Genomic DNA, 51,487 nt, shown 5'->3' on the forward strand with positions numbered 1-51,487 from the left:
AGTAGGCTGGGAACCCCATCTGGCAGCCCCAGCGGGACTCAGCGCTTTTTTTTTTGGGAGGTAAACCACTGCAGCCAGGTCTCTGTGGAGGACTGGGGAGAGCCACTGCCTTGCCTGAGGTGCTGTGCAAACACGAGTTCCTCTCCCACATCCTGTACCTCTTGGTGTGGTTTGACCTCGCTTGACAAGGCAAGATTTGCTTTAACCACAGCCCAGCCCCATGACGGGGCCATGGCTCCCGGGGCAAAGGGGCCGTAAGCCCAGCTGGCCCCACAGATCCCCTGCAGCAGTTTTACCTCACAAACTGATTTTAACACCATGTCCCTTGTGTGTGCATAAAGCAAACAGGTCCCTCACACTGTGGGCAGCCCCCCAAACACAGCCTCTGTTTAAACTCAAGCTCTGTCCAAAACTGGAAGGAGATGTGGTCCCTTCTGCCTGGGAAGCACGAGGCAGAACACTGGAGATGTCCAAGCCCATCTTCCCCCTGCATCTTCCACTTCTCCCTTGAGTTTCTGGATCAAACACTAGCAGTGCCCCAGCTCAGTGTGAGCCCAGCTTTTCTACCACAAGCTGATCACCGAGTCCAACCTGTGCCCGATCTCCACCTTGTCACCCAGCCTAGAGCACTGAGTGCCACATCCAGTCATTCCTTGGACACCTCCAGGGATGGGGGCTCCACCAGCTACCAGGACAGCCCCTTTCACTGCCTGACCACTCTTTCTGTAAAGAAATTCTTCTTTATATTCCACCTGAACTTCCCTGGTGCAGCTTGAGGCCACACCCTCTTTTCCTGTCACTAAATGAACCTCATTCTGAATGCCACACTGCTGAAATAACCTCTCTGTTACCTTGTACTGGGTTTGTGGCCAGGTTTTGGTAGCCAGAGGGCTACAGGGGTGGCTCTGTGAGAAGCTGCCAGGAGGTTTCCCCATGTCCAGCAGAGCCCATTCCAGGCAGCTCCAAGATGGATGTGCCAAGGCTGAGCCAATCAGGAATGGTGGTGACACCTCTGGGATGACATATTTAAGAAGAAGAAACTTATTAGGCAGATAGAATTGGAGCCAGAGAGGAGTAGGGTGAGAATATGTGAGAGGAACTGCCCTGCAGACAGCAAGGTGTGGTGCAGAAGGAGGGGCAGGAGCTGCTCCAGGTGCAAGCTGAGATTCCCCTACAGCCTGTGGTACAGAGATGGTGCAGCTGGTTGTCCCCCTGCAGCCCTCAGAGAGCCATGGGTGTGTAGAGATCCACCAGCAGCCTGTGGAGCAGGCTGGAGCAGGGGGATGCCTGAGAAGAGGGTGTGAACCTGTTGGCAGCCCATGCCTGTCCAGGGACCTGCAGACCCATGGAGAGAGGAGCCCACGCTGGAGCAGGTTTCCTGGTAGGACTTGTGAACCTGTGGGGGATCCACCTTGGAGCAGGCTGAGTCTGAAGGACTGACCCCATTGTTCCGTGGAAGAATGACCCACAATGCAGCAGTACATGGAGAGCTGCTGCCCATGGGATGGACTCACACTGGAGAAGTTCATGGAGTGCTGTCTCCCGTGGGAGGGACCCCAAGCTGGAGCACGGGAAGGACTCCTTTCCCTGAGCAGCAGCAGAAACAACTTGTGATGAACTGACTGTAACCACCATTTCCGTCTCCCTGCGCTGTGTGGGGGGAGGAGTTAGAGAAGGGAAGGAGGGAAGATGTTTTTGAGGTTTTTTTACCTCTCATTATCGTGCTCTGATTTTGTTAGTAATAAATTCAATTAACATCTCTAATTCGAGTCAGTTTTGCCTGACAGTTTTGGGTGAGGGATCTCTCCCAATCCTTATCTCAACCCATGAACCTTTGTTATATTTTCTGTCCCTGTCCAGCTGTGGAGGGCAGTGATAAGCTTTGGTGGGTGCCTGGCACCCAGCCAGGGTCAACCCACAGCATATCTTCATGAATAATTCCCCCCACTGCTCTCCATGCCTTCTCTGCTCAGCGGCCAGCCAGCTGCAAACAGGGCAAGGATCTTGAAAAGCAGGGAAGATGCAGCACATCCAGCCCTGCTAGCAGCCAAAGGCTGTCAGGCCAGGGCAATTTCCATCACACATCCCCAGCAGAAACCATGCAGATGATATCCAGCAGCACAGCCCCCTGTGTTTTCCCTGTTAGCTCTGCTGCTCTCCAGAGGAGCTAAAGCACAGCCTGCATGATCTCTGTGAATGTATTTCTTTTAAATGAGAATTATGGGGAAAAGCTGTGGTTGGGAAGACAGAAGGACAGGCAGGGACAGCAACACCGTGGCTGTTGCTGCTGCCAGCCTGGATGTGCTTTGGTGGGTAGCAGAGCCTTCACTTCCCCTCTGCTGGGGCCCTCCCAAGAGCACAGGCCACAGCAAAAGCTTATTTTATTAGTATAGTATAAAGATTAACCCTCTTTTCCCCAAAAAAGCTCTCCCATCCCTTTCCCAAGGCAGCTGCTGTGGAATGGAGTGAGATTTGAATAATACAACCCTGCTGAGGATTTATGAATGTGTCCCTGCCCCTGTCCCAAGATCTGTTAGATATTGATTCATTTTACCTTCAACTCCAAGGTGCTGATCAGCCTGGAAAGTGAAGGCATTATTTATTATGTGTATTAAAACCAGACCTCTCCAATGCTGAAGGACAGGTTTAAAAATCTCTGGGTTCCTTCCACCTCAGAAAACCTAATTTTAACAATCTGAATCTCACACCATCCTGTCAGGGCTCTGACACTCCCTAGAAAAGTTGCTGTGGCAGGAATGGATCTTAACAGTGGTCCAAGATTAATTTTGTGACAAAACATAAATGTCTGGTCACATAACTAAATTCTTACATCCGTGGACACCAATGCACTGAGTATCTTCTGCATGAAGTGCACCTCAAGATTCACTTCCACAGCATTTTCAGATGCAGCTCAACAAAATATTCCTGACAAAGCACCTCTGTCCACCCTCTATCCAGAGATTTAGGCTGAAAATTAAACCCTGGGACACTTCCTGAGTGACAGCCACCCACTGAGGCTGAATACATATGAACCTTTGGAGGAAGATGCTACCACCAGGACTTCAGAAGCTCTTTCTGACTCTTTGTGACTTTTATAAACTCTTGGTGACCTACCTGGCAATCCAGAAAAGTGAACTGTCTTCCATCTGTGACATTTTAAAATTCTAGTCTACTGTCACCTGGTATAGACAGGAGTCAACTATAACCAAACAAATACACACAGTGGAAGGTGAGTTTTGTTAAAACTGCTGGGAACTGCCTACATGGCAACGGTTTAATTAACTGTTCAATCAACTGTTCAATCACATTTCCAGCAGCCCATTTCCATTTCTGATTCACACTTAAAGGCTGGCAGGATGCTGGGCAATTTCTTTTAAAAAGCTGGATAAGCCCTGATTTGCTGGATACAAGATGCACGGAGATAACTCACAAACACATTGCTCAACTGCCCAGAGTTGGAGTGTGAGGACAGGCTTGGCCAAAACAACAAAAACAACAACCTTCAGAGGGAACCAAACCCCAAAGAAATCAGCTCTTTCTGCCTGCTTCATTCACAGATGTCATGACACAGCTCTGATGTGTTAACTTGTCCCCAGAGTGATGGATGGTGACGACTCTGAGAGAATGACCTGGTGGGAGCAGTCAGTCAGCGCAGCAAGGACTTGGGCCTGCACCCAAATAACTCCAGAAGCAGCCAGAATAGGAAAGCTGCAAATAGGAAAGGAATTCTGCAAAGCAACACACATGGGATTTAAGGAGGTTTTAGGAATCAGCACCTAAAACGCTGCTTGTGCACAGATGACTTTAAGTGCTCATGAGAGCAACCCCTCAATGTGGTTGGTCAGGTTCCCAAAATGGAAGGTATAATCCCATTGGAAGGTCACAGCAGGAAGTTTCACCTTCCAGTGGCAATATGCTAAATCCTAACTGTTTAATGGCACTCAAGGCATTTTGGTAAGAACAAAGTTGTTCCCTTATTGTCCATTTTTGTGGGTTTGGCTTGACTTTCTGTGTGCAGTGGCTGCACACCCCTTGCCAGCCTGCCTGGCAGGGGGGGATGAAAGTCTTTTGCCTTGCAAAACTGAGAATCAACAGCTCATGAACACCATGAATCAGGATGATCACAAAAGAGAAAAACCACTTCTTCCATGTACCCTCTGATTCATTTTGTCCAAGCCAGTCCAGCAGCATCTGTTCCCAGAGCAGGCAGAGGGGACTCCACAAGTGACAAAGCTGGAATGGCAGGCAGGAAGAAGCCGAGTTGTGCGCTCCAGCCTCACGGTCAAGGCCTCATGGTGGTCGTGGTGCTGCCCCTGCAGCGGTGGCATTACTTGAAGGTGGCGTTGAAGGCCCTGCCGATGACGAGCCTGCGCACCTCGCTGGTGCCCGCCCCGATCTCGTAGAGCTTGGCGTCGCGCAGGAAGCGCCCCATGGGGTAATCATTGATGTAGCCGTTCCCACCTGCCACACCAAAAAGCCACAAGTCACTCCTTGTCCCTGATTTCGGGGTGGGACAGCAGAGGGAAATGTTCTTGCACTGTGCTTGGCTCTGTCCAGCCAGCAGTGACTCACCCAGGCACTGGATCCCGTCCAGGGCCACCTGCGTCGCACACTCTGCTGAGTACAGGATCACTCCGGCGCAGTCCTGTGGGACAGTCACAAAGGGACAGTCAGGAAAGGTGTCACCTGCCCATCTCCAGTCCCTGTGCTGCCCTCATGCTGCCATCACTCTGCAGACACCTGCCAAGAACCCTGAACTACTTGATTACAAAGCGCAGGGACAGGGAGCTCCAGCAGTGTCCCTGTTACTACAGAACACTCACAGCAGGTCTATAAAGGTCACATGAAGACAGAAGAAGGAAAAAAATAAAAAGTGCACCAGAGAAGATGGCTCTCTCACAAAGGCCCATCAATCCCCCAGGATTTGCTTTGGGATGCAGGGATCTGTGCTCCCACTGTTAAACACTCAGCATCCTCCTCCAACAGAAGCGTGGTCACAGGTGGAGGTGACAACACCTCTAACAACTGCTACAGCCCTTAAACAACCAGGACATCTGTCTGGGCTTCTAATACACACCTATTGATGCTGCTAAATCTCCTGCCTTGTAAAAGGAGGTTTGCTTTTAATTTGTGAGTGAAAAAAGGTACTTTAGGTGAGAGAAAAGGACCCTTTGGGCTGTGGGGACTTGTTGTACAGAGGCTCCGGGACTGGAGGAATTGCCCCAGGACACACAGCCCAGGGAGGAGTTGAGCTCACCTTGGCGTTGAAGTGGCCCTGGTCACAGGCTTTGGCCACGTTGTAGACGTACTGCCGGCAGGCCATGAGCCGCGTGTACATGTCTGCCATCTTGCCCTGCATGAGCTGCACAGCCCAAAGACAAGGGACATGAATTAACAGCGGTGAGGGGGAACCACCCATTCCCCAAAATACCTCAGAAGAACTGGACATGGGAGGAGACATGGACCCAGCAGACATGAGGGAGCTGGAGGTTCTGTTAAGCCACAGACCCCTAGAAATCAGCTGCAGTCCCACATCCACCAACAGCGATCTCAGGGGAGCAGGCTCAGAGGTCTTTCCACCTTCTCACCACATCGTAGCATCCCAGGATTCCCTGAGCTGGAAGGGACCTTAAAGTTCATCCAATTCCATCTCCTTGCCATGAGCAGGAATCTTCCACTACCCCAGGCTGCTCATTACCACATCATGCAGCCTCACCACAAACAGCAGGTGACCTCCTCCATGCAAAGCCCCCACCACAACAAAGCTCTCAGTCTTCTTAGTTTTAAAGAGAAAAGAGGACAAAAAGTCCCAATTCCTTTTCTACCTCACCTGGAAGTGACCAATTTTCTGTCCAAATGCTTCTCTGACATGCAGGTATGGAATTGCGTGGTCAAGAACAGCTTGCATGAGCCTAAGAAGAGAAGAGGGAAAAGGGAAACAGTGGAACTATTAATTAATAATGATTTACCTTTGGAAATGTAACCCAAGGCAAAAAGGTTCTCATAGCTGAAGTGATATCCTGCTGTCTTCCTACAGCTCCACTCAAACAAGGCCAAGAATAAAATCCAAAGGTCCCATATTTCTCCCCAGTGCTCATTTGGCAGATCCTGTGAGAAGGTCTGACCTTTTAATTCAGGGGACTGAGATTTGAAGAGCTTTCTCATAACCACAGCCAGGACAGTTTGTGCTCCTCTTACCTCCAGAGGCCCTCAACTCAAGGAATAACAACCAACACCATAAAAAAAAAAAAAAAAAGCACAGGTAAGAACAAGGAGGGGAAGAAATCCTCCTCATGCTTTCTGGAAGTCGATCTTTCCACAAGAGGATTAGCCCAGAGAGACCACTCAGGAGGACAAAAGGACTGTGGGGTGCCAATGATTACTGGGGAGCTTAAGGATTGAATAAATGAGGAACAGACCAGTTTTGTAGTCTCTAGATAGTGTGTTAGATTCTAAGGAATTGATAACACAAATGTGCTGGTTATTCCCTGAGTAATAACACAGGGATACACAAACCAGCCACTGGGGACTGAAACAGATTTATACCTCTGGAAATTTTTTTTATCAAGACTGATAATTTCCAAAGCCTGCTCTGGAGGGTCAGTGGACACTGGCAGGGAGACTTGCAAACATTCTTTCTGGCATTGCTTCTCTCATCCCTTGCCCCTCACATGGGGCTCCACAGAGATGCTTTCAAACTGGAAAACCACTGCATGAGGAGCTGAGAGCTCAGGGATGAGAGCTCAGAGCACATTTGAGTGAGCAGTGGCTGCTGAGAGGGCCCTGAGGACCTTCAGGAGAGCCCAGCTGAGCAGCTGTGCTGGTGCTGGAGTTCTGTGCTGGTTTTGACTGGGACACCCAGCAGCCACAGGACCTCCTTGCACCTTGCTTCCTTCCCACATGTGACCCAGCCTTTTCTCTTCTGCTGCCCCAGTAACCCAGTTCTCCATCCAGGATCCATCCTACCAAGAGCTGCAGGCCCCAAGGGATCCTCACCAGGTTTGGCAATCACCAAGGACCCTTCTGGCCTTACAACCTACAAAAGATGACAATCCCTTACCCCAGGGGGCCCCCAGACAGCACGAGCCTCTCCAGGTCCAATCCACTCATCAGAACATAGACTCCTTTGCTCAGTGTCCCCAAGACATTTTCAGCTGCAAAGAGCAAAGGAAAAGTGATTTATTTATGTGTAAAACTCAGACAAGCTGCTTACTGAGGGCCTGTGTTCACTGGGGAGAGGAGTAACCTGGGCCAGTGGAAGGTGTCCCTGCCCACAGCACGGGGTGGGACTGACTGCAAGAGCTTAAGGTTCCTTCCAGCCCAAACCATCCTGGGATTCTATCAAAAATGACTGAATAGCCTGAAAAATTTCCTGGAAAAAAACTGTTTCAACTTCCAAAGCCAAAGATCAGAAGGAGCATGAATGGCCAGAGTGCCAAGTGCATTAACTTCCAACACTGCAGTGATGTGCTTCTCCACGTCATCATCCTCTTTCCACGAGAACATGCTGTTCCCTGTGGATGACTCCTGGGACATGATCAGAGCACCGGGGCACTGGCCTTGATGATTTCAGGGTGGAGGCATCCAACACAGTTAGAAATGTTAGGTTTCAGCTGAAACTCTTCCACTTCAGCTTTTGAAGGTGTATATGGGGAGCAGGAGAGCTCCTTGCTCTGCAAATGTGCAATCATTATTTTAATGGTAAGACATCTTCTCCATTTGCTCTAGAAAGGCTGGAATTTTTTGATCAACAAAAATTGCCACTGGAATAACAAATACTGCTATTACAGAGGCCTCTGTTATGCTTACAAACAGGGGAAAGGATGTCCATTTTCAGGCCCTGCCCCCAAAAGAACTCAGAAGAGTTACAAAGCCTGTTGGAAAGTCTCCAGTGAAAAAACCTTTAGGGCAAAGTAGTTCAGCTCCATACTAGACAGGACCTCTAATGGAAACAAATTTCTTGGAGAGCTTCAGCAAGGCTTTGGAGTAGCTGTGGTTAAGAACTAGGTTCATGAGGGTGAAAGAGCAGTGACCTGACAAACGATGTGCTCCCTCCCTGCAATCCAGCAGAGTGCACTTTTCAGTCCCATCAGCTCCCTCAGAGGCTGCCAGAGAGGAGATAAGCATCTGCAAAGCCCTCCAGGTCACAGGCTGAACGTGTGTGCAATTAGTGATCCAATTTATCTGATCAAGAACACAAGAAACCACCGTGATTTGAACCCAACTCACCGGGGACCTTGCAGTCTTCAAAGATCAATTCACAGGTATTAGACCCTCTCATTCCCAGCTTATCCAGCTTCTGGGCTGTCCTGAAACCTGGCATTCCCTGCAAAGTCAAAGCAGTAAAAATACATCTCACATCTCAGTTCCAACAGACTTAAAAAAAATAATGAGAGATCTGTGAAATTCCCCTGACCACAGGAACATGTGTAGGGTGTCAGGAGGGAGATAAAGTGACTTAAGAACAAGACCAGGTCTAAGTGCAAGTGCAGAGAAAGCAAATGGGCAGAGAAACACACACATATGAACCCTGTGCACCCATTTTCTAATGCACACAAACAGCAAATAAGTAAGTCATTTGTACAGCTGCCAACACAGGCTCTCCTACAGCAAGGGTTGGAAGCTCTGCCAGTAACTGAACTATTCTAATAATGAAGTTATGTCCATCAGAAGGTTTACTGATCTCAGATTCTGTTTTATTGAATGTTCCTTTCCTGCCTGAAAGGCAGAAAGTAGTTTGTCTTTGAGGAAGAGTCTGGCAGCTATGGAAGTAAAACCAGCTGACTTCCAAATGAGGCTGCTGAGGTGAAGGATTCTGCTTTAAAACCCTGTGGGAATGAGTGACCCTACCTTCTCCACGATGAAGGCAGTTATGCCTTGGGAGGCCGGGACAGCGCTCATGTCGGTTTTAGCGTAGACAATGAGAACGTCCGCATCCGGCCCGTTGGTGATCCAGAACTTGTTCCCATTCAAAACAAAGAAGTCTCCTGGAAGTCAAGAGATGAAATCTGTTAGCTCACGACAGCAACACTGCCATTTCCACTCCATTTATTCCCTAACAGGCTTCCCAGAATCACTTAGGTTGGAAAAGACCTCCAAGATAATCGAGCCCAGCCTTTGGCCCATCACCACCTTGTGAACCAGACCAGAGCACTGAGTGCCACGGCCAAATGTTCTTTGAACACCTGCAGGGATGTGGCCTCCAGCCCCTCCCTGGGCAGCACAGGACAGCTTTACCTTTCTTATCTGCTTTCAGCTTCATGGACACAACATCAGAGCCAGCATTTGGCTCGCTCATGGCTAAGGCTCCAATGTGCTCGCCACTGATTAGCTGGAAGAAAGGACAAATATTAGCAAAAGATGAGGACCAGGAGCATGGTTTGTGTTCCCTCTTTAGTCCCCTGGCCTGTTTTCCTGCACTGAACCTCCACAGTTGCTGCTCTCCACAGGAACTCAAATGAGAGCTGCAGTTCCCAGCACAGCCCGAGCAAGGAGCTCCCTTGCACTGCACAAAGGAACAGAACCAAACCCCAGAGGGATGAGAAGGGTGACTCAGCTCTGTCTCAGCTACACAAGCACAGCCCTGCTTGCACAACACATGAGGAAGGTGCCAAGGAATCATGCAGGCAGCCATATGCCTGTCCCCTGCTCCTGCCTGGGCTTTCTGCTGCCCTTTTACACAAACAGGAGCTGGTGAACGCAAAAGGCCAGCGAGGGGGTGAAAAGGGATGGGGAAGTTCTCTGCAATGTTCTCATAGCCCAGTCCCCCCACACTCACCCCACAACAGCAGATGGACCTTCCTCCTGTGCCTGCTCACACCAGGCTCTGACAGAGCTGTTGCTTCTGCCTCACTGTTATTTCATCCTGCCCTTTTCTCCTTGCCTTTTTTTTCTCTCCCTGCGTACTTTCATCCATCTTCTCCCCCTTTTGAGCTCTACTTTTTAAAAAAAAGACAACTCAATGCTTAAGATATGTTCAACCAATTCAATACATCAGTGCATTGCTACAGAAGTCCCAATGAAGTGCTCAAATCTAGTTAAGCTCTGTCAGGAGCCAAAACAAGTCAGAGCTGAAGTGACTTCACATCTCATTGAAAGGCAGAGAATGAAGCATGAAAATACACCTAAGGAAGGAGGACAATTTGGGGTTACACATTTGCAGGCTGCACAGGGCTTTGAGGAAGTGACACTGTACTTTGCATGTTGTTTAAATCAAGTTTCTTGTGCTGATAATTTCACTGATAATCTCAGTAGCTGCGATTCAATGTGCTCATTGTTTTTATATGCATTTAAAAACGGAAATCTAATTAATGCACTTCTGAGTTGCAACATCAATGCCCCAGGTGATGATGAAGTTTCACATGTAGTTAATTAACAGCCAAACCAAGCATTTGGGCAGAGAGAAATGGAGAATATAAAATAGAAAAGCAGTGACTTTCATTCCGAGATCTTAAAGTAATTTGGGAATTTGAAAGAATATTCTCCAGTGTCACCTCCAAGCCTCCCTTAGTAAGACAGCTCCAGACAGCTGGGCTGTGCTGCCAGCAGACAAGGACACGGGCGTGGGATGAGGTCAATATGGATTCATAGGATAAGAACTGACAAGCCAGAGAAGGGCAAGTTTGGCACGTTCAGTATTTCCTAAGGGTTGGCCACTGAAATCTGCTGGTACTCAAAAGATGCCATCCTTGCAGGCAGGGCCCAAAAGCTCTGCAGTGCTCCCCTCCTCCAGGCACACACCTTGGGCAGGTACTTGTGCTTCTGGGCCTCGTTGCCGTTGCGCACGAGCTGGTTGATGCACAGGTTGGAGTGGGCCCCGTAACTGAGCCCCACGGACGCGGACGCTCGGGAGATCTCCTCCATCACCACCACGTGGTCCAGGTACCCCAGGGCAGAGCCCCCGTATTCCGCTGGCAAGAGAGGAGAAAGCTCACGTTACCCACCATGTGCATGACATCCCAGGGCTGGGCTCAGTCTCCAATGGAATCCAAGACACTGAGAAAGCTTCTGGGTTTGACTGTTGCCATCCCTAAGGTGGGCACTTCTGGCTTTCCCCATCCTTTCTGAATTTCATTTTTCTCATCTCAAAGTCACAGGGATATTTTGTCTTTGGCATAATCCATAATTGACTCGTTTAACATAGTTTATATGTAGAACATTGTTGGGGTGTGTTGTAATGTCCTGTTTTAGATTTCTAGGTCACCTCCCAGGTGTGGCAATACCCGTTCCCCTTCCCCCTCGCCCCTTGCTGAGTGAGTCCTGTCAATCAGGCTTAACATTCCAACAAAGCATCGTGTGGTTGGTCAAAGGATGCCCCTCAGGCCTGGGGGTCATTGGCCTGTCTAGGTGTCCCTCGCCCCTTGAGACCCCGCCCCCCCTACCTGGTTGGTGGCTCACCTGTCCCCTCCCCTCCCCACCCCCTGAGCTTAAAAAGTGAGTCCAGCCATGTGCTCGTGGTTCTGTTGGAGGTCTTCCCAAGATTCAGACCTCTGTAACCATGGAATAAACCACTGCATGTAACCCTCCGGCAGAATCCCTCCTTTTTTCTCTTCAGCTTCGCCTGAAGCCTCTTCCTGAGGTAAATGGAGTTCCTAACAAGCCTGGACTTGTTTAGTGCCCAGCTGAAACCACCAGCAAGCTAAAGGTGTCTCTGGGGTGATACACCACAGAAGCCGCCTTTGGCTCAGCAGCGAGGGTCAGGCTGGCCCAGGCACAATCTACCTGGTAATATTGGGATTCATATTCCAATAGAACATGCACAAGGACACATCTTGAACATGCTACTGACGTTGAGTAATAATGAGTCCTTCTTATCAACCTTAGTATTGTCACAAAGATCACCAAATTGCAACCTCCTTAAGGTGAACAAAAGAACACAGGCAAGGTTTGTAAAGCCCATGTATGTTTGCCCCTAAACAAGTGAAGAATTCTCAAACTGCTCAAAAATGTGACACTAAGGACTTTTCTAAGCCTACAAATGTGCAGGACACCAGAATTTTGATGAGTGGCCGGCTGAGAATGAGAATGATCCATAAATGTAATTGGTCAGTGAGGAGCACGTAGGTTTCAAGAGAGGATGAAGCGAGACAGAGCAGCACTGAGATCCCAGCTAGGCACATGGAGTTGAGCCTAAAACTAATAGTAAAGATTAAAATCACACAGTAGAACAGGGAGAGAGAAGGCAGGTAAAAAGAGAAGGCTGAGAAACGCGCACTGGCCTTCAGGAGGCAACAGCCTACATCAACATACACACATGTACCTCTAAACACATTTATAGACACACAAATACAGTCACCTCCCAGCCTAAAAGCTCTGTTCTCCAGGTAGGAAGCAAGTGGTTGTACTGCTAAGAGAAGCACTACAACATGAATGCCAAGGAGCAGCTGGGGAGATAAGTTTGGAGCACTTACTCATCATCAATGTGGAGGCTGCAAGCAAGAGCAACAAGGTAAGAGCAAATCTCTGTCTGTGCTCAGAGTGACCAAAGGGCACAGCTGCTGTCCCAAATTCTTCAAATTAACACCACAGCCACTGGCATAACACACACATGGCCCTCATTTTGACTCCTGCTTCTATCTGCAGGGCACTTTATCCTTCAAAATCTCTCCCTACCACAAACCCAACTTTAAGGGTTTGCTATCAGTATCATAAAAGATGGGCTTAACAATTTTTCATGTATGCCAAAACAAGAGAGTTTTTAATTAATTCCTATATAATGGTTGGGTTTGCTGCTTTTGCCTCAAGAAAGGTGAGGTAACTGTGAGCAGCACAAATGCAGGATTGCTTTGCACTGCAAGAGGAACAGGAAAGTGATCCTGCCAGACATCTCCTCATATAACACAAATCATGGTGTGTTCAAATGATGCTGTGCTTTCAAAGCTACTCTTTGTACATGATATGCCTGTATTATCATTCCATGGAAACAACATATTTACATTTCTTCACTTTGCACTTTATAAAACAAATGGAAAGTTACAAACACCACAGTTATCTTAGTTTTAGGAAGAAAACAAACAGCACTGTTATTCAAAATGTTCCCTTAATAGACTTGATACACTGGCACCCAAACAAGACATTTAATTGTGTACACCCTCCTAAGATTCCACATGATCTTTACATCCTAAATCCCACTCTCCTCCAACAAAATCAACCTCAATAAAGAAACACACAACTCCACAATCCAAAATAAAGTGAAAAATCCTGGGCATAGGAGGGTTTGAGAGGTAAACCTTTGAGGAAATCAAGAAGGACAGGACTTGTGAGGGGATGGCTTATTTATAGTGTGGGAAAATGCTGTAAGCCTCAGGCACAACATCAAAGAAGAAAGAAGGTAAGAGTGAGGAAAAACAGGAGCAGCAGTAAATGGGGAAGAGGAGGGAGAGAAAGCAGAAATGCAGAGTCTTTCAGCACTGAAAGCGAGGCAGAGGCATTATTCCAAGGCATTGCTATTCAGCTGGATTCTGCAGAGCCTTTGCACAGCCACATCCAGCAAACAGACTTTTCCATGGGGAAAGAAAGGCCCCATCAGCTGCTTTTCTCCACTAAGGGCTTCTCCTCATTACCCTGCCTTGGTGCATTCAGCAGATCACACTCATCTGTAACACTCATCACAACACTTTTCACTAACCTGCTCGAGGCTGAATGAGATTTCCCCTGATTTTTTTCCGACTGGTTGGCTGTGGTCACTCCCCATTAGTTATCACAGCTTTTCAAGGCATTATTTTAGACCCTTTAACTTCTCCCATTACAGATGGATGTTTGTTCTGGGATACTTTTATCTCTAGCTCTCATTCTTCAAAACTTGCTTCATATTAGAAAGGCACAAATATGTTTGAACTACATATGTTACATCTGGAGAAACCATTTCTGAACAGTGCTTTCAAATTGTGAAAGGCATTTTGTCTAACAATGAAAAAGGACCCAAAGTCAGAGAAAAAGAAAAACAGTTGAGAAAGTTTTTTTAAATGCAAAGATAGGACAAAATGGATGCCACATCACAGACAAGGAAGGCTGTTGTGAACTGGAAAGTGAGAGTTTAAGGGGTCTCTCATTTGTTTGAAGTATCACCCATCAGAAGGTAAAAGATCAAAAGAAACTTACCAGGGGCTGTGACTCCCAGAACTCCCAGTTCTCCAAGTTTCTTCCAAAAGTCCTATGAATACAGAACAAGCAATCAGCCCAAACTGGTAGTCTGGGCATCAGCACAACAACTTTCCCCAGGGAGTTCACTGGACACATCCATTTATCTGCGAGATATCACAAGAATGAAGCAAATACAACCCCAATTCCAGTTTCTCCCCCAGTGCAGCTCCATCCTTGGAACTGAGAAACCACACAGATTTAAGGACAGTAGTTATGCTATACACAGGAGGAGTTTGTGGAATTCAGTGAAAATTCACATGCCTAAATTTAAATCTGGAACGACACCTCCTAAGATTTAACTCTTTGACCACTCCAATGAAAATTTTTGTGTAACAGCATAAACTATCCATTACCAAAACCCTGGAAATATGAAGCTATGAGATGGCACTTTAAAACCCTTCCAGTAAAACAGGAGCTTGCAACAAGGAAGCATCCTTGGGGGATATAAAAAAATGGGAATGCCACAGCCATGACAAAATGCAGTAGCAAAGGATGTTGTCACCAGGGAGGCACACATGTCCTGCTGGGGCATCTCCCTGCTGCTCCTTTCCTCTGCTGTGTGGTGGACACATAGGTGAGTGCTCCTCACGTGGCCTTGGTGTCCAGCAATAATTATCAGAGACTTCAAAAAGTAGAATTCAATAGCTCTGGATGACATCTGGAATGCCAGGCTAAAGTTATACACTTCACTTCAAAGCTGCACATACATCCCTGGAAATGTCAACATCAGAGCTCTAGGAAATGCTGGCAGATGTTTAGAGCTTTTTGAGTCTTGTGGAGCTTATAAAAACCAATAGTCAGATCTCTCATTTCCATCAATCACAGCACCCTGTGGCACAGGATTTGTTGGGTTTATTAGAAAGGCAAGTTTCAGCATTTGTACACAATATTTTCACAGCAAATCTGAAGAGGAAATTCATGTCCAAGAAAGGGACTGAGCCAGGAGTATACAAAGCACACTTGGGGAAGGAGCCAGACCAGACAGGCAGGAATCCCATGATAAGAATCCAAACGAGACCATTATCAATCTTTATTATGAATATTATCGCTGGGTTCTGCCCCAGGTTGCTGAAAGTTGGTAACAAATGCTAAAACAGGAAATCAAAAAAAGGTTTTCTCTGTGGCTTTTAAGTTTGAAAAGTTAATGCACATGTTCCTGTGGCGTGGCTTGGGACTGTCTGGAGTAATGCAGAGATCAAAGCCCAGAGAGGCTTTCAGCAGCACACATGGAGTACTTGCCCGCATGCCTTTGAATTCGTTCTCCTGGTCAATCTGTTGCGCCTTTGGAGCCAAATGCTCTTGGCAGAACTTTGTCATGGTCTGTCTAAGCTGGGAAAAGAGGGGAGGAAAAACACATCCATTACATCTCAGCAATAGATTGTCCTCTTCTTCCCCTGGTCCTGCCAACATTCCCTCACCAGGCCGCTCCAGCATCCCAAACCCAGAAGCACAAGTCCATAAGGAAATCCATGGTTCAGGTAACTGGCTGAAATACCACATCACAGGGTAACTTCTTTAGTCTTTTATAAAGGACTTCATGTACTTTAGTCCCTCTCAGCATTTAACCTTAACTGTACCCTGACATGAGAGAATGTTCCTGAACTCCTGCCTGCACTGGGGTTTCAGGCATATTTTTGGGTAGGGAACTTTGGAAGCTGATGAACTGAGTTTATAATGTGCTAACCCATCCCACAGCTGCTTACAGCATCATTTAATGGTGTGCAGATGCCTGCAAGAAGCAGGGATACTGATTGAAACATGTTTGTGTGTCAAGCTAGAACTACATTACCTACCTCACTACCTTCCACAGTGGGGAAATCTGATAGAGCCAGGAATGTTCATTGATCCGAGTGTTAAAAACTCAAAATATTTTTCTAAATTTTATACTCTGAACACTTACATATATGCTACAGAAGTCTATAAGCATACTAACAAAATGTATATGGTATCTTACATGTTTTTAACAAGAAGATTTAAAAACTTGGTCTTGATTTTATGGTCAAATTGAACATTTTTTTTTCTTTTTGGTTCTTTATTCCCACACAATAATTCTGATGAAGCAACAGTTTTAGAGACTGAAACCCTGAGCTGTTAAATCAGAACCTGTGTAAGGGGCAGGAACAACAAACCAGAATATGCCCACACTTCTCAGTCTTTCTCTGACCACCAAAACCTAAGCATCCTCGTTTTTACAACTGAGAAGATGTTAAATTTCCAAAGTCACACAGACCCTGGATTCCAGTACTAGCAAACAAGCTTTTTCTCCATTGCTAGATTTATAAACCTAAAGAGAACCCCAAAAGACATTAGATATCTTTCCACTGTGACAAAGCTGACTGCATTACACTTGGGCAAAGAGCTTAAAATAAATGAAGACAAGCTTAAATAATAATAAAAAATGTCTTAATCAATTAGAGATTGAGGATGAAGTCAGACAGGCAGCCCTGACACCCTAAGCAGTTTATAACAGTTATATTGCCTTTAATTCACAATTTCACTAATATTACTGGAGATTATTTCTGATTTTTTTTTTCTTTTTAGCTTTTCCATCAGACAGATAGGAATAAGATGAATATTTTGCATCTTCTTTTACATCTGCTGAATATAAGAGTACAAAGGAACGTCAATTTGAGCTGATGAGGCCATAAACATGAACAAAATCATGGCAAGGAATAATTCTGCTGCAAGAAAGAAGAACAAGTAAGTTCATTTTGCACATCCATGTGCTTGCACCATCAGAATTGTCTGGAAAGCGAGGCTGTAGCTCCAGTGTTTCACTGGCAGGATCCTGTGTGGAACAGACACTGCCCTTCACTCCAAGCCCTGGGCAGAAGGGAATCCATCTGGAATGGTCAGCCCTTGGCTGCTGCTGCACACAGAACACGGCAAAGCTAAGGATCACAGAACACTGAGCTGGAAGGGACCCACAAGGATCATCAGTCTGTTGGAAATGATGTAACTTTCCTAACTCATGTCTCATTAGCTGTTTTAATTAATTGTAAGCATGCCCACTTGCAGTCAGCATTAGTTCAGTTCCTTTTTCGCAGACGCTTACTTTGATCATTAATCACTGAAACCTTAGGTTTGCTAAAACTAATCCTGACAAACTCCAATAAATAAAGCCTAAGGAAGTTGAAGATTGGACACCTGAGATCTTAAATTTATGGCCGTTCAAGACACAGACAAGACTGAAGCCTAGAAAGCTGGAAACTCCCAATTTAAGAAAAGATGATAAAAGGACTAAAGAAAATCAGCCAGATAAGCATGAAGAGTGAGAAATCAATAACCAATAGAGGACAGAACACTAATTAATAAAGAGAATGATGCAACTCAGATGATAAACTTTTGCTTGCTAAATATAAGTGGAAAAGTTTTGTGTCTTGGGATTGTGTGGAGGTCAGAACTTTGTCAGCCACACAGACACATCTTGGACAAGAATAAAGTAATGCCTTACACACTAACACTAAAGACAGTGTAAGAGCCTTGCTTTTCCCAGTGTTTTCAGAGGCTTTCAGTAAAACGTCCAACTCCCAGCCCTGTACAGGAAACTCCAGCAATCTCACCCTGTGCCTGAGAGCGTTGTCCAAATGCTCCTTGAGCTCTGGTAGCTTTAGGGCTACGATGATTCCCTGGGGAGCTGTTCCAGCGCCTGACCACTCTCTGGAGGAAGAGCCTTTTCCCGATACCCAGTCTAAACCTCCCCTGATCCAGCTCTTGCCCTTCCCTGGTTCCCGTCACTGATCATCAGAACAGAGATGTGCTGCCCCTGCGTGTCCCCCTGCAGCAAAGCCGCAACCTGCATCGAGTTCCAAGAATTATCCTAAACCCTTATATGCCCCATTGGGCAGGAGAGCAAGCCGGGAGAGCTGCAACACTCCATTTGGGAGGATGTGCCGCGACCCCACCGAAGCGTTCCTTGGACGATCACGTTTCTGCCGATTATCGCCTATCGGGCAGGCCGCAGGCGGAGGCCGGGGCCGCTCTCTCGGGCGGTGCGGCGCTCCGTGCCGAGGCTGCGGCCGGGCCGGGCCGGTCACCGCCGCGGGCCGCGTGTCCGGGGCCGCCGCGCCCCCGCCGCTCGCGCGGGGATTGGGCGGCCCGACCCGGCCGCGGCCAATCGGGGCCCGCCCGCCCCGCCACACCCCCGCGCGGAGCGGAGCGGCGCGGCCCGGCCATACCTGGCGCTGCTCGGCGCTCAGCCCGTTCACCGTGTCGTCCACCGCCAGCCCCGCGCCGCCGCGCCGCGGCACCGCCAGCGCCCGCCAGCGCCGCGCCCCGCCCGCCGCGCGCCCCAGCGCCGCCGCCGCCATGGCCGCTCCCCGCCGCAGCCCCGCGCGCAGGCGCGGCCCGGCCCCCGAGCGCCCCGCCCCGCCCCGGTGCCCGCCTCCCGCGCGGCCGCGGCTGAGCCCACATGCTTGGAGCGCCTTTATTGAACTAAAACACACGAACGGCCGACGCCAGGCTGACCGGCCATCGCTGCGGCCTCAGCCCCCCGTCCGTCCCCACCCCGCCGGGGAGCAGCCACAGCTCGGCCTTTGGATCACCCAACGCAGGAACCGAGCTTGACAAACAGGGACCACTGAATTAAGGGTGAAAGAGCAAAAATCCCAGTCCATCCTCGTGCCTCACATTTCCAGGAGCTTCCCCAGCACTTCAAGTCTGGATTTCCACTCCTTAATTTGAGCTTGGAAGCCGGAGTGCTTCTCCAGGGCGTGCTGGTTCTCCTCTTGCGCTGATTTCCACTTGGCCTTGGCTGTCTGTGGAGAAGTCAGTGCACAGCACGTTTTACTAACACCAGAGTAAGGAACAGAAAAGCCAAGTCCTAAAGCATCTGAGCTCTTCCTCCTAAACTAAGATAAATCTGGGATTTCTTTTACCTTGATTGCTTGTGGAAAATGTAAATTTATCTATGGCCAAAATTTAGGAAGTCTCCTATAACGATTATATTTTAGCTCTAGGTCTTCTTAAGAATTGTAGAACTGAAATTTAACGACTGTTTTGGTCTCAATATCGGGAATTATTAAAGCCACTGGTGCTTGCACACTTCTCAGTTTCCAGGGTCACTGTTCTGCAACATTTTCCAATTTAAATCAATTCTCTGGCCTCCAGAATAACAACCAGGCTGGTGGATACATCTATTTAAAAGAGGAGTAACAGTTTCCTTAAGTGTGTTTGTATTAAAAGAGGAATACTGCAGGTTTTCATCTGGGCTCATGTGGAATAAAAGAGAATTGGGAGGGGCAAAATAACCTCCCTGAGGGCCTGGTGCTCACTGCCAGGTTGAGTCAGTCTTACCTCAAGCATCTCCTTCTCTTTTGCAGCTCTGTGACAAAATAGCATCAGTTCTTCTGTGACCTTGCTAGTTAGCACCTGAAGAGTCAAAAGGAAAATGACTTTTAATATGATGCAAATAAATGTGAGTCTCAGCTGTTTTAGCATCAGGAGAGAAGGGTGAGGGCACACAGACCCCTCAAAGCCCAGTTCAAGCTTTTCTTACTGTTGTCTTTTCCCGGCACGCACGCATCTCTTCCTCCTCCTTTATGTTGCTGCCTGTAAGGAATTCAGGAGGTGCATTAGTGAACCTCTAACATACACATAACTCTGAGAACAAACAGCTTTTCAAGGTGACTTTCTACAGCAAGAAATACTAAGTTAGTTTATCCAGGCCAGGGCTTACTACAGGAAGCAGTTCTTCACTTAAGCCACAAAAAACTCCCCAAAACCCTGGAATTCCAGCAGTATTCCCCAAACAAGGAAGCACAGTCTAAATTTCTTATGAATAGTCAAAACAGAAGGAAAAAAAACCATTCTGGAGAAGGAGTACCAGGATGAAAGCAAAGTGCAAACTCCTTACCAGGATTGATGTTTCTGCTTTCTAAAATCGTCATGCAAGTCTCCTGAATTTTCTTGAGCTTCTCAACCTCATGGACCAGCCTCTGGTTCTCCTTCTTTAACTCCCTTAACTTGAGAGTGCCCTGGTTAACACAGGCTGTAAGTGAGACAAGTTCCCAAGGAGATTTTCTTCTCCTTAGTAATACTGACACAAACAAATTCACAGTAGTGCACTTGGCACCAAGAATCAGACATTGCCTTCAGTCTCTACCACCACAGCAAATGAGGCTGTTGCAGTTCCTTGCTCCTGCTTCTTGACAGGAGTAATAAATTTATTACATCCACACACCAGAGCAATTACTAGAAAAATCTGATCATGGGCAAATTCCTTTTAGGCAACTCTATCTTTTCTTGTGCTCCCTCATTTATGTAAACAATGCACGCACTGAGGAGCATATAAACATTGTGAAGAAATGTGGAGAGCCTGGTTTAAGCATGGCTTAAAGAAAGAGGCCATGAAGGTATTCAGCTGAGGGAAATATAGAAGCCTGCTGTGAGGGCAGCCTTTCCCAGGCTTGATCCTGTAGATAATTAGGTTCTCAGCCACCTTTTATATAAACAACAAGATTCTCAGACCGTTCTGTCCTTGGCTGCTACTGGGGACAGACAGCCAGTCTGGGAATAGATATGAAGGTTTTGAGAACCTTTAATATCATGGTGGGAACACTGATTTTGGTTTCAGTAAACTAACTTCAGGTATTGTAAACAAAAGGAGGAGCTGAAGTTTTCTCTACAGCCTATCAGGAGCTCGGGTTTTGCAGTGTGCATGAGGTGAATTGACGCTGTTATAAAAAGTGCCTGATTGATGAATAAACGGGAGTCAGATGCGAAATCAACAAAGGTGGTCGCTCCCTCACTTCAACAAAGAAAAAGGGGTCTCAGGTCTTTAACCCCCAGCATTATTCCCTACACAATCCAGATATTACCAGGCAATTGGATAAGCTGATCAGCCTCCCAGGTTGAATGCAATTCTCCAAGAGGATCAATAAGCATGTGGATTAGGGTGATCTGCCTGATAGTGCCAGAAGCTTTGGGAACATTTCATAGGAAGTCTCAGAGGCTCTTAAGAAAATCAAGCTGTGACATGAGAGGAATGATCATCCCACAGACTGAGAACTGGAAAATAAAGTGAGATTTCACAGCTGTAGGTTACCAGGTGGGCCTTCTGTACATGCCAGAAGTGGTACTAGCATGTCCTAGAGATACCTCTGAGAGTCAGGGAATAATGAAGTGCCAATTCTGACTCTAAACCTGATTCCACAAAATCAGCTCTGTTTGAAACACAAGTCCCTGAACAGTCCCAGCTCTCTCAGCCTTTCCTTTCCTCCAGTCCCTCTGTGGCCCTTTCTTGGACTCTGTCCCGTACATCCATAGCTCTTTTGTACCAGGAGCCCAGAACCAGACAAAACATTCCCAGTTTGGCCTCCCCAGAGCTGAGCAGATGGGAAAACAACTTGAAGAAGATGCAAAGACAAACGACTCAAACAATTTGTCCAGAAGAATACAAAGACATTCTGATGAAGACAAGAATAAAAGCAAGACAATCCTTAACATGATCCTGTATGGATCAGAATGCAGAAATTACTCAATAACTTATTTATTTTTCTCTCCTATCCTTACCTCTCCTCTTGCTAATTGTTGTTTGAGTGTTTCCACCAATTGATTCTTGTTTTTCAGCTCTGCTTCTAGTTGGTATCTGCTGAGAGGGCTGTGGAGTTAAAGAACAAAGACTCAGGGGCAAAACCACCAGCATTGCACACCTCCTAATTTCCCTTTGCCCTTTTTTAAGCATTTGTTCTGACCAACAGATTTAATTAGCAAGCTTGGCAGGAAAGCTGCACATGGGTGAGAGCTCATCACCAGCCTTCACAAGAGAACACCACACACAGCACAAGGACAACTAACAGAGGTGGGAGGCACATACCGTCTTGCCACTGTCTTCTTTGAAACCGGTTCCACTTTCTTTGCAGGCTTAGGCAACCTTAAAAGAGAGATAAAATAAAATTACCAGAAGACTACAATGTTCTTGCAGATCACCAAGCCTGTTAGTTTGACAAAATGTGCAAAATGAGCCATCTTTAAGACATCTGCCAAATAAATCCGTCAATATTTTGCTTTGATTTACCCTTGGTTTGCAGGCTTGAAGACGCTGTCTGCTGGAACATTTGAGGCAAATTGAAGACTGGGAACCATGCTGAGCTCCAGCTCTGATGTGCTGACATGTTTTCTCGTTGAAGGAAAATTCATTTGCAATTCTGCGAGAAAAAAACAGCTGTGAAAACACCACAGACTGGAAGTAACCTCCTTTAAGGTCTCTTAAGCCTTCAATTTGAGGTAAAGCAGTTATATCTGGCTAGAATGGAGACTTCTAGATAGAAGTATAGGTAGAAGTAACTAAGAGTAGACTTCAACTTTTACCCACGGCCAAAGGTCCAGAATAAGCCAGAAACAGGTCAGATGTAGACAGTGTTAAAACACAATCACCAGGCTAGCACTAATGAGAATTTGAAATGATAATACACAATAAAGAAAGTCTCAACATCAAGCAGACATCGTGCCACAAGGTTGTTGTTCAATGCTGGAAGCAAAACAAGCACAGCCCACATGAAATTCTGTTAAGAGACCTCCATATTTTGCTACGAGTGAATAGCTACTAAAATAACACAGAAAACTAGCTTTTTATGTAGAGTTTATTTCTCTTGAATCACAACTGTTTAAGTATATAAAGCTTTGTTCACTCAGTAAGCTTAGAAAGCTGCTTTTTCTCCCTCAAGTTAAGTATTTTCAAATTAAACACCCATGCGCACATTTACATTAGAGCAACGCAGAGTTTCACCGATACAGCCCAGCTCCCATGTTGTTAACGCTAATCCTGGGTGCCTTCGGCTTATAAAATGCTACAAAGTGCTGTAAGCAGCATTTAAAGATTTAGAAAAGTAAGAGACTGTGAATGAAGCATCTTTCGCATCAAGGGGCCGCTGCCTTTAGCCGGTGGAGGGTACACACGGCAGGCTAAGCGTTAACTTAAGTCCTAAACAGGGACCAAACAGCGCAATAAAGCTTCCAATTAGATTTTGGAACAGCCACCACGTAGCCAGGCAGGGATGGAGCACCCTAACGCCGGCGCTCCGCTGCACCCCTCGGCCGAACCCCGCCAGCCGTGTCCCCCGGGTGCCCGTCCGTGCCCCGCACTCACCTGCGGGCGGCTCGGGCCGGTGGAGCCGGGAATGCACGGGGATGCGGGAGAGCCGCCCGTCCATGGCGGCCGCGCTCCCCTCAGGAGTTCAAACAGGAGCGCGCCGGGACGGTTGGGCGGGTCCGCGCATGCGCGGGGGCGCGGCGCAGGCAGCGAGCGCACGGGGCGGGGCGGACGGGGCGGGGAGGCGCGCGCGGGCGGGGATTGAGGGCGCGGGTGCTCGCGCCGCTTCTCGCTCGCGCCCCGTGTGCCTCGCGCCGTTTCTGCCTCGCGCCCCCTCCCTCAGGGAGGCGTTGGCGGCCATTACGGGGGCAACAGGCGCGCGCGAGGCTCCTGCCCTCAGGGAAAGGCGGAGCGCAGTTCCTTCCTTCCTTCCTTCTTTCATTTCTTCCTCCTTTCCTTCCTTCACTGCTTCCCACTGCCTCTCACTGCCTCACCCTGTGCTTTGAGCACTCGAAGCCCGAAGATCAAGGAGTTTGTGGCCCTCTGTGTGGACGTGCAGGAGTCAAAAGCTGTGAGGGTGCCGGTGCTGCTGGTGTGTGAGGTACTAAAATTGTGCTCTAATGCCGCAAGGTGAAATGAGGCTTCTGTATAAAATGTTTCCCGACTTAAAGACATTTTTGCAATGTTTGCTAACATGGTTTTCTTAATGGGTGGCCAATCTCTCCCGACAGCAAAGGGGGGAGCAGCTCCTTGAGGAGGATGCTGCAGTTCCAACCTCAGGGTGGCTTTGGCTGCCTAAATACCCATCTGAACATTCACTATGACAATCTCAGGAAAAAACCCTAAAACTGAAACGTGAAAAATACAGAACCACGCAACTGACATGTTTGACATGTTTCAAACTCTGGTATTAGCTTTAAAAGTCCATGTCCCTAATGGATATCAGGGAGTTGCTGTCTGTGTCCCACAGCACAGGGATAACTTGTGGATGTCAGAAGAATAAGTATTTTAAAGATGTGTACTTCCCCTTGGAAAATATGTTGGGCACTTAAAAGATGAATAAGCACAGTGCTCTTGGTGACAATGAAGCATCACACAGATTTTAGGAAAGGTTGTTATAATCATTTATTGTATGTCAACTTGTAGAGAGAATGTTTTATTTTTCAACAAATAAGGGCAAATAAATATTTGTTTTCCTGTTTGTTTATGGTAGAGAGGGGAAAAACCTTAAAATTCAAGATTCACCAGATATGTGAATTTTAAAAAGTTATATGTTTGAGGGGAATGCCTTGAGTGGAAACACTCTGTAAAGAGGACACAACAAGGCACCTGAGTTTGGGGGGGACAAGAACTTAATCCTTCAAGGGGGAAATTCACACTGAAAATCTTTGGCAGTATTAAAATTCCTTCAGATAAAACAAGCAGAAGTTGTTACTGGAAATAGGTTTGGGCTGGATTCTACAGCCTCTTCCACAGTCAGGAAGAAGCTGTGTCAACTCAGAAATCTTGACAGGACTTTTAGTAATATCTGAGCTATTTGGATGGGGTCTGTAGATCTGGACTTTGCATAAAATAGAAAATTAAATACTTTATTTTTTATTATTCACAATACACTTCACTTGATACCTAGATTTTCAGTAGTTCAGTTTTGGGATTTTTTTTTTTTTTAACATGAGCTCTCTTTCTCTGTCATTAAATACCTGGGGAGCTTCACCTCATAATTTATCTCAAGCAAACAAAACCTAATCACCTTGTAGGAAATGACAAACCAGGTGTACTCGGTAAGTCCTGTGAACAGCTCTGAACATGGCACCACACACTGGAAGTCAAAGGGCTTGTAGTCCATCACGATGGCTCTCACATCCTCACTGGCATCAGATCTGCTGATTCCTGTGAAAACACACGGTTTGCACAGCTGAAATGCTAAGAAATAGTCTCAGTCTCAGCTCTGGGAGAGGTGGGAGGAAAAAATTGATATTTACAGCTCTAAGGACATTCAGGCTTCCCCTTTCCCTGGCAGCAGCTTTGCTTTCTGCGAGGTCTCAGCTGTTGTAACCAGAACTTTGTGCACTGGATCGTTTGATCCAGACATCGGGCATGTCTGGCTGGCTGTTGGGCAGCACGACCGGCCCATCGTTCCCCACTCCAAAGCGATTTTTCCACGAAGAGCTGTTCTGCTGTGATGCAGCTGGAGAGACATCAAAGACCGTCTCCCTCAGGTCCAGCCGCAGGGTATCTCTCTTCCCGTTCAGGTACCCTCGCTCGGTACCGTAGGAGTCAGACAGCTCTAAGGCATCGGGACAGGAACTGGCTGATTCCGCCAGCTTCAGGCCTTGCTCGAAATCGCTGATTGACGTCTCGCTGGAGATGTTGAGCATATCAAAAGAGCTGCCAAGAGAACAAAGGCATCTGTGAATTTTGTAGATGTCAGCAGCAGGGAGAGGGCTGTGGTCTGAGGTATAATCTGACTGCTGCTGGGCAGTGTCACTGGAGCACTGGGATTTATTGAGCTGCCCTTCTTCTTTCATGCCAGCTGGCTGGATGTGCTCCAGCCCAGACCCATCCCATGCTTTCAGACCATACTTTTGACAGCGGCAATCTCGGCAGAGTCTCTCCCTGTGAATTTCTGTTTCTGAGGTGCTGTGCTTGTAAGGAGAGGAAGTTTGCAAGGCAGGACACTGGCACAGGCTGACCTGCTGGTCTCCGAGCGGGTCCTGCAGACTCTGTCTCTCTCTTTCCAGGGAGGGGTGCGTTCCCACTCGAGGGCATCTGTTGTCTTCAACTTGTATGTCTTCAGAGAGCACAGAGGGCCGGTTGGACAGCTTGCTTGTGGAAGTGCTGTTGTCAAAACTGTCGCTGAGTTTCCTAGACAAGGGTTGGAGCTCATATTGCTCGTTTGCGGTGTTGGACTCCTGGACCTTCCGCAACCGGTTTTGCTTCTCGCTGCCCCCACAGGCAAAGTTTCCGTTCGGCCCGGAGTCATCAGAGTAGTCTTTCATGGTGTGGGCACAAGGCCAGAGGATCTGCCCACAATTCTTCTCTGGGCCGAAGAAGCAGCAGAGCGACTGGAAGAAGAGGCTGGCAAACCCACAGCTGATACAATTGATCATCATGATGAATATGCCCAGCTTCCTGTACGCCAGCACTGTGGCAGGCAGCATAATGACCCCTGCAGAGAAGAGAGCAGAAGCTGCCATGGCTGTGGCACAGCTCATCTGCTTCAGGGAAAAGGCCACTCGGCTCAGGCGGTCGGAATGGGGGCACAGGTGATAGGAGATGCAGTAGTTGACAGTGAAGTCAACAGAGAGACCGACTGCAGCTGAAATGAAGAGAGACTCCACTGCGTTGAGCTGCCACTCCAAGAGGACCAAGAGGCCGGTGGTTACCAGGACGGTGCCTGCAATGGCAGTAACGGAGAAAACGCTAAGGAGAACATTCCAGGTCGTGAGCAGCAGCACCACAAAGGAAATGGCTATGGAGAGCCCCATGACCACCATGGTTTCTGTGCTGAGACTGTGCTGGAGGTTGTACAGCTCTAGTTTACTGGTAAACCATCCGTTCTGAAGCCCCACAGGGGCAGTTTTCATTTCCTCTGTTATCCAGAGGCTGATTTCCTCATAGAATTGTTTGGCTCTGCTATAGTTGAAGGTATAATGATAGATAGTTTGAAACTGCAGCACTAAGGCAGCGACATTTCCCTCCCCATCAAACCTGAGGCCCATATCATGTGTTTCTGCCCCTTCCCTGCCCTCTTCCAGGAGCATCATTTTGATGCAGTGCAGGAAGGCTTCGCTTCTGTAAGGGAAGGAGAACTGGTTACAGCAAAGGTTGAAGCTGTGGTCTCGCTGGGAGCACTGGCGACTGTTCATCCACCTGAGGAACTCCTCCATGAAGCACACAGTAGATTTCTGTTCTGCATCAGGGTAATAAAAAGTTCTGTTCTTCACTTTTTGGCAGAATTCGAGGAGCCACTTCTGGGCATCAGGGTTTTGGATGGTAAAGGTGGTGTCTGTCACTAGGGTGCCATTGCTTTTTGGATTGAAATGGTCCCCGTTATCCACGGGCAGAATGCCCCAGACTATGGTGACAGGCATACGCTGCCCTTCTCCGTGCTCCAGCCTCTCAAACATGAACTGGTGGCAGTACTCGGAATCGTACCTCTCAAAGGGATGGCTCAGCCTGAACACTTGGACGGACGACGTCTCCAGAGTCGGGAGTTTGAGTTTGGGGTTGGAACAGGAAATGTAGGCACCTCCTATGGCTAAGGCAGCAAACCAGCAGATCCAGATGTACCGAAACTTGATGACCCCGCAAGGCAGAAGCTTTTCAAAGAGCAGCTTGGAGGTTTCAGACAGTGTGTTCTGGAGAGCCCGGAGGATGTAATGGACGGAGAGAGCCACTCTCTTGTGGCTGCTGTTGTTCCAGTAGGCTTCTGGCTTGTAAACGCAGGTGGTTGCGATGTAGCGCTCGTAGAGCACGGCCGAAGAGGGCAGCCAGGTCATCATGAAAACCAGGTTCACCAGCACCGAGGTGCCCATGTAGACAGCGAAGCAGCGGATGGCTGTGATGTTGCTGATGTAGCTGGCGTAGAAGGCAGCACCAGTTGTGAAGCACGAGGCCAGCATGAGATAGGCAAAGTGGTGCATGGTTTGACTCACCCACTGAGCGAGCCCGGCGGAAGGGTTCTGGCTCTTGCTGAGGTTCCACAGGTCGAAGAAGACAAAAGTGTGGTTGGCACAAATGCTGCTGAGAATGATGACTGCTGTCAGGTTTACAAAAGGGAAATAGGTGAATCTGAAGGCCACCTTGTACAAGAAGTAGGAGATCATCAAAGAACTGACAACAGCGAGCAAGACCATCAGGGTAATAAACACTGAGCGTAAATAAAAAGAAATGCTTAGAAAAATAGCTAATATTGCCAGGACTGGATACTTAGTATCGAGTAAAAGGTAGTGCTGGAATAGTTTCTGTTTAAGGCCCAGGTCCATTCCAGTGATAGATGTGTAGTTATCAAACAGATCCCAGGTTTCAAGGTTGTCTAAGTAGATCCCCATCATAGATGCACCTTTTCTTGTAGGCAGGAAAAGCAGGCTGTATTTGAGAGAGGGCACTTGGTACTCCATTGTCTGGGGACTGAGAAAGTCCCTGTCAACCAGGAAGTGAAGCAGCTGGTAGATGGCATTGAAGCGGGTACATTTTTCTGGGACTTGGGCACACTGAGAGTGTTTCTGCCTGGCAGCTTCGGGGCCTATGCAGGAGGGAGTGAGGACACCTCGGTGGTAGTCTGGAGCACAGGCACGGAGCAGGGCCAGCGTGTGGGAGATGTCCCCTTGGGTTATCTCCAGACAGGAAGACCTGTTGTACAGGACAGCAATGTAGTTCCCCAGGGACCAGCTTGGGCAGCATTCGTTGGCTTCAGTGCGCTGGCAGAGGTCTCTAAAATGCACGTGGGAGCGTATCTGAAAAACATGAGGGGGCATCGGGTCAGACCCTCTCTTGCAGCCTCAGTGTTCCTTACTCACTGCAGTAATCCTCTCCTCTCCTCTCCTCTCCTCTCCTCTCCTCTCCTCTCCTCTCCTCTCCTCTCCTCTCCTCTCCTCTCCTCTCCTCTCCTCTCCTCTCCTCTCCTCTCCTCTCCTCTCCTCTCCTCTCCTCTCCTCTCCTCTCCTCTCCTCTCCTCTCCTCTCCTCTCCTCTCCTCTCCTCTCCTCTCCTCTCCTCTCCTCTCCTCTTTTTCCTTTTTCCCCTTTATCCAACATGTACCACCAATCCCTGGCCATCCTCCCAGGGACAAATCCCAAACACCAAAATTTTGGAAAGTTGGTAGCCTTTTGCAAAAATCAAACCCTGTCCATTATTTATATTTTATAACTACAGATTTGAAATTTTGGCTTCTATAGCAAATACAGCTCATCCAATTAAACTTCCCACTTATAAAACTTGCCACCAGTCTCCAAGCTGGTAGCTCAATTTCTGTAATTATGTTCTGCTGCCCAAAATCCTCAGCAGCTTCTGATGGACACCTTTAGCTTCTGGACCAGCTCCTGTTCAGTCTCCATTTATTCTTGTTTAATTTGCAACTGGCAGGTGGGATCATCCCTGTATTGCCAAGTAGGTGAAATGTTTTGGAATCCTCCAGGTGAAACCTGTTGCATGGCCTGTTTTTTGTCTGGCATCCTCTCAGCAAGACATCAAAGACTGCAGCAGACAGAAAAGAGACAGCCTGTACATGTGTTCTTCCTGCCATCACTGACCTTGTCTTGTTCCATTTGACACATAGACTGAATTGCTTGCAAGTTCCATAAGCTCCCAGCAGTTGTGGACATAAATACCAGCTGGGAATAGCTCTTTTCTGAAATAAAGAAGAAGGAAAAAAAAATCATAAAATGAGGTAATGAAGATGAATCAGCCAGGCTGTTTGGAGTAGACTCTGTCTTCACAGAAAAAAGGAATATATCTCTGTCTGTAGGACAGCTCTGGAGGGCTCCCTGGAGGGAAGCAGGTCACAAGACAGTAGTGAGCATGTGCCTTGTGTGACCTCGCCCCTGCCCCTTGGAATAGGTCAGCAGCATCAGGGCATTCTCAAAATCAAATGTCAGTTTGCCTTTAGTGACTGCTGGCATCTGGTTCTGCATCCCTGGAACAAGGGAGGAGCTTGAGCCCAGCCAAAAACCCCCAAGGAGCTGTGGGTTTGGTGTGTGACTTGTTTCCAGAGGTGGATAGAACAAAAATATCTTAATGCTGTTCTCCTTTCTACTTACTGCCCATTTTGGGACAAGTCTGGGGGGTGTGGGAGTTTTCTGTTTTTCTCTCCAGATTTTACTGCCATGTACACTTTTCAAGAAGAAAAGAAGGAAGGAACAGAGAGGGAGAGGGAGCAGACAAGGGGAGGGAGCAGACAGCAAGTGGGGCATGTGCTGTTTTTTCAGAGTATTCACTTTTGATATGGGTAAATGGTGAAAACATTGGTCCTTTAATATGTGTTTGCAAGGTATATTTCTAAAGGGAAAACAAGAACTATGGCAAAGAGTTAAGAAGGAGAAATAACTCTTCAGAATTTCTGAACCAGCCTTTTGTGACCGCTGAAGTAAGACGTGCTGGGAGGGCACTGCCAGAGCTCTCACAGGTGGAACTGCACACACTGCTTGCTTAGAGCAAATTCAGAGTATTCCCTGTGTCCTGAGCTCTGACAGTTCTGTCAGTTGAGTTCTGGGTGTGCAGTATTTACTGCCTCACCAAGATTTCAGTCACCTGGGGGACCACAGAAGAATCCATCTGCTCCATAGCTGGTTTCCACCATTCTCCGTGTCCTCGCTGCTTGTTCTCCCTGAGCAGCCTTCTGTCCTCTGCCAATGCCAAGGTCATCATAGCTAGCAAGAGGGCAGATTATTGTTAATAACTGTGATTATTAACAAGAGAGTGTCTGCCTGGGAGTTACATTCACTGACAAGGCTCTGGTGCCAGACACAGCAATAGGGAGCCTAAATCCATTGCAGGCACAAGGACTTCAAACCCTCCAATGCCTCAGTTGCTTTTAAGCATAGGATGTATGGAATTCACATAAATATTTTAGAATATTGAATGTGACTTTACAACCAACATGTTCCTCAAATCCCCCAAACCAAGCTCAAATACCTTTTCTTCTTGGCATAGGGAGAAAGGGAAAGAGTCTTCTTGTAGCCTGTATGGCTCTCAATATTCCTCCACACAATGAGCTTCCTGCCAATGTCAGTGTCCCGTGGCTCGAAACCCTGCACCAAGGAAAAGGGCTTTGTCACAGCTCCACTTCAGCTCAGCTTCCTTAGGCCTCCTCCAGCACATGGAAACTGTGGGAGACTATTACTGCATCTTGGAGAGATACACAAATTGAACTTTCCCTGGAAATACTGCATCCCAGAGATAAGAGAAAATATATGAACCCTTTCCCTTCCCCTTTCCCTTTCCCCTTCCCATCCCCTTTCCCTTTCCCCTTCCCTTTCCCTTTCCCTTTCCCTTTCCCTTTCCCTTTCCCTTTCCCTTTCCCTTTCCCTTTCCCTTTCCCCTTCCCTTTCCCTTTCCCCTTCCCTTTCCCTTCCTCTTTCCCTTTCCCCTTCCCTTTCCCTTTCCCTTTCCCTTTCCCTTTCCCTTTCCCTTTCCCTTTCCCTTTCCCTTTCCCTTTCCCTTTCCCTTTCCCTTTCCCTTTCCCTTTCCCTTTCCCTTTCCCTTTCCCTTTCCCTTTCCCTTTCCCTTTCCCTTTCCCTTTCCCTTTCCCTTTCCTTTCCACTTCTCTTTCCCTTCCCATCAACAATGGCTACAATTATCTCTCCCTGATCTACTAAGAATTTCTCCTCCTTTTTAAGGGTAGTAGTTCCTTACAGAAATGGCACTAATTTTCTTTTTTGTGGACAAAGTCTAGTGTATTCTTATTTTCTCAAGATTCCTCCATGAGCCAGAGCAGGGATGATTTTAGGGAATGTGGCATTCCTCATGGAAAACATTCCATGAGCACAGTGCTCAGAACAGGGCATGCTCTCCAAAAGCCTCATGCACAGACTGCAGGAGCCAAAGCCAGCTCCTCTATCCCAGCTCTGCCAAGCCCAGCTGTTCACTGGGGGCAATCCCAGCCTTCCAGCCTTGGACAGGGAGCAAAGGGAGCAATCCCAGTTTGTGCTGGCAGTGTCTCCACACTGCAGTGAGGGCATGGTGGGAGTGCACAGCACAGCTGAGGGATGAGCGTGGGCTGTGTTCTCCCTGTGTGTCAGGGCCAGCTGTGCAGGACTGGCACATTCTGCTCATCTTGGAGGGATGATTGATATCACGGGTTGGGCGTGGATTTCCTTACATTGCCGTTGATCCCTGAGCTGTAGGCACTCACCATGAGGGGCTGTGCAAAGTCAGGCAGGTTCCCCAGCAGCAGCCCAGCCACGGTGCAGACGGCCGCCGCCACGGAGCACAGCAGCAGCACGGCCAGCGGCCACTCCGCCAGCAGCTGCGAGTAACTGCACACAACAGGAGGAGAACAATGCAGCTGGTAAGGTGTTTCTGCTCCGAGCACAAACCTGCTGCTGAGCCACTGAGCTGGCAGTAACTGGAGGGAGAAAATCGGGGTCTCTGGTTTGCACAGTTATTTACTGTGAAGCTTGGAGGCTCTAGTGCAGCTATTAATGAACACATTACACCTCTAACTGGATATTTGCAGGCAGCTCTAATTAACTCGGGTAATTACATTTTGCCTCTCTGCGTTTTCCAGCTTTTTCAATCAGAAATAATAAAAACCAGACTCTTGTGTCCTCAAGCAAAATGAAGCTTTAAACATTTAAGTTCAAAGATTGCATTTAGAAAGAGCCTCTTAATTTCCCCCAGATTGTGCAATGTCAGCTGGTGGCTGCAACAGTTTAGGCTACAGATTTCCAAACTGGACCCTGAGAAATCTTTGGGTAATTCTGAAGAGTCCTTGAAGGTAACTGACCCAAGCAAGCCCACTGTCATTGGTCTAAATTAGTGTATTTAGACACTGCTCTAAATTCATACATGTTCACTAGAATACATTCAATTTTAATGATGTATCACAAAATTTTGATGACATCAAAACCCTTCCAGGGAAGCAGCTTACTCTGGCCCAAGTATTATTTGTCAGTTACTTTTGTTCTTAAGGAGCTTGTGTAAAATTTTCTCTCCAAGTTCTGTTTTTCCTTTGGGACAAACTGTCTCACATATAGGATGATCTATGAATGTTACTCTCCCACATTTTTTACCAGTGTAAGTTTTACTGTGTCAAGATTTTTGTCTTCCTCAGAAATATCAGTTGAGATGTAAGATAGCAGAATGGGTTCCTGCTCTGGTTTGGCAGGCTAGTTCTTTTGTGTTCTGATGTACTTTTGAAATATAAAAAATTCTTTGAACAAAAATAGCTGACAAATATTTGTGAAGGCAAGTGAAATAGTTATGAACTTTATTTGAGATGGAATGTTTCTCCTTGCCTGCTCTTTTCCCCCTTTTGCCTGGGACTCCACCACAGCTATTTCAGAATTAGAAGTCATCACAAGCACTTCAAGCAGCTTTTCACATGACTTTTGATTTTTTTGTTATTTTGCCTTTTTTTTTTTTAATTTACAATTGCCTTATCAAGTTTGTTTTCATAGATGAAGTCTTTACTATAAAAATGAACAAAACTGCTCTTCACTCATTAGAGTACCTAATTTCTGGAGGCTATTTTGGATATTTCCATGTCCAATTACCAGAAAAAAGAACAAAAAAACCAGCTGCGGTCGCTGATGACAGAAGGTGCTTATCCAAACCATCCAGAAGCAATAGTTTACAAAAGTCAGATTTTAAACAAAAGTAGAAGGCAATCAAATTATTTTAATTTTGATAAATGTATTTAAAATTTTCTGTCTTTATAAAAGATGAGTTTACTTCATGGATGGGCTCTTTTCCTTATTGCTCCTCTGATAAGACAAGCTGGATTAATCTTACACACACACACACACACACAGACACATCTAGAATTATTATATATATAAATATATATATAAAGCTACCATATGGGTTAGAGCCAGGCACCTGCCCAAGAACAGCTACTGAGACAGTGTTACTATTCATTAATGCAGGTTGAATTGATCTCACAAGCACAGGGAGATTTTTCCAAGGAGTGGAAAGCCCCAGGAGCGCTGACCTCGCCTCTGGAGCCGGGCCTGCTGGGATGTCACCAGCAGCAGCACTCTGCTTCTCCTAATAGCAGGACAGGAGAGCACTGATCACAGGGTACAAGGACAAGGAAGCTTTTGCTGTTCAACATACCTTTTTGGCATCCTGAAAGCTTTGTCATGTCTGCAGACAGAAAGGAAAAAAGATGTGTTCATTTATTATTTTCCTGGGAAGCCCTATCAGTGCTGGGCTGATCCCTGAGCAGATTAACCCTTGCAGCGATGTAAGCACCAAGGTGAGCCAGCGCTGCCACAGTTCTGTCACTGTGTGAATCAGTTAAATGAATAATAGAGCCTTTTCCTCTCCCATTTTAACCAAACAGGATGGGAAGCCATGTAGTCACTCCTCCTTTGTCCCTCTCAGAAAACCTTCCAGAGAACTGAACATTAGCAATGCAGTCCTATAGAAATCCATTAAAATCTGTCTGGTTTAAGTGCTTTCCCTGCACTTCCTAAAGTGTTTCTTGACAAAAGCAAACCTCTTTTTCAAATCTCATGAGCTGGGCTAGCAACAACTATAGTTAGTTTTTATTTTCTCTTTAGCTCAGCTCACCAAAAAGGTGACTCTCATTTGTTTCCTGGGTCCCTCCAAGGACTGTCTTTTCAGGCTATAAGAGCAGAAAGCCAGTGGAGCTGCTAAAAATATTTGATTTGGATTTTCTTCAGAGGAGCATTTGTTACTCCTACTTGAAGGGCTCTAAGAGGGGAAATAAAGAAGCCTTCCCCAGGGGAGCCAAAGTTTGTTAGTGAATCCCTGAGGACAAGCCTTCCACCAGCATCCTGGCAGAAAAGCTGCATCTTGTTGGGTCAGGTATCTCCAGGACCTTTTGTTCTGCTCTCTCTTTCTGCTCTGAAACATCCCCTTGAAACATGGCCCAGTCTGGCACGGCCTTGGCTTGGTCACAGCTCGCAGGGAACTGCTCCCACCTCCTTCCACAGCTGTGCCAGGCTCTGCTCAGCCAGTGCTCCCTCCTCCTCTCACCCTCCCACACTCCTGCTCAGCCTGGGAGAAGGTCCTGCTGCACTCCAGTATCTGTGTCGGGCAGATGGTCCCCCCTCCTTGCAGCAGCCAACCTTGAGGCAGCTCATCCTTCCTGGCCTTGTTATGAGTGGGAGAAATGGAGAAGCAGTGGAGGAGAGCTCCCCATGGCACAGTCACTCCGGGTGGCTCATGTAAAAAATGATTCTGTGTTTTGCTCGTCACGCTAATGCTCTGCAGATTCGGGACAGAGAGGAGCAGAGCAAAAGCCTGCCCAGATTATCAAAGCGAGGTCTCTCTCCAGCAGTACACTGCCCATCCTGTGCTAATTCCCTCACAATAGCTCTTCAAGCAGATTTGCTTGGATTAAAAACCTCATTCTGGCATTATTATGTTATCACTTTTCTGACTGCTGGCGCTGCACACTCTGCCAGGGATTTACAATCCAGTTGTGCTTCCTACTTAAATAACCTGTTACAGAGGATGTGGTTGGCAATTTTGTTGATAGCACATGAGTGAAAAAGGATCCAGAAAAAGGATCCAGGAAAGCGATTCAGAAAAAGGACCCAGGCTCCTTTGACTGCAGTTCCTCTACACAAACACAAGCAAATTAAATCCTGTGTAAATGGCTGGAAAATGAGACTCTAAAGGGCCTTTGTGGCTAACACTGCAATGCTGTACACAGGCAAGAAAGGAATCCTGCGCCATCTTTGCCATCTTTTATCAGGATTCAGTGGCTATGGCTACAGCAGTGAAGGGATCACGATCTCTTGTGCCAGGAGTGGACCCTAAAAGGCACACTCAGGAGGAAGGATGGTGCTGGCTGGAAGGAGCAGAGTTGTAGCTCAGGCTCTTGTTACCCAGGCACTGCACACAAATGGATTCTGTCATGGACAACAAAAAATTCATACACTGGTTGCTGCCCAACCTGGAAAGCCAAATAATGTTCTCCCCTTTTGTATCTCTCACTGCTCAGCTGTTACCCTCTGCTGCCATTCCCTCCCAGCACTGGCAGCAGCTTCTGTGGGGGCAGGAAAAGAACAAACTCTATTCCCACCACTGAGAACTCTGCCAAGATAAAGGACTGGCAGCTGGGTGGCTTGGAGTGCAAAGGGAGAAAATACAGAGGTAAAGGAAGATGGGCCTATTCACAGCTGCATGACCTAGGAGTGACTGAGTGACCTTGGCTTTAGCGGAAATCCCACCTCTCCCTGGCATGGGAATGGCTGCTCTCTGTACACCCACACAGAGGTAGAGAGCAAACTGGATCCTTCTGTGTGTTTTGGAGCAGCTGCTGCCCCGAGCTGAAGAGCAAACCCACGTTTCATCTACCACAGCTCAGCCCCTCCTCATCCCTCCCAGTCCCCCCCCCGAGTGTGGAAGCCGCTCTTTCACGCCGCCCTCGCTGTGCCCTTACCTGACTGTCACAACGTGGTGCTGCACCGGCCGCCGCTGCCCGGGGGACCACTGCTTCCAGGGCGTTTCCGAGGCCTCGGGGTGGGAGGCGGCCGCAAGGTCCCCGCTGGAGAGGTGGGAGCACAGCACGGGCCTCTCGCCGTGCCCAGGGAGCGAGGGCAGGCCGTAGCTGCCTCGGGACTCCTCCTGGCTGCAGGGGTAGTACGGGTGCTGCTGCTGGGAGTCCTGGCAGCTGGCTGGCACCTGCCCGTTGGACTGGGTGGAGACTGGCCCAAGCGTGTGGCTGGAGGAGGGCAGGTTGTCTTCTCCCAGCCCGGGGGATGCAGGAATGGGGCAGTGATGGACTGGGCAGATTTTTTCCCAGGAAGTGCCACTGTAGCTGAGCTCAGCATTCCCAATCTCTGGCATGGCAAGGCAGGTCTGGCAAGGTCCTGCATTTTGTTTTTCCCTATGAGAGAAATGAAGGGAAAGGTAAAACGGGAGAGGTTGAAAGGCTGCGCTGGGGAGCTGCATCCCAGAAACTGGAGATGCTTACAGACCTCCCACACAACACAAATGTCAAACCTCACCCACTGTATCCTCTACCAGGAGTCTGCCTGAGGGCTGAACTGGATTATGCTTTTTATAAAGACATCCATGACTCATTCAGGGATCCCAAGCGATGGAGAATTCTGTAATCCATCCTTTGTGTGTGTTGCTTCAAAAGTTGGAAAAATTGGGTAATATCCGACCCAAAAATTCTCTGGGATATTTCATTGTGCCAGGAGGGTCCTAACTGAGGACCCAGAGAAATGACACAAGTCTGGACAAACAGAATTGAAAGGAATCTGCATATGAGGAAGCCACTCAATTATCTGCACTCCTTGGGAGGATTAATTAGTGTGATTGCTCTGCAGGAGGACTGGCACTGCTCCATGTTGGGTCAGCAGGGGAGTGAGTCATCCCTGGCACTGACACAGCTGAGCAGTGAACCTGAGGGCTGTGACATCTAACAGGGCCTTCAGCCTCCAGCCTGGCACATTCCTTCAGGGCTCCCATGTCCTGCATGCTCCACGGGGCTCTTCAGGAACTTTTTAGACACACATCTCCCAAGGATGACAGCAACAAATTTTATTGGTCTTACCTTGTAGGGAGGGAATGGACTGGGATCTCTATAGATCCTTTGAAACGTGACTATCCTCTGGCTGCTGGATTTACTTACACAAAACATTTGCAGACTCTAGTTCCCAAGTAATGAGGTTTCTGCAGGATACACTTTCTTCCCTCCAAGGAATGTAAAACATTATTTCATTCCTATAGTTCTTGATTTATGGAGCCTGAGAGGTTTTGCTAGCTTTGAGAAAGTTTGAATCATACTTTGAGGGATTGCTTAGTATGTGTGACACCAAAAACCCCTTCACACACCACAGACTGAGGTCCTTATGACCCCAAAAATGCTTTAGGAATTACTGTCCCAAGAGATGCAAACAGCAGCAGTTTCTGGTCCTTGTTCAGAGCACGTGCCATGGTCTCTTACAGCTGAATGATGTGTCTTGCTGCAGTGCCTGGCATCCAGGATTAAAAAGGACAAACAGTTCAGGCCAGCCAGAATCACAAAATGTCTCAGGTCATCAAAGAATTATGAGTGTTGGAACAAGACTGCAGTGAGATGAACTTTAGCCTAAGGCACCTGGTGTGATGTGGGAAAAAATGAAGGTAAAAAGTTGGGGAAAGGCTATCTTTTATATTTTTCTCACAGCCTTGGAAAAGGGCAGAATTTTAGTGATTACATGTCTCTAGAATTGCACCCAAAGTTAACTGGCATGAGATTTTTAAAGACAAAAGAATCTGGAGAATACTATTAGCTCAGTATTGCTTGAAAATTGCTATTTTTTCCAGAAAGCAGGACATATTGGCCTTGGCAGTCTGTGCTGTGTACTTTCCAACATCAGCTGAGTTTATCAACACTGATAAACTATATTTCATGATTGTACCAAATGGGCTTATTTCATTAAAATCATGACAGCAGGGTCATGTTTGTGGTAGCAGTTACACCACTGCCAGTGTGGACACTCAAGGCACAGGCATCACATGTAGCTTCACGTGCACATTGTACTAGTCCAGGGAGCAGTAACAGAGAAATCTTGCCTGATTAACTACCATCCAGTGCTACATTTAGTTTCTAAGCCTAATGAAAGCTGCAGCAGTTACAGACACAGATAGCACATTCCTGGGTCCTGACTTCAGAAGCCATAATTGATGTGGTGTCTGTGCTGAAGCAGGTGCCAGAAAACCAGCAGACAGGTGTGTGCACACACCTTATCTCCCCTCAGTGAGATAAGGTTGAGATAAGGTTGTCCCCAGCAGTTCCAGTGCTCATTTGCCTCTAAGCTGCAGTCAAGGTACTGGTACTGAGCTGGTTCAAAACAGCAAGAGGCAGAGCAGCTGGCAAAGCAGAAGCTCCTGACTGTGACAATGATGTCCCAGTCACCCACAGAACTTGTCAAATAACATCAACAATAGGCTTGAAGTCCTTGCTGTCCTGTCCCAGGTGGATTAGTGACAGGATTACCTGGCCTTTCAAGTGTGTGATTTGTGTTAGAGCTCTGTGTAAAGGTAGTTCACAACAGGAGATTCCACACTTGTCATATATGAGATTACAAATGCAGAGCCAGCAAAGCTGCTCAGGAGATGCAATCTGAAATCTTGTTTGGGGTTCTTACAGCCCCATCAGAGCCTGGGGAGGGATTCAGGTGCAGCACGGGGCAGGAGCACTGCAGACAGAGCAGGGAAAGATCAGGATCTGTGGCAGTCAGCACATAAAATTGCACCTTCAATTAGTCATTGCACTTCTCTGCTAATTATAGCAGCAACCTGATGGGAGCATGCTAAACCACCATGTCCCCTACAGTGCTGGTGAGGTGCAGGGGCAGAGGTTGTTTGGGACAGCTGACCTGGAGGGTCCCTCAAGCCACACTATCAAGCTTTAAGTGTAAATCATCCCACTCCTCCCATGTGTCCAGTGACTTTGTGGTTTGTAGTTTTGTACTGCAGGGAATTTTCATCAGAGAGCTGTGGTCATGCTAGTGTTATGCTTTGACAAGGTCTAGACCTTTTCTGACTCCCTTTTTGTTGCCTCTAAGTTACTCTTTTTCCTCTACCTTGATCCCATTATTTTCCCTAGCTGCGTGCTTTAAATAGGTGATGTTCTCCTACAGTGCATAATAATTCATAAAGACACTGCTGCACTCACATCTTGTGTTTTGGTGTTCCTACACCTGTACTATATTTCAGATTTTTTTTTTTCAAAGGAAAAGCAAAATTCTTATCCCTTTAAACTACTGTATCTGTACAGTAATCTGGGACCAGAGGCTTTTCATGACTTAATTAGCCTGCCTGCCTCATCTGAGGGTGAGTATGTGACACTGGACAGAACAAAAGGGCTTTTACAAAATACACTTTGAATGTGGTCAGGGAGAGGCAGGAGACCATGCAATGACAAATTCTTCCTCCACAAACCCCTCGGCTACAAAACCTCCTGGTGGAGAAAGCAGATGCCAAACTCTTGGAGATTGCAGATTGCCTCCGGGTTTTCTGCACATACATTGGTAACGTTGAGTCTAATATTTCACACAAAATCACACTCTCCTTGTTTACCATCTTTGCTGTGAAATGCTGTCAAGTTCTGCTCTTCCCCCGCATGTCGTTTCCTAACTCAATCCCTGACCTGCTCAGTGACTTCAGATTCTGGAATAACTTTGGCAAGTTTGGATCATTCACTCGTGACTTCTCTCCATTATCTCTTTCTCAGACTAAACAATTACAGCTCTGTCAATCACCCTCTGGATATGAGTTCCCTTATGCTCACCCCTCTCCAACTCCATGACGATGTGACCTTGGCTATCCACCATCTCCAGGGAAACCTGGAGCTTGCAAATAATGATGGGTTTGGATAATCACTGCTGGCAGCTCAGCAGAATTCGAGTCTCCACTTGCTGCTCTCCCAATTAGCTGTAGTGCTGGTGAGCTTAACCTTTGCTCTGCTGAGGTCTGCACCAGACACGTAGGCTGCCCCTCCTTTGCCTGAAACTGTGTCACTATTACTTTTCTGGGCCCTCAGGACCCTGAACTATGTTAGGAGAATGTTTCTGGGGGTTTTTGATGTCTGTTTGCTGTCAGACATGAGGAGAAGAGGGCAGAGCACCACACTGGACTCTGCTTGCCACGCTGACACTGACAAAGAATTCTGTTTTTAAGATTCTTTCCCACTCTGCGCTGTGTCAGATATTTGATATGTTTGGGATTAAACAGGCAGAAATGGTGTCTTGGCTGCAGAAAAACCTACAGAGGCAGCTGACAGCCTCCATTTTCTTTTCCAGGCTCAGCTGGATGCAACCAGAGAGATGCTGGGAAAGGAGAAAAGAAGGGGTATAAGGGAAGGGATGGACTAGGGTTAACTGCTCCTGTTACCCACACCTGTGAGCTGTGTTGCTCTCACTGTTTGCTTCCCTGTCTCTTGCCCTGAGATGTCTAGACAGAATAATAATCCAATTTGTGGACCTGCCCAAGCCACTCTGAGTGCAGCAGTGCTTCTCTGAGATGAGTGCCAGGGCATAAACACCCCAAAGTATGTGGGGGACCCAGCAAACGGACTGGAGCTTCTTCCCACGAGGAAACAGGAAAGAGAAGGTCAGGATTTCTAAGGAAATGGCCAGAAGTTTTCTGCCATTCCAGGTCTGCAGGGATGTGGTGGGATGGATACAGGGTTTGTGGCAGGAGCCAAGGGCTGTATGCTGTCAGTCCGTCCCCCTGGCAGGGATTATCTCCCTTTTCCAGAGACCAGCATCCTTGTGCCCCACAGAGAATGGCTGCAGGAGCTGCCTTTAGGCTTTAGCTGCTCACTCGGCCCTAGCAGGTGCTTTACTGGAAACATGCCATGTTGGCTTCTTGCTCCCAGCACGTTCCCCTCAGGATGGTTTCGTCCTGCAGCACACAGAGCCGAGCTGGGCTGGAGGAAGCTTTGCAGGCAGGGAAATAGTAGCATATGACCACCTTCGTTTTCCTAAGCAATTCCAGTTTTTGGCTCTCTCTGGTCTTGCTGTCCCCCCCAAGCCAGAGCAGCAGGAGAGCAGCAGGAGAGGTTCTGAGAGGGTAATGGGCCAAAAATATTCAGCCTTTTGCAGGACCGGCCCCTTTCTCTGCCTAATTCCACCCTCGTCACCAAACCCATTTCTATAAGCACTGGGGTTTTTTTTAATAGATCATTTCCCCCTTTGCATACTAAAGAGAGGATCAAGAAAGAAGCACTTTGCATATGAAAGATGGGAAACACCTACTGAGTGAATGGAGCTGTCTGATGCCTGACTCAAACTACAACTTCTCCTGTTGCCCCAGGATTCTCAAGGGGGAATAAAAACAAGTGGGAAAATGGCAGAAGTCTGTACCTTGCCTACAACCAGAGCCCTTTTTCATCAAGAACCTTTGCTCAATTAGACATTAGGTGCCACAAAATTTCATTCAACAACAACAAAAAAAAGCTAGTTTGTTTCTCTTTCCCCTTTTTTTCCTTCCTCTAGCTGAGTTTTGTTTGCATATCAGCTGTGCAAGTGTTCCCCAATGAAAAAGAAATATGAATTCTTTCTGGATTAAATCCATGTGCTATAGGTCAGCTTCCATCTAGACTAATAGCTTTTTCCTGGAGAGCTGTAAATGACTTTTTAAGAATGTGCTTTTATAATGGAATTTAAATTTCTCTTTGAACATACCACCAGCAAAACTGCAGTGGAGCTCTTGAGAAAAAGAGCTTTGTTCTTTGTATTTTCTAAGGAGATAAGAATGCCCTTTCCCTGGGATTAGGGAAGGGTTCAGTGAGTTTCACTGTCACCTCGTTATCTCGCTCCCTGTCTCCCTGACAGGGAGAGACAGGCACTCCTGAGCAATCCATCTCCTGCTCTGGCTGCAGCAAATCCTTGTGCGCTGAACAATTCCTGCCGAGTTCTTTTGTTTTGCTTTTTCAGTCTAGCAGCAGGATCGTGCATATCCTTGAGAAGACCTACAGTTTTTTTGTTAGTGAGACTCCTGAGTATGTTAAATCATCATGAAAAATTAATGAGACTGCAAAACTCTGCTTCCCACGTAGTCTGCCAGGAAAAGTTTAGTTTTATAAACCTTTCCATTGACTTGTGCAAACAGCCTTACCTTTCCACCAGGCAGCTGCTGCTGCTGCTGTGGGTACAGGTGTTTGTGCTGGGATAGAGCCAGAGGCAGAGGGCTCAAGGCTCCCACCCAGCCTTCAGTGCCAGAACAGCTCTGTCTGCACTGGGAAAATCATACTTGCTAAGCCTTGTTTAGAAGGAAAAAAAAAAAAAGGGTTAAATGGAAAGGGAAAGGAAAAGAAAATCACCACTTTAGTGTCCCAGGCTGAAAGAGGCCGGGAGGAAAGTGGTGTTTTCTGACATCTGTGGTTTTTTGCTGATGCAGTGAGCATTGATGATGAAGAGCCTTGGCTAGGACAGAAGGTGGAGACCACAGAGCTAAGACTGAGTGAGCAGCATGGATGAGAAATGCATCTGTGTCAGGTGGCTTAACTGTCAGTAACTTACCTCTTGCAGGCTGCAGTGTTCATCTCAAGACCTGTCTGAATGGCCAAGGAGTACTCAGACAAGCAAAGAAAATGGCTCCAGTGACAGCTTTGCCCCCATTGAATGCACGAGGTCTAAAGCAGTGCTGGACTGTGTGAGAGCCACAGGAGACTGAGACCCCCAGGCACGGCAGCCTCTGGCCGGGGACATCAGAGCTGTCTGACAGCAGAGTGCCCTGCCAGTGCTCCCGGGCGGGTGGGGCTCCCTCAGCGTGAATGTCCTGTAGCAGACACAAATGGAACCCTTGGGCTTTCAGAAAGGATTTGTGTGCTGCTGACCTCGGGGTGTGCTCTGTCAAGCAGAATCTGAAGAGCTTAGGTCTGTTGCCCTGGTCTAACAAATGCCAATGTACTTGTGAATATGGGATGGCTCCTTGCCCATGATTTTGGGCTTGTTGATGTTTCCAGAAAATGTTGATGATTGTGGCTGCTAACCTGGCTTAAGACACCAGGTAAGGGAGCATATGGCACAGGGGGATGAGGGATGTGGGGGTTTATGGAGGAGATCTTTGGACTGAAACCCATGTTTGCCCACAGCTGATTGCACTAAGGCTCTGTCTGAAACACGCTGAGCTTCCCAACAATAGCTCTCCCGTTGCTGCAGAAGGGAGAGCACACCATGTTGCAGGATCAAAACCTGCCCGCGAGGCCAAACCAGGAAGCCCCCCTGGCACAAATAGCTGTGCTTGGTGCTCCTGGCCCCAGGGCAGGAGCAACCAGGACCCCGGCTGGGCAGCACACGTCGCCAGAGCCCAATCGCGGGTGGGCAGCCTTGCAGGCTGCGAGGGACTCTGTCTGCACCCCCGGTGGGAGGATGGGACACACCTCGGCAGGACTGGGGGGTCCTGGTCCCAGGAAAACCCGGTGACACCGACCACTTCCACACACAGAACCGGTGGTGGCGGCAGGGCTGCAGTTCCCACCCGCCGGGGCACCGGCTCCGCGTCCCTGTCCCGATCCCGCAGCTCCTACCTGGGCGAGGCGGGGTCGCGACCGCGGCGCGTCCCCTCGGGCCGCGGCTCCCGGGGCGGCGGGGCGGGCGCGGCCTCCATGGCCGGCGGCGGCGGGCGCTGTCCGTGCCCGCGGTGCTGAACACTCCGGAGCGGTGGTGGAGGTAGCGCCCCGGCGCGTCCCGGCTCTTGCCCGGCTCGGCTCGGCTCGGTGCGGCGCGGCTCTGCCCGATTCGGCGCCGCTCTACCTGGCCCGGCTCGGCTCAGCGCTCAGCGCAGCTCGACTCGACTCGGCTCGGTTCGGCTTTGCCCGGCTGGGCTCTGCCCGGCTCGGCGCGGCGCTTGCGCGGCCGCGGAGGCGGGCCCGGCGCGGGGGAGGGGGGGCACGGGGGCGCAGCCGCCGGCACCGGGAGAGCTGCGGGGGGAACTGTGAGCCCCGGGCCAGCCTGGCTGTCGGGGATGGGGCTGAGCTTAAGGGTGCGGAACAGGAGCTCGGGGCACCGGGCATCCTTTGGGCGAAAATAATTCCCTCATCCCTGCAGTTGTGCTGCTGCTTGGCCCGGGCTGGGAATGCTCCCAGAAGTGCTCCTGGCCCTGTGTGGCAGGTGCAGGGCAGCGTTTTGAATTGTTGGCTTTTAGAAGCATTAAATAGGTAAAGGATCTTTTGAAACAGATGGTACGTTTGAAACAACTGAGTTGAAAGCATGGAGAACACAGGGAGGTCAGGCATGTCCACCTCCTTGCAGGATCCTTCAGTCCTTGTCTATCCATACTATGACATTGCTCTGAGCTGGGTGGTAGCCACACGTGTCTCCTTGTGCATGGGGATAGCTTCCTACCGAGCTGGTGGAAGGTGGCTGCTCCTTCTGTAGCTGCTCTCATGCCAATAACCATGCCAATGACTCATGCAGGAAGGACTTGGGGCTTTCTTGTGGCTGTGTGTATGGCCATGGGAGTAACAGCGACCTTCTCTGCCTTGTCATCATCCTTTGTGTGGCTGTGGGGATGGCTGTGACCTTCTCCTTCCTCGTAACCATGTCTGTGGACCTCACAGTGGCAGTGACCTTCTTTCTCATGAGGGTGGCATCCTTTTTGCTTCACATATACAGAACAGCTGAAGCAAAAAGGGAAAGTATTAGAGTGGAGAGTATCCTATAACTTCCACTAATCCTCGAGCTGCTTAGAGTAAGCCCTTCCTGCCTTAATGACTTAAATGCCCGAGGCAGTTTAAAGAACAAAAAGCTTTTCCTAATGCCAGGGTGGGTGACTCTCCCACCGAAGGCTGACACTTCTCTGAACCCAGCAGGAGGGAGTTTCCAGGACAGCCTGCGGGCAGCACCGCTGGCCCAGCGTGGCGCTCTCTTCTGGGCAGGGCCGCAGGGAAAAGCCTGCTGTTCTGAGCCTAGCCACAGAAATGTCACTTGCCTGGTAGGATCGGATCCACTGCGAGGAGCAGCTCCAGAGCAGCTTGTATTGGTGTGGCCCAGCAGGAAAGACTGAAACCTGGTATCTGCTGGAAAGATTAGCTAGCATTAATGTGGTGACAAGGACATAGGTGATATTTCCTTTTCATTCTTCCCGATGCTAAATAAAAATTCTTGCAACAGTAATGATATTAATAGAGCCATGGGAGCCACAAGGATGGTGGGAATCAGCTGGATTCCAAACATCCCACTGCTTCTGACAGACAGGCACATCTTACAGCTTTAGTTTGGCTCAGCCCGAGGTGCGAACTCCTTGTCTGGTAAGTGGGGGTGATCACGCTTCCTCACTCCCACAGCTTGGCAGGTTTCCTCTGTACTGCTGCAAGGTATTCAACACATGGATTAATTATTTTTCATTGCCCTTAGCCAGGGGCTATAGCAGGGCTTGTGCTCCCAGCTGGCTGCAAAGCACTGCCCTAGGCAGCAGCGGTGTTGCCCACGTCCCTCCTGGGGCTGCTGCTGCTGCTGCTCTGCCAGGGCTGGGGGGACTGGCTGTAGTGGCCAAATCTGGGAATCCAGGAGTCCCTTACTTCAAACCTGCTTGGCTCCTGCCCCTGCAGTGCAGCAGAAGAGGAATTGCCTCTCCCATCACCCGGAAGCTGATGCTCTCCTTAATGTGTTGTGTCATTTGGAATATTGCCACTCTGTGACTCCCTGTGCTTGGCCAGCTTGAAACTGGTGGGGCAGATCTCAGTGTCATTCTAGGGGAGGCATGTGCTGATCCCAAGATGTCCTCTCCTTACAGAAACAACCTAAGGGTGAGCAGGAAGAACACGTAAATGGGGTTCCCAAACTATTTTAGGAACTAGGGACATAAATGCTTCCCACAAGACAATTCCATCAAGATGTGAACATCCTTCATCCAGAGGAACTCTTAATTTCATTGCCTGGCAAACCATGATGGGTAGGTCAGCAGGATGGAGGCCAAGTGGTCCGGAGCAGTCTCTTTGGATTGGGATGCATCCCTGCCTCTTTTTCTGCAGACAATGCTACCCCAAATCTCAGGGAAACCATGCTCAAAGCTGACAGCTTGAAGTGGTGACACCACCATGGTGTTTTGCACAGTGCAAAAACACTCATGTCATGAGTTTCATAGACACCCAAGCCCCTGAAGTCATCCTGGCCAAAGCAAGGCTGGGGATCATTGCGCAGCTGCCTCGGATTGCAGCAGACTGCTGGTTTCCAGGCAATGTGCAATGGCTCATGGATCTGCAGCCAGCTTATGAACCCTGGTTTGTCACTGCTCACTGGAGCAATGAAATAGCCAGCGTATTTCTGCTGCTCGAAGCCAGTGACAGTGTGCCAGACACCTCCCGTGCTGGAAGATTTCCATGGGTACAGCAGCAGTCCTGGCTGCTCCTGCTGCATAAACCTCCCATTGTCTCAGCCACTGAAATTGCTTCCTTAGCCAGAGAACAGCACTGCATTAGCCAACTGAGCCCCAGTCATTTCACCGTGCATGGCTTATTTTACAGGTGAATATACCTGCCCACCTCCTGAAACTTCAGGAGGGGTTAATTTAGAGATATAAAGTGCTTTAGTCATGGTTTCAGTGCCAGGACCTGCCACAGAGCTGTTTGTCTAAATATTTACATTATACACCAAAGCCATTGGTGCTGGGTGCCTGAAGAGAAAGGCCCAGATGGATGCTGGGTCTCCTCTACACAGCCAGTTTGATTTGCTGCTGTCCCAGCAGCACAGCACAAGCAATGTCATTGTGCACAGAAGGATGTGTGTCTCTGCAGGTGTCTGCACTCCACAGAGCCCACCTTCTTCTGAATTCTTAGGAGTATAACTACCTGAAAGAATAAGATTTAGTGCCTTTTTGTTCAGTGCTGTTTGTGACCACTCTGTACTGGGATGGGCTTGGAGGAACCATCACCTTCCAAAATCTGTGCAGTTGTCTGTGTTGATAAGAAGTATCTTCCCCAGTGTATGCCATTTTAAGGCATGAGGTTGAAAAGGGCTCAGGAATCAGGCTCACAGGTTGTTTTTGATTGTCAGTCATCATTTCTGCCCAGGGTGTGTGCTGGAGCATGGCCCACATGCTGCACACAGATGAGAGATCCATGCAGGGCCTTCTCTCTTTCTCAGGCTTCTGCAAGGCTCCTGCAGTGCTGGAAAGCTCTGAATAGTTGTTGACCCAGTACCAGGGCTGAGAAGGTTGCAGGCATATGGCAGTTATGTTTCTGGGCACTGGGACATTGCAAACTGAAGCAAATAAGAGATGTGCTGAATTTGCAGTGTGTTTGAATGGGGCAAGAGGCCCATGGAGACCCAATTCCACTTTGTCTTGGCAGGGGAAGTCTCTCTGTGGCAATATTGTCCCATTTTTCCTGGTGCTGTGTGCTGGGAGCGCAGCCACATTCGCTCTGAAGCCGCCCATATGTTCACACCATTTCCAAGCGTGACTGACAGTGAGCCAGTTCCCTCCAAGCATCCTGAGATATCCCAGACTAATTCATCCTTTGTACATAAATATTCTTCCTGTGACATTTGGGACACAAATTCTCAGCCTGGGGAAGGCCAGAGAAGGCACTGGGGTATGTGACACAACTTGACTAACTGCCTGTTACAATACCTTCACAGCCTAAACAAGGTCCCAATGGCACCAGTGCCAGCGTGTCAGTGTCATCCAGAGATGGCCCAGTTGACATTTGGCTGAGGAAACTGGGCAAAACGGCTCATTTCAGGAGGATCAGAGCCTTGGGGGGAGGAAAACCAGTTCTTTTGGCTCAAGAGCAGATATATGAGCAGTGTGGAAAGCTTACACTTCTCATATTTGTTGAAATGTTTCTGCTTTTTTTTTTTTTGGTTAGCAACTGCGCTTCAGAAATGCTCCAAGTATTTAATCTGGTGCTTCCAGAAAAAGGCATCTTTAAATGTTTGTTCCAAACCTTTCTTATCAAAAGGTTTCAATAACAACAGGGCAAAGGAAGAGTGCTTTTAATCAATTCCTTCTGAAAGTACTGAAGGGAACAAAATATTCCAGGGAGAAAGGAAATGGAACTTTTCCTTTTTTCAAACCCAGTTCTGAACCCTAATTGTGTGGTAGCCCACCCTAATCCAAAGTGTTTGGACTGCACAGTGTCTCTAGGCCTGGGCAACCCCTCAGCCTTTCTGCAGAGATCAAGTCAGAAGGGCCAACAAAATATCCACATTCCCAAAGGAGAATCACTTGGCTCAGGATCTCACTCAGGGACCCAAAATGGTCACCCAGAGAAAGGTATCATCCTTTTGAGTTATGATTTCCATCGTGTTGCAGCAGGGATTATTTGCACTTTCAGAAGTTTTCTGCCACTTTAGTGAAGCTCTCAGCAGCCAGGCACAGCCCAGTAAGTCTGGAAGTGCTTCATGTGATGCCTAAGATTTTTAGCTTTTTATATTTTTAATATATTTGCAGCTTTGTAGATTGCTAAAGCATGGCTGTAGCTTCTAGGAGTTTTCCTCTCTTTCTTCCCTACATTTAGGAACAATAGGATAACTTTACAAACCTAAGTATTGTGTAGTCTTATTTCAAGAAGAGAACAAACTACAAGGATGTTCTGTTTTCCAACCAGAATCTGGACCAGACATAATAAAAGTGGGGCAAAAGAAAGCTCTGGACTGCTTCCAGTGGACACCCCAGGAATTATTACCTAATCAACTAACCTTTTAAGTGGACAGTACATGATATGTATACTAATTGACTAACCTTATAAAAATTGTACAATTACTATACCACGTGTGATTTTTGCCATATAGTGTACTTGCAAGCTTTCAAGTAAAGGTTTGCTTTTATATTCACTCTAACATTATTGGAAAGAACTATTCTATTTTCCAGGCACCTCCACCCCTTCCCTTCACCCAAGTACTAATTATTGTTGAACTAGTCCTTTAATATTTAATTGCCACCTTGACTCCCCTTTTCATCTCCTCCCTTCCCAGGCTGGTCCTTCCTGTGTTTGTGCTCCCAACCAGCTGCACACCTTGACCCTCTGCACAAGCAGAGCCAGTGTTCCTGCTGAGCCCAGGCAGAATCCATGCAGCATCCCTGTGAAGTGGCACCGCTGGAGCCCACGGAGATTCTTCAGTCCAGCTCAAACCCTGGAGCCAAGGTTGGTCTCTGGAGCTTGCTTTTGAGTTCTGCTGGCAAAGGGAAATGAGATGGTTTGTTAGGCTTTAATGGAGTTTGGCTGGGATGAGAGGGACCGAATTTGCCACTTTTTTCTTCTTGCATCAGACTCAGAGTGGGTCACTCTCATTCGTGTAGCCCTAAAGCAGCCATACATGGAATAATTGTGACTTTTTGGAGTTCACAAAGGGCATGTGACCACGTCAAGAGCAAGCTGGCTCCTGGCTGCTCATTTGCAGCTTGTGAGCCCCGGCCACTGGGTTGTCCGTGTCCTCCTAGATCTGGGCTGAAGCCATGGCTGGAATGGGGAACCTCCCTGGGCCCCTGCTGATGACAGGGCAAACAAGTTGCTGTCTGCAGCATTCCATGCTTTCCCCAAGGACTACATTTCCATAAAAGATGAAAAAACCTGCCTGACTGGCTGTCCCGGCCACTTTCCACATCCTCACACCCTCCAAAGGCTGGGTCCTGTGTCCTACATCTGAAGGCTGGGTAGTGAACAAGGTCAGCAAACCTGTATTTGTCCCTGCTGAGAGTGTCTGCAAGGGAGAAAAACTAAGTGGACAGAGCAATTTTTCATTTGCTCAGGCTTTGACCACTTCAGAGGTCTTATACTGGAATGATAAGTTTTCAGGAGCAGAAAATATTGGAAGAGCTGACAAGATCATGGGTTTTTCAAGGTGGCATTAAACACAAGTATGAACAGAACTCACCCACAGGACTTGAGGCCGGACCCTGCACGCTGCAATGATGAACAGGGAAGGGGAAAAGAGGGGATGTCTTGTTCCAAATGAGAAGAGGGCTGCTCTGCACATCCTGAGATGTTTCTGTGCTGTGCCATGATTGGTATCCCTGTGGAAGTACCAATAGGCCACTATGATCCTTACTGCTGTTAAATGGGACCGAGCTGCCATTAAGTCCTTTAACTGTCTTTAGTTAATAGTTTTAATTTTGATCCATTTCAAAACAAATGTCTCAGCAGCTCTTTGATCCCCATGAGTCTCTCCAGCTAAAGTCCATTTAAGGTTCCTGCCTGGTCTCTCTTCCCAGTCTAGGGAATATGTTGACCTTTCTCCTGGCTGGAGGAAACACCTCAACCCCTTTTGAATCCTGCAGTGCAGCTGCTTGAAGGACCAGAGCTGGGGGAGGCAAGGGAGGCAAGAGGAATTGCCTTATTGTGTATTTGGTAGGAAGTGTGCCTCCAGGCCTCCCGGAACTCTTCTTTGATACACTGTGTTCCCATCCCTCCCTCTGTCCAAGGCATGGAGAAGGACTGCTAGCTCAGCTCAGGAGCCTCGGGCGCACATCGCTGCACACAGCCGTGCCTGGAGACTCGGCCCTGTGCCTTATCTGCAGTCCTGACACATAATGCAGAAACAGCCTCCCACAGCATCCAGACTCCAGCTCCTTCAGTGGGCTTTTGGCAGCTGCCTCCCAGATCCTCCCAGCAGTTCCCGAGTGCCATCTGTTGACTCGATAGCGGTCATGCAAAAAATGGAGAGGAGCCAGGATAAGGCTGGGTGAAGTGCACTTGGGAAAAGTGGCAGCATGGCACTGAGTGGCTCTGGAGGAGTTTCACAGAGTGCAAAAGGAAAAGGAGAGAGGATTTCAAGCTGAAGTTGTTCCTGCTGGTGGAAGGGCTGATGAAGGGATGCCAGGAATATTTCTCGGGGCAGGCAAGTTTGCATTTTTTGAAGAATCAGATTCTTTCCTTCAGTCTTTCTGTAAGGCAGAGAGACAGAGTCTTACCGATAAAATATGGGGCAAAACTTTGTGCCAGATGCTGAGTGCTGTCCTGGAGCAGGGAGATGGCAGAATCCTGTCAGGGATGGTTCTTTGTGCCAAAACTGAAAGGCCTTGCAGCACACAATTAGAGAAAGGGACTATTTCACTGTCACAAGCACAAAATGGAGAGGTCATTGCCCTGCTTTCCTTCCTTGGCCCCAGAAAAATCTCCAGCAAACTTTGGCCCAAGTGGAGAGTGAGGGCTCCAAGTAGGCAGCTGGAGGCTGTGCTTAAGGACAGTCAGCTGAGCCCCTGAGCAATGCAGTCACAGCAGGGCAATGCA

At 48.1% G+C, this 51,487-nt stretch overlaps 2 protein-coding genes across 6 annotated transcripts; both read right to left on the bottom strand.

The window, feature by feature from the left end:
* Window positions 1–3,234: 3,234 nt before the first annotated feature.
* Window positions 3,235–23,387, bottom strand: LOC135448878 (isovaleryl-CoA dehydrogenase, mitochondrial). Of its 3 annotated transcripts, XM_064715199.1 has the most exons (19): window positions 23,231–23,387; window positions 22,160–22,289; window positions 21,959–22,015; window positions 21,655–21,742; window positions 19,997–20,117; window positions 19,640–19,692; window positions 19,438–19,512; window positions 18,772–18,899; window positions 15,382–15,466; window positions 14,101–14,152; window positions 10,741–10,910; window positions 9,238–9,331; window positions 8,851–8,987; window positions 8,230–8,326; window positions 7,061–7,154; window positions 5,831–5,912; window positions 5,258–5,362; window positions 4,573–4,645; window positions 3,235–4,461 (listed from the first exon to the last, which is right to left on the bottom strand). In XM_064715199.1, the coding sequence occupies exons 1-19, from the start codon at window positions 23,292–23,294 to the stop codon at window positions 4,328–4,330; spliced, it is 1,839 nt and encodes a 612-aa protein (XP_064571269.1). In that variant the 5' UTR covers window positions 23,295–23,387; the 3' UTR covers window positions 3,235–4,327. The 3 variants fall into 3 exon arrangements, with proteins under 3 accessions (XP_064571269.1, XP_064571272.1, XP_064571270.1); XM_064715202.1 differs by lacking the exons at window positions 19,438–19,512; window positions 19,640–19,692; window positions 19,997–20,117; ... (2 more) ...; window positions 22,160–22,289; window positions 23,231–23,387 and having other exon boundaries at window positions 15,382–15,471; window positions 18,772–18,898; XM_064715200.1 differs by lacking the exons at window positions 18,772–18,899; window positions 19,438–19,512; window positions 19,640–19,692; ... (3 more) ...; window positions 22,160–22,289; window positions 23,231–23,387 and adding an exon at window positions 18,321–18,452 and having other exon boundaries at window positions 15,382–15,471.
* Window positions 23,388–24,748: 1,361 nt separating this feature from the next.
* On the bottom strand, window positions 24,749–44,135 carry DISP2 (dispatched RND transporter family member 2). 3 transcript variants are annotated; one of them, XR_010440598.1, is made up of 9 exons: window positions 43,844–44,135; window positions 36,254–36,700; window positions 33,952–33,981; window positions 32,027–32,150; window positions 30,808–30,923; window positions 30,424–30,542; window positions 29,427–29,524; window positions 25,156–28,632; window positions 24,749–25,063 (listed from the first exon to the last, which is right to left on the bottom strand). XR_010440598.1 is itself a non-coding variant. In XM_064715205.1 (9 exons), exons 1-9 carry the CDS (start codon window positions 43,921–43,923, stop codon window positions 25,553–25,555), a joined length of 3,789 nt encoding a protein of 1,262 aa, XP_064571275.1. In that variant the 5' UTR covers window positions 43,924–44,135; the 3' UTR covers window positions 25,475–25,552. The 3 variants fall into 3 exon arrangements, 2 of the variants coding, with proteins under 2 accessions (XP_064571274.1, XP_064571275.1); XM_064715205.1 differs by lacking the exon at window positions 24,749–25,063 and having other exon boundaries at window positions 25,475–25,561; window positions 25,867–28,632; XM_064715204.1 differs by having other exon boundaries at window positions 24,749–28,632.
* Between the last annotated feature and the right edge of the window lie 7,352 nt (window positions 44,136–51,487).

This window comes from Zonotrichia leucophrys, chromosome 5 (assembly GCF_028769735.1).
Source record: "Zonotrichia leucophrys gambelii isolate GWCS_2022_RI chromosome 5, RI_Zleu_2.0, whole genome shotgun sequence".
NCBI lineage: Eukaryota > Metazoa > Chordata > Aves > Passeriformes > Passerellidae > Zonotrichia > Zonotrichia leucophrys.

Coding starts and splice junctions, on each gene's coding strand:
- LOC135448878 (XM_064715199.1), bottom strand. CDS start 23,294: ATGGACGGGCGGCTCTCCCGCATCCCCGTGCATTCCCGGCTCCACCGG. Junction 20,118..21,654: donor AACAATTAGCAAGAGGAGAG/GTAAGGATAGGA, acceptor TGTGTTAACCAG/GGCACTCTCAAGTTAAGGGA. Junction 9,332..10,740: donor AGCACAAGTACCTGCCCAAG/GTGTGTGCCTGG, acceptor CCTTTCTTCCAG/CTAATCAGTGGCGAGCACAT.
- DISP2 (XM_064715204.1), bottom strand. CDS start 43,923: ATGGAGGCCGCGCCCGCCCCGCCGCCCCGGGAGCCGCGGCCCGAGGGG. Junction 36,701..43,843: donor CGCGACCCCGCCTCGCCCAG/GTAGGAGCTGCG, acceptor TTTCTCTCATAG/GGAAAAACAAAATGCAGGAC. Junction 28,633..29,426: donor GTCAAATGGAACAAGACAAG/GTCAGTGATGGC, acceptor CATGTTTTTCAG/ATACGCTCCCACGTGCATTT.